General features: G+C 37.0%; 2 protein-coding genes across 5 annotated transcripts; both read left to right on the forward strand.

The window, feature by feature from the left end:
• Nucleotides 1–3,094: 3,094 nt before the first annotated feature.
• LOC114412326 (multiple inositol polyphosphate phosphatase 1-like) lies at nucleotides 3,095–14,949 on the forward strand. Of its 4 annotated transcripts, none has more exons than XM_028376160.1 (15): nucleotides 3,095–3,528; nucleotides 3,688–3,775; nucleotides 4,057–4,350; nucleotides 4,662–4,820; nucleotides 10,244–10,384; nucleotides 10,531–10,587; nucleotides 10,917–11,055; nucleotides 11,643–11,747; nucleotides 11,872–12,068; nucleotides 12,196–12,237; nucleotides 12,345–12,666; nucleotides 13,074–13,160; nucleotides 13,244–13,395; nucleotides 13,548–13,652; nucleotides 14,411–14,949. In XM_028376160.1, the coding sequence occupies exons 1-11, from the start codon at nucleotides 3,419–3,421 to the stop codon at nucleotides 12,495–12,497; spliced, it is 1,485 nt and encodes a 494-aa protein (XP_028231961.1). In that variant the 5' UTR covers nucleotides 3,095–3,418; the 3' UTR covers nucleotides 12,498–12,666; nucleotides 13,074–13,160; nucleotides 13,244–13,395; nucleotides 13,548–13,652; nucleotides 14,411–14,949. The 4 variants fall into 4 exon arrangements, with proteins under 4 accessions (XP_028231961.1, XP_028231962.1, XP_028231960.1 ...); XM_028376161.1 differs by having other exon boundaries at nucleotides 12,345–12,428; nucleotides 12,530–13,160; nucleotides 14,411–14,923; XM_028376159.1 differs by having other exon boundaries at nucleotides 12,345–13,160; nucleotides 14,379–14,923.
• On the forward strand, nucleotides 4,827–6,721 carry LOC114412327. Its single transcript, XM_028376163.1, has 2 exons — nucleotides 4,827–6,353; nucleotides 6,611–6,721. The coding sequence occupies exons 1-2, from the start codon at nucleotides 5,942–5,944 to the stop codon at nucleotides 6,646–6,648; spliced, it is 450 nt and encodes a 149-aa protein (XP_028231964.1). The 5' UTR covers nucleotides 4,827–5,941; the 3' UTR covers nucleotides 6,649–6,721.
• Nucleotides 14,950–72,089: the final 57,140 nt, after the last annotated feature.

Below are 72,089 nucleotides of genomic sequence, written 5' to 3' on the forward strand. Positions count from 1 at the left end.
ATTATCCACGGTTAGTGCGTTGATGGTGCCCGTATTTCATACTTCATATTGCATGGAAATAGTATAAACTTTGTCAGTAAGTACTTGTAGTTTCTCATGAGGGGAAATACTTGTACTTAGGTGCATGCCACTTGGTTTGGAACTCATTTGAGACTCAGTCTGATCACCATCGGAAGGGGGAAGGGGAGTTGCCTGTGCATGACATGGTGACCTCGACACTTGCTGCCTAGTTTTCCTAAGTGAGAGTGTCGCGTGAACACACTTAAGCTATTTCCTGATGAATGGTACCATATTGCATTTAAGAGTTGATGTCAGGTGCAAGCATCATACTGAGCATGATTGATTGAAATTTTTAAAAAGTTGATGAATAGTTATCAAGTGTATGTTGTATTGACTGATAATTGTGTATGAGCATGATACTTGTTATTGTTTGTCTTGCTAATTATGGTTATTTGATAATTGCTGATTTCTTTTGTAATAAACTCATCCTTGCAATTTTTATATCGTTGGTTGTTACCTGTGATGATTATGAATCTTTGTTCATGGGAGCAGATGGACAACAGTAGATTATGTGGAGTGAGATTCTTTTGTTGGAGCCACCAAGTCGACGTGATGACGTTGGAATTATTTTGGAAGAGAGTTGTATTTTGTTAATCAACTCCTCCGTAGTTGGTTCTATAATTCTTTTTGAATTGATGATGTAAATTACATATTTAATTATATGTATGAACTAATTTACTTTCCGTCATGTGAATGATATGTACTAAGTTAATATATCTATATATATTCATTTAAGTATTTGTGCATTGTTTGGTGAACGTATATCACAAAAAATTCACTCTCATTTTTCATAAGCAAATGAACGGGGTTTTCATTTTAAAAAAATTGAAATTTATGCGGTTTAGAATAGTGATATCGTAGCGACGAGGCGGGTCATTACACCACTAATAGAAAATCAAGTACAAATACTATGGACAAACAATTCCCTGAAATTCTACTATTCTCTTGAACCCTATACGAGAAAGATCAAGAGTTGAAACCATATCAACTCACATAAACACTTGATAACCCTAATCAAGGTAAAAAAAAACTAGATAGAAATCGAAATAGAATTGAATACTTAAACTTGGTAATTGATTAATTCGATAAAACTTGCCAGTATTTGAGAAGTAAGTTCTGTTGCATGTTCTAGCACTTTGTAATTGATTACTTAAACTTGGTAATCTATTACACATTGTTGAATTTATTATTTCTTAGAAACTTTGAGATCAATCCATGTGTTTGGTAACCATTAAGCATGGATAAAGAGAAGTAAGTTGAAAACACTTATTGTGCCTAGTTTAAAAACATCCAATACAAATGCCACGTCTTTAGAAATTTATTTGGCATTGTAAAATTATCAAAAACAAAAAATCCTAAAACTAAAAGATCATAAAACTGATCTTCAAGTCTTTAAACTCTTTGATCCAACATATGGTACGATATCCAAACTCTTAAAGTCCACATACTACTACTACTACCTAGGATACATTGTTCCTTGTACAACTTTATTTTACCCATAAACGTGCTAGTGACAAATATTGGAACAATATGGATTGACAAATTGGAGACTCGGAGTACTATGGAATTGACGTGTTGTTGGAGTAATTTTTTTGTTAGAATATTGTTGGAGAAATATGAAACTCAAACTCAAATGACAATTATAGTTTTATTCCTTAATTATTTGCACAACTTAAACATCAAAATTATAGTTTGAAAGGAATTTCAATTTCATGTATGAAATGATTTTAAAAGTGAACAATAACTTTTAAGCAAGCAAGTGTTATTTACAAAACATTAGTTATTAATTTTCCTTTCTTTCTTTCTTTTTTAAATTCTCATAGTATTTTTTAGACAAACCTCTTTTAGACATTTCTTTAAAGTAACAATTGATTTGTGAAAGAAAAAGAAAGGAAAGGAAATGAACAAAATGAGAAAAATAATGAAATAGTTTTTTAGATGGTATGGTAGGAGAAAGATAATAAAAAGAAAAGAAAGATATATATATATTTTTATTTTAAGATATATTTTAGACATACAGTTCTTAAATTAAGAATAAGACTAGCCAAAATAAAGATACATATCCAACTTAGTTGTTGGGGTTAGGACAAATGTAAGAGGTGTTAAGTTGATCTTCATTATCATTATTGTATACAAAAAATGTCTTATGCATAAATATAATTAAGGATTAATTAAGATTTTAGTTCCTAAACTTTTTCAAAATTCGATTTTTACTCCTTAAATAAAAGTTTGACGGGTGAAGGTTTCTCAACTTTTTTCATTAAGATTTTTAGTTCTTAAACTTTTGTTTAATTGGTAAAGATCCTTAAAATTTTAGAAATTTCAATTTTAAGTTCCTAAACAAAAGTTTTAACCCATTATTTTTATTTATTTAATGAGATTTCATGGACTAAAAACCAAAAATTTCAAAAGTTTAGGGACTAAAAACTTAATGAAAAGAGTTAAGGGATTTTGATCAGTTAAACTTTTGTTGAAGGACTAAAAATTGAATTTTAAAAAATTTTAAAGACTAAAAGCTTAGTTAACTCTATTAATTCAATCCCCATGTCTCTTCCATTTTGGATGGAACATGAGTTTAAAATGAAATTAATAAACACTACTTTCTGCTTCTGGTATCACCTTATACTAAAAACAATGAAGGGTTACAAATTACGGGTAAGGATCATAGTTTTAAAAATAGAACCGATAATTTCCTTGGTCAAAACACTAAATCAATGATCAAAACAATGAGTCACTAATTGATTAACATGACTTCATCTTTATTATAAACATTAAAAATTTCATACCCTAAGAAAAAAAGGAAAAATCACATCACAAATGAATATAATTCAAGAAATCCATTCTTAAAAATAAAAAAAAGATAAAAGGAGTTAACTAATTAATAATTTACTAATTGAACCAGCAATCTCGAACCTATTATAAAATATTGTAATATATAAATATATTTAAATAAATAATTTATAAATATATTTTGTTGTATGTAAATATAATAGATAATAAATTTGCATAAATAAATAATTTATGCAGCGGTAGATCGACTTGATGGCTGATGATGCATTGTAAGCCATTGGATCTAGGGTACCAGATGAGACTGCTTAACGCAACCTCGTGTTTCGTTCTTCTCTGGTGACTGGTGAGTGCGGCGACGCTGGCCTGCAGTGGTGCGACTTTTCACCGACGACGCTCGTTGTGCAAGCAGCTAAGTACCACGACGCTCTTGTGCGAGCAGCTTCTATTCGCTGGACGGATGGTGGTTCTACGATTAAGTACTAGGGTTCAGACTTCATGAGTTTTAAACACCGTGTATAATTGATTTTGGTGGTGATTCCAATTCGGAAGTGCAACCGCAGAAAGAAGAATGAGCAACTCCATGCCTTTTGTTCTGCTAATATTATTACTTTCGGTTTTACGTTACTCAAGCGCCGAAGAAGCTTTCCATGTTCGCAAACATCTCTCCACTGTCTCTAGGTCTCTATTCTTTTTGTTTAATCGTTTGATTCAACAAATTAAATGTTCCTTTGCCACATTTTACTTTTCATGTTCTGAAACATTCTACCATGTTTTTTTTTTTTTTTTTTGCATGTCTGTTGAGATGAATTGAATTGTCTGTCTTAATCTTCTTTGCAGATATGGTGCTGCGAAAGACATTGCTGACAATAACTTCGTACCTTCCAAAATCCCCAAGGGATGTGTTCCGATCCATTTGAATCTCGTGGTAATTGTCTCCACAATTTGAGTATGAGTACTCATTGACTGTGAAGAATGTTTTACAGCACATTTCAATTGTTGTAACTTTCACAAGTGTCACACCTATTGTTATATTCTATTTTTATGTCTCAATGCTGTTTGTTTGCACGAGAAATGTAGAACGGTGTTGAATGAAGGGTTAGAATGTGTTGGTTGTTATGATTGAGATTTGATAGTTTTGAACTGTCTGGTAGGCTGGTAACACTGAACCTAATGGAGGAGGATGATAATAGTACTTTACTTATGCAGGCGAGGCATGGAACTCGATCTCCTACAAAGAAAAGGATAAAGGAGTTAGATAATTTGTCAGAGCGTCTGGAAGTTCTTGTAAGGGATGCAAAAGAGAGAAATTTGCCTTTGGAGAGAGTTCCTTCTTGGCTAAATGAATGGAAATCTCCCTGGCAGGGAAGGCGTAAGGGCGGCGAATTAGTTATCAAAGGAGAGGAAGAGTTATATGATATTGGAATCAGGATTAGGGAAAGGTTTCCAAATTTGTTTGATGAGGAATACCATCCAGACATATATCCTATTAAGGCAACTCAGGTGAGTTTATTTTTTATTTTTTTTCTTTGCCTAATGCCTAAGTAGATTTTGATGTTTTAATTTATTTTTCGTCACCTCAAATTACATCAGTAATAATGTTGGGGTTAGTAGGGAAATAGTGGTTGACCCAAAGCAAAAGAAATGTTTATTTTTTTGAGTCGATGAGTGAATGCTAAGATGCGCTTCTGATTAGTTGCAGACTTGCAGTGCCACTGCATTATTAACTGCAATATGAGATATGAACATACTTTCTTACGTTTAGAAGCTACTAATATATATTTAACCTCACATCTCTCTTGTGTGGAAAATAGGTTCCCCGGGCATCTGCTAGTGCTGTTGCATTTGGAATGGGGCTTTTCAGTGGCAATGGAAGTCTTGGACTTGGGCATCACCGAGCCTTTGCTGTTACTAGTGAAAGTCGTGCTAGCGACATTGTGCTGAGATTTCATGATTGTTGTCATAATTACAAGGTATGTAAACTTGTAGTCATCATTGATTTCTGTTAAAAGTTTGTGTAGTTTTGTGTATTGTAGCTGTTGTAGTTCAGCTTTATTGAGGGGAATGTTGTATTGTGTCAGTGTAAACAGCTGTCTCCCTTCTTTTTGTACTATATATATATATGTTTAATAGAAAGCAATCATAGTGTGGTGAGTGTGTGAGATTTCACACAAAATTCAAACTTCAAGTTGGTATCAGAGCGGGTAACCATTCTGATCACCGTCCGCTGTCGTCCGCCGTCTCCGGCCACCATTTCCTCCGGAGAATCTAGGGTTGGGTGCGCCTTGAGGAGCGCGACTCACCCTTGCAAGTCGCGTGGCCAGAATTCCAGCCACGTGCCACCACCAGTTTGCGCCAGTTCCGACGCATGAAGTCCACGCGCCGCCCTCCGACCACCGGAAGCTTGCCGGACCAGTTTCAAACGCCTCGCCGTGTTCTTCAGGGCACGTTTCAGACCTTGTTTCAACCCCTGCTCTCCAACCCGTGCATCCTCTTCTTCTACTTCGTTAGGGTTTCTTTTTCTTTTGGTAAAAAATGGCTTCTTCCAGCCCTGTGTTTTCCTTCTCTGGAACCCCCACCATCAGTACTGCAAAAACTTAACTGGAAGAACTACCTGCCTTGGTCTGCTTCAGTGGAGTTGTGGTTTCTTGGCCAAGGATATCATGACCACTTGGAAAAGGGAGTTGGTGCTGTCCCAAACGACAAGAAATCTGAGTGGGAAAAACTTGATTTTCAATTGTGTGTTGTGCTATGACAATCTGTTGAGCCGAATGTTTTGGAAATCCTTAGATCATTCAAAACATGTTGCTCTTTTTGGAAGAAGGCCCAAGAGATATTTGCCAATGATATTCAAAGTCTGTTTGATGCAAACCAGAAAGTTGCTGCTCTCAAACAAACCAGCCATGATATGATTGCACATATAGGTAAAGCTTGAGCGGCACTGGAAGAGCTGAAAAGGTTTCTTGTGGCTGATTCGTTGGAGGAAGTAAATAGGAAGCTAGACAAGTTTTACATGGTTCTTATTTTGAGAAGCCTACATTTAGATTTTGATCATGTGCGTGATCAAGTTCTTGCTGGTGACTAAATTCCATCAATGGACTCTTTCATTACTAGACTTCTTCGTGTGCCCCATGTGTTGAAAGATGAAAACTTAGTTGAAGTCGTGGAAACGTCAGCCATTGTTGCACCTCGTGGAAGAGGAGGAGGTCGTAACAATAGAGGAGGCCGCAGTGGAAGGAGTGGACGTCCTCAATGCACCTATTGTAAGAGGATGGGTCACACTCAAGAAAATTGTTACTCCTTACATGCCTTTCCTGACAAAGTAGCACATGTATCTAAATCAGAAAAATCAGAGTCTAAGTTCTCTGATGAGGAGTACCAAGAATATTTGAAGCTCAAATCTGAAAAATCCAGCAACCAAACACAATCCTCCTCCGTACCATGTGTTTCAACAACATGTATCTCTCAATTTATGGAAGGTCCTAGTCCTTGGATACTTGATTCAGGTGCTTCTAATCATATCTCTGGTAACAAATTATCTTTTTCATCCATCTCTTTTTCAAAAATTCCTCACTTTGTTACTATAGCTAATGGTTCCAAAGTTGCATCTCAAGGAATTGGTCAAGTTTCTTTGACTCCTTTATTAAAGTTGAACTCTGTATTATTTATTTCTCATTGTCCCTACAACCAAATCTCATTAAGTCAGCTGACTCATTCGTTAAATTGCTCAGTAACCTTTAATGCTAATTCTTTTGTTATTCAGGAACATGGTACGGGTCGTCTGATTGGAGAAGGACGTGAATCACGAGGACTTTATTACTTAGAATCCAACTTTCCTGTGTGCTGTTTGCAACTTCAAAACCCAAGCTTTTGCATGATCGTCTGGGTCACCCAAGTCTACCAAAATTGAAAATGATGGTTCCTAGTCTTAAGAATCTTCAAGTCTTAGAATGTGAGTCTTGTCAGCTAGGAAAACATGTTAGGTCATCATTTCCTCAAACTGCACAAAGATGTAAGTCGGCTTTCTCTATCATTCATTCTGATATTTGGGAACCAAGTCGTGTCACATCTTTTGGTTTTAGATATTTTGTAACCTTTATTGATGCATTCTCTAGATGTACTTCGGTTTATTTAATGAAAGACAAATCTGAACTTTTGCCTATATTTATGTCTTTCTTTAATGAGATTGAGAACCAATTTGGAAAAACTATTAAGATTTTCAGAAGTGATAATGCTAAAGAGTATTTCTCTCATGATCTATCATCCTTTTCATCCTCAAAAGGTATTTTACATTAGTCCACATGTCCTCATACACCACAACAAAATGACATAGTAGAGAGGAAGAATCGTCATCTCCTTGAAACTGTACGTTCCCTAATGTTAAACTCCAATGTTCCTACACACCATTGAGGAGATGTAGTTCTTATTGCTTGTTTCTTAATAAACAAGATGCCTTCTTCTTCTCTTGAAAACCAAATCCCTCACTCAATTATTTTTTCTCATGATCCATTATTTCATGTTTCTCCTAGAGTGTTTGGTTGTACTTGTTTTGTCCATAATCTCTTTCCTGATTTAGATAAACTCTCTGCTAAGGCCATTAAATGTGTCTTTTTGGTTATTCTCGTCTTCAAAAGGGTTACAAGTGTTACTCTCCAATTATAAGACGATACTATATGTCTGCTGATGTAACTTTTTTTGAGAACACACATTTCTTCTTGCCCTCCATGGACTATCCTTCTTCCCTCCAGCAAGTCCTTTCAGTTCCATCTCCTTGTCCACTAGGTAATTCCAACCAAAATGTTAGTGGAATCCCATCTCCTCGACCAAGTTCAACTGAAGTTGTTCCTCCACCTCTTATTACATATCAACGCAGGACACAACAAGTTGATTAAAGTTGATTCTCATCCTCCTCCAACAGATCCTCAAACCATGGATCCTTCCTCTTCCACTTCTTCTCATCACTCTGATTCAGATTGGCCTATTGCCATCAGGAAAGGTACTCGATCTACTCGTAATCCTCATCCTATTTATAATTTCTTGAGTTATCATCGTTTGTCTCCTTCATATTTTTCCTTTGTTTTCTCATTGTCTTCTCTTACTATTCCTACCAATATTCATAAGGCACTTGATCATCCTGGATGACGACAGACCATGATTGATGAAATGCAGGCTCTTGAAAATAATGGTACTTGGGAACTTGTTCCTCTTCTTCTTGGAAAGAAAACTATTGGCTGTAGATGGGTCTATACTATTAAGGTTGGGCCCAATAGTGAGGTTGATCGGCTTAAGGCTCAGTTAGTAGTTAAAGGATACACTCAGATCTATGGCCTTGATTATTGTGATACTTTTTCTCCTGTAGCTAAAATCACCACTGTTTGACTGTTTCTTGCTATGACTGCCATGCGTCATTGGCCCATCAATCAGCTTGACATTAAAAATGCCTTCCTTCATGGTGATCTTGAGGAGGAAATTCATATGGAGCAACCCCCTGGATTTGTTGCTCAAGGGGAGTATGGCCTTGTGTGCAAGCTACATCGATCTTTCTATGGGTTGAAGCAATCTCATCAAGCTTGGTTTGGTAAATTTAGTCACATTGTACAACTTTTTGGGCTGAAATGAAGTGAAGCAGATCATTCTGTTTTTTATTGTCATACATCCCCTGGAAAGTGTGTTTATCTAATGGTCTATGTTGATGATATAATGATTACAAAAAAGGATGCTACTAAGATCGTTCAGTTAAAAGAGCACTTATTCAACCATTTTCAGACCAAAGACCTGAGATATTTGAAGTACTTCCTTGGTATTGAGGTGGCTCAATCAGGAGATGGTGTTGTGATCTCACAGAGGAAGTATGCTCTTGATATACTAGAGGAAACAGGCATGCAAAATTGTAGACTTGTTGATAGTCCTATGGACCCAAATCTAAAGCTCATGGCATATCAAAGTGAAGTTTACCCTGATCCCGAGAGATATAGGAGACTTGTGGGAAAACTCATTTATCTCACCATTACAAGACCTGATATTTCCTTTGCTGTTGGGGTGGTTAGCCAATTTATGCAAAATCCTCATGTTGATCATTGGAATGCCGTTATGCGTATTCTCAGATATGTAAAGAAAGCTCCAGGACAAGAATTGTTGTATGAAGACAAGGGTAACACTCATGTCTCTGGATATTGTGATGCGGATTGGGCTGGTTGTCCCATGGATAGGAGATCTACCTCAGGATATTGTGTTTTTGTTGGGGGAAATATTATCTCTTGGAAAAGCAAGAAACAAACTGTTGTTGCTTGATCTAGTGCAGAGGTTGAATATTGATCTATGACTATGGTTACATGCGAACTTATGTGGATTAAACAATTTCTCCAAGAGTTGAGATTTTGTGAAGTGGTGCAAATGAAGTTATACTGTGATAATCAGGCAGCTCTTCACATTGCCTCAAATCCAGTCTTTCATGAGAGGGCTAAGCACATAGAGATTGATTGTCATTTCATTCGAGAGAAACTATTGTCCAAGGAGATTATCACTGAGTTCATCAATTCTAATGATCAGCCAACAAATATTTTAACTAAGTCCTTAAGAGGAACTAGGATTCAGTCTATATGTCCAAGCTTGGCGCATATGATTTGTATGCTCCAGCTTTAGGGGGAGTGTTAAAAGTTTGTGTAGTTTTGTGTATTGTAGCTGTTGTAGTTCAGCTTTATTGAGGGGACAGCTGTATTGTGTTAGTGTAAACAGCTGTCTCCCTTCCTTTTGTACTCTATATATATATATGTTTAATAGAAAGCAATCATAGTGTGATGAGTGTGTGAGATTTCACACAAAATTCAAACTTCAAGTATTTCTAAGGACTTTTAATGCAACACTTGCAAATGTGTCCTTACAAAATTTCATGTAATCATACAAATTATAGTTAGCCAATTTTGTATGTTTTAATGTCTATTTGAATATGCTTGTTATGCATTATATAAAATCACCCAAGCTGAATGTGTCACCCTTTTTACCATGTAATTATTGAGGACATTGATCATGCTTCTGTGTCGTCTCCTTTCATTGATAAATTTGTTGCCCTAGTGCTGGAAGGTATTTTTGTTTACAGCTTTGTCTTGCCATGTCATTCTGATGGAACTTAACATATTTTTAATCAATTGAAATTTCCATATTTGCCTCATGTAAAGACCATCATTGGTTGAATATGAAAGTTGTTTTGTGTTTTCAAGAGGCTATCTAATTCTATCTGAGGTAATTGATAGGCAGCATACATAATCACCTTTTGCTAAATATTTGAGCATGACTTTATGGTTAATTGGACAATTTGCAATCTTAGTGGTAGTGTTTGTGGTTTACTTTCTGTACCTTTTTTTGTTTGGTTCTATAACTTCTTGAGTTCTGGGAGCAGGCTCATCGGAAAAGCCAGGAACCTGCAGTTAGTAAACTTAAGGAACCTATATTGGATGAGATTACATCTGCATTGATTGGGCGCCATGGGCTGAATTTTACGAAGCAGGATACATCTTCTCTCTGGTTTTTGTGTAAACAGGTTATTGCAATTTTTTATTCCCAACTCCTTTTGGTTTTCATCGTTTTCTTTTCTGAGTTCATAAATAATCATTTAACTGTGGTTGTTGAGATTGAAAATTTTCTTTTCTTTCTTTTCAATTGCCAATTTTGTGGTTATTTTGATAGGAAGCATCCTTGTTGGATATAACTAATCAAGCGTGTAGTCTTTTCCGCCCTCCTGAGGTACTTCTGTAGTCATGATGTGATGAAATCTCTGATCTAATCTTAACATTTTCCCCTTTTCTTGTCTGTAAATATTTAAATAGAGAAAAATTATAAATATGTCAGGAAATTATTTTAATTTGACCTTATGATATATTAAAGGCACGTTTTTTGAGTCTTTGATGCAATGTTTCTAAAATGTTATTGATCTTCTGATAAAACTGAAAATTCCATTCAAATGTAGTTGTTTTTCCACTTGTGATCAAATCCGTTAGCTTATGGCTGCATTTTATTATGCTATTGCTAACATTTGCTGCATGTTTATTAAGATGCTAATTTTGTGTGCATAGATTGAATTGCTGGAGTGGACAGATGATCTGGAGATGTTTATTCTGAAGGGTTATGGTAAATCACTAAACTATAGAATGGGACTGCCATTACTTGAAGATGTTGTTCAATCCATGGAACAGGCTATCGTGGTTGAAGAAGGTAGTTTAGTTTTGCACTTTTTAAGTGTGTATTATATACATCTGTCTTACATGCCATATCATGTTAATGAAACTTGTAATATTTATGTATAGATTAGCCTTTTGAGATAAATCATATATTAAAATGGTCTTGTCCACAAATACCCAAGGCTCGGGCTGTACATGGCAACCTCTATCTAATATTCAGCATCATCTGGCGACCACTAACATTTTTATCTGTGTTTTCTAGTAGTTGGATCAAACAGTCTTTTGAGCCAAGAAATTTATTAGAACATATTTAGCTAAGGAATTAATTATTTGTTAGTTGTAAGTACAGTGAAAAGATGTCTCTCACTCTATAACAGCTTTAAAATGTTTGCTGCTTTATAAGAAAATTGGCCATATTAATTTCCACTTGTCTTTGTGTGGACATTCACTATGTAATTTGTGTTTATAAATGTTATGTAGTTTGGCTCAACCTCTTATCCCCATGCTGATTATATATACATTTATGTGTGCGCATGTGCTCACTCAATGTCTCCTTCTGAAGTCTGTCTCTTGAATATGTGATCCTTTGACCCATTTCCACTTTCTGGATTGCTTCTGTAGAAAGACATGCTCCTGGCAGTTTTGAAAAGGCAAGACTTCGGTTTGCGCACGCTGAAACTGTAGTTCCATTCTCATGTCTGCTTGGTTTATTTCTTGAAGGATCTGGTGAGGTTTTTATACTCTTTGCTTGAATAAATGTGCACAGAATTACATTTAATTTTGTTTTGTTTTTTACTACTAACAAGTAGTGAGAGTTTGCTTATTGATGTTCTCTTTTGATAATGTACAGAGTTAAAAAAAATTCAGAAGGAGCAACCTTTGCAGCACCCTCCAAAGCCTCCACAGAAAAGAAAATGGCGGGGTAGCACTGTGGCCCCTTTTGCTGGTAACAACATGTTAGTCTTGTATAGTTGTCCTGCTCCAGACAAATCTACCAGCAAGCACTTCGTGCAAGTGTTACACAATGAACACCCTGTTCCATTGCCAGTAAGCTTTTGTTATCTTAATTTTACCAATGGGTATCATCTAGGGGGGTGTAGGGTTTCTCTTATTGTTTAAAATCATATTGTGATGTTGTTCATCAATAACTCAGTTTTTGTGTCATTGTGTACAGGGTTGTGATGGCTCTGATTTCTGTCCATTTGAAGTATTCAAGGTACTTGTATAATCCCCCACTATAATGCTCAATATAATCAATGTGTAATTAATTATAGAATGTTGTTTTACATTCTACTATTTCTTAATTCTGAGTTTTCTCCACAGGAAAAAATAGTTGCACCTCATCAGAAGCATGACTACCATACAGTCTGTAATGCAAAGCTAGAGCAGGAGCCCTCGGGCAGCAAGGTTTTTCAAATATTTAAGTGGCTTTCCTCACTAGGGAAAGGTGATAAGTATCCTAAAGATGAATTTTAGTTTGGTGATACCACCTCTTAATGAATTTTCAGACATGAGCGCCTATTCCTTCTAGCAGAGAATCAGTTTTACTTAGATTGTGCTGCCAGTACAGGAATGCCTTTGTTTTCTCAAGCTTGGTGCCTGAGCTCTCCTCCTCTGTAGCTTCTAACACCAAGAGAATTTGGAGGTGGAAAGTTTAGTTCTAAATGTCTTTTTTATTTTTTCCTTAGTAGCATTACTCTCAGTACTCGACTGATACCACAGATAATGTAGCTTAATGTGCCGTACTACGCACACTCTTAGTTTCATTAGCTCTCTCTTGGACTACACTTTTGTTCTTTTTGAATAATGGATAATGGACCAGCTAACCTCTGACTTCTGCTAATGTTCATGTTTTTGTGTTTCTTGTTGCTGCTGTCGATAAATGGTAAGATTTAATGAGACAAATAAGCCTAGTCATAAGTCATGCATGAATCGCTTGCAACAATGTTTCACGAGTGATAACGTTTAACCTGATAACTTAATTAGTGGCAACTTTTTACACTATAACATCAACTTTTTACATGCCTCCATTGATTGGTTTACCAATTACAGAGGCTAAGACCTCAACTACAAATAGTGCTAGGCTTCATGTCAGTTCTCACTCGTGAAGTTAAGGAAGTTGGCCATGGTGGGAAAGAGGTAAATATTTTCATCAGAGTAAAACTGACCACATCTCACAAGTCTTGCTGATGACTAAATATATTTTTTATTGTCGCACGTAGGTGACTAGGGCGGTGCCAGCTGTATCAGAAAAAGTGAAGGATTCTCTTGTGAAGAACATTAGAAGATGAATGACCCCCCAACCCTTGAAAATTAGGGCAGATATTGAAATGAAATGAAATGTTTTCAATTTGATGAAATTCTTCACATTAAGGTCTTAATTATTCCTGTTCCTCCTTTGGTTTTTTTTTAGTATAGAAAGTTGCCCTTTTCCTTTTAAGCTTCTAAATTTGTTATATGAGGTGTTATTGCCTTTAGCTTATCTTCCAAAGTGTTCTCAGGTTTTATAATGTTTTGATTATACAGGAGGCAATGAGTAAGGATGAAGCTGCTGGAAACGATGACTGCCCTGTCAAAATTAAACTTGTTGCTCCCCCACTTTATGTTCTTACCACCTAGACACTGGACAAGGTTAGTGCAATCCTCACATAAATGTTGATATGATAATTATTGGATTTTGACCTGAATTGTGTGCTTGTTCTGCCTTTTGAGGATTTGGCTTCAATGTATATAATTTTTTGATGTATGAATTTTCCACTGCTGTTGTATTGTAGATAATGTTTGGGTGGCATGAGTTGTAGAACTAGGTTAGCGATTGTTTAGCCTACTAGGATTCACCTCCGAACATTCTCTCATAACTCTATCTTCAAAATCAATGCAGTGTTAAATTATATTTCTCTATTGTAGGGGTTGGCACTGTTGGTTTTTAAAGGCTGTCTAAGTAAAAAATAAAAACTCAAGGAAGTATGTTTCAAGCATATTTTTTGGAGTGTGTCAGAAGTTACTTGAAATTTTTTGCCTGTTGTACCAATTTTTCCCCCGTACCTCTCACCATCTCTTGCAGCTACTGAATATTATGTGTATTGTGTTTGGTCTGGTATCTCCTGTTACCTAATGAGAATAGATATCTTTTATACAGGAATTTTTTTTAACCTAATGCCAAATGTTAATAATCTAGAAGTCGTGGTTTCTCAAGAAACCATCATTAGTTTTGCTGTTATAAGCAATTTGTACTTAAGTCATGTCTTGTCTATTTATGTATTGATACCTTGCAGTGATTTTAATTCCTATTGTTTTATAGGAAGCCATCTGGTAAGTTCAATAATATCACAACTATAACATATATGGTATTTGTAGGTAATTTGTGTATTTTGTTACGGTCTGAACAGGAGCAAGGAATATTGGTTATCAACAATGCCATTGCTTCTTGCACTAAAGCAATAGAATGACACAAGGGTAAACTTGTGGTTAAGGAGGCAGCTAGAGCACTGAGTGTCAACTTCCTCTATTTGTTTTTTGATTATCATCTATATATTCTATCCATGTACAAAATTGCCCATCTGCCTTTGTTCCTCTATCTTTTGATGTCAGTCAATATAGGGAGAGTAGAATTATAGTACTCTTATTTTGGGAGGTTTGACACTGCATTGTGATTTGTGAGTGAACATGATGATAAATTGCTTGCTAAGGTCAGTGGTGATGAAGACAGTGAGGAGGAAGAAGATACAGTAATGGGTGAGGTTGATGTGGATAATGGTGCCGGAATAACGGAGTGACAAAACTGTGGGTATAGTAAGGCAGGCATAGATAGCCGAGTAGGGATCTACTAATTTTGTCTTTCTTTTTATTCTTTACAAACTGTCTTTAAATGTGGTTTTATAATACAAACTTGAATTGCTTTATGTTGAGATGTCTTATAACTTGCGAAGCGATTTTGGAGTTTCTTGATGAGGGTGTTCAACCCAAACTAAGACGGTTTACAGTTTCAAATTCTCCATCGCCTCTGTTTCTCTTCTTCCCTTGGTCTCTACGTGGTTTGCCGTTGATTATTAGATATTTGTGGAACACAATTCTCTTAACACAATTATTGCAATTTCTATTCCACAAAATACTTGGTTTACTTTCCAAAGTTCTGTTAATTTTTTTTCCATTACCTATCCATAAGTACTATCTATTGAAGTTCATTAATGAATTAGGGGCACTAACCATCATAAGTCCTTTAGCCCTTCATGTGTTATGTTTCAACATGGCCAGCAAGCATTTGATTCCTTCATCATTGACGGCTGTGATTGCATGGAAGCTATATTTTAAAGTGTTGATGTTGTGCTCAATCTTGGAAAATGCGCAGATGCAAATGTCAAGGAATCATTTTGAATCAGTTTATAAAATTTCATAATGGGGAATAAAAATTAGCAAGAGGAATTTGCAACATTGCAACATTTTTAGGGTGTATACAAAATCGTGTTTGAGCAATATATAGTACTACTATTTGTTATACCAGTACATTAAATGAAGAAGAGATAAAAAGAGAAGAGAAAGTTTACAATGATTGATGGGGAGAATTAAAAAAAAAAAAGTAGCTTGCATATAATGGCTAAAATGAGGGCAATCCAATTGCATTAGGGGACCCAACATCTAGAGGTCTTCATGTGGATTGTTAGTCACATGTATTGTTTGCTTGGAGTGAGAATATATGACAATTATTGACTTGACATATAATAAAATAATTGATGTAGTTCCATGTGGAACTTGTATGCCTTAGATCTTCATCAATGGAGTCATTTGTTTCTTAAAGATCAATGACAACAAAATGGAGGAGAAAAGATGATTGGAGACGCCACTTCAAGGAGAAGATGAGTCAAGAACAAGTTCACCATCATAGGAAGTCATGAATAAGAGCTTGAAGGTAGAAGATGAGTGGAGGGAGAAGGAGAAAATGGGCATGAAATTTATGCCTCAAATGAAGTCTGAACTTTGAAGTGTAATTCCTCAAATGATCAAAGTTAAAAAAAAAAATACACACACAAGACCTCTATTTATAGTCTAAGTATCACACAAAATTGGAGGAAAATTTGAATTTCTATTTAAATTTCACTTGAATTTGAATTTGAATTTGTGGAGCCAAATTTGGAGTCAAAATTTCACTAATTCTGATTAGTGAATTTTAGCTATGGTTCAGCTTACTAATTCAAGATCAAGTTCAAGATTTTCCACTAAGTGTATTTAGGTGTCATGAGACATGTAAAACATGAAGGACATGTACAGAGTGTGATTATATGATGTGACAATGTGGTGTAGCAAACAAATGCTCACCTCCCCCTTAGGCTGGTCCAAAATTTAATTGGATTGAGCTTCTCCCAATTCAATTCAATTTCTCTTCCAACACACACATCAAATAGTGCACTTAATGCTTGTGAAATTACAAAACTATCCCTAATACAAAAACTAGTCTAGGTGCCTTAAAATATAAGAGCTGAAAAATCCTATATTACTAGGGTATCCTCCCTACACTATGGAGCCTTAAATACAAAACCCGAAAATAATGAAATCCTAATCTAATATATACAAAGATAAGTGAGCTCATACTTAGCTCATAGGTCCAAAATCTATCCTAAAGCTCATGAGAACCCTAGGGCCTTCTGCTGCATCTCTGGCCCAATCTCCTTGGAGTCTCCTTGCCATGGCTCTGGTGATGGGTCCCCTCCTTGGGAGGATTGTATCAAGAATAATAATAATAAAGTGCTTATAGCTAATTTTAAGACCTGGATCTCAAGTTTAATTATGTCTCACTTAACCATTAAAGCATTTTAGTTATGTTTACATTTTTTTCTTTTATTTTCTACTAAGTACATGAGAACTAATTAGTATAAATAATTCTTGAAGTGAATAGACAAGAGACTTTTGTTGGGTTTTATCATTGAAGCGCGAGAATTGTCTCTACTAGGGTTCTTCCCTGAACCATTTAATCTTATCAAGAATTGCTCAATTCTTGTGGCGATCCTCAAGGCTTATCAAACATCATTGTTTGTAGTGCTTATCTCATTTTTCCTTTCACATTTTTTGTTTTGTCGTTTGATTTCCACAATGCTAGTTCTGTAATTTTGTCCAAATTTCTTATTTGCATATCTCTCGTTTTACTTAACTTTTTTCATTGTTTTTTGTGCCTAAATTGCGTTTCCGAACGTCCTTTTTCACCTCATCTTCTCCTTCTCCCTCCACTCATCTTCTCCTACCTTCAAGCTCTTATCCATGGCTTCCTATTGTGGTGAACTTGTTCTTGACTCATCTTCTCCTTGAAGTGGCGTCTCCAATCATCTTTCTTCCTTCTCCATTCTGCTGCCATTGATCTTCAAGAAGCAAAGGACTACATTGATGAAGAAGATCCAAGGCCTACAAGCTCCACATGGAGCTACATCAACCTCCTCAACCAATAACACCATTTGTTGATCCAACACCACCACTACCATCTTCACCACCACCTATGCAACTGATGGATTTCCCCTACGATTATTTTTTGTTCCACTTTTTCTTCATACAAATATATTCAAGGGAAACCCGATTTGCCGGAAAGTGCACCGGATCGTCAAGTATTTAAAAATTAAAATGGATAAATCCAAGTATCGAACTCAGGGAAACTAGTCTAAGACCGGGTTAAATTCAGAAATAAAGCATTGTTGAAAGAAACATTGATAATTGATGGTTTAAAATAAAATTAAACTAGGTCTAGGATAAAAATAGTAAAAATGCAAGTAAGTAAAATTGACAGCAGTAGGTAGAAGTGTTGGGTCTTTCTAATAGACTAGCTGATGCATATAAAGATGTTTCTCTAATCGATCATGCTTTTGTGTTCTATGCTGTAGCCTAAATTACTAAACCTCGATCCCTAGTTGGACTGAATCAATCCAAGCTTCGTCCTCAGATCCCTCTTGTTGGACTAGGCTCAATTTAGATAGCCCTCTAGGTTTATACTAACTTAAACTAAGCTTCATCCTCAGATCCCTCTTGTTGGACTAGACTTAGCTTAAATAGCTTACGAAAGTTTATCCTAATTTAGCCTAAGCTTTGTCCTCAGATCCCTCTTGTTGGACTAGACTTAGACCAAACAACATTATTGTAACAACATACTTAAAACCAAAACTTAATCTGCAGATCCCTCTTGTAAGACTAAGTTTCAATTCTGCTTCATTCAAGTTCTAAGGCAACAATACATTTTCCAATGTTAAAATCACCTAACTAGGCACACAAATGGTTGATAAGACCAAGAGCATACAAAATTTAAGCACCGGAGAAGCATTGAACACAAGAAACAAAATCAATTAGATATGAAAATAATCACATCAGCTATTCATTAGAAATTCCCAACAAGGGTGTTTAGCCAGCCATTACAGATGAAACCCTAACAATAATAAGCTTACAAAACCTAGGTATCTCTACAAAAGCTACTTCTCTTACTGCCTCCAGAGCTCTTTCCCTGAAATAGGCACTGTGGTGTGCTGTAGAATTCTGTGCCTTGGGCCCTTGTTGTTATTGTTACCCTGATTCTGCATAAAACAGGCTTTAAATAGAATATGAATTCGTGACGTTGTGCTTAGCGCCACCCTCGTGCTTAGCGCGAGTAAGTGGATTTGAGCTTAGCGCCAGTCGCGCGCTGAGCCTGACTGAAGACAATTGCTGCGCTTAGCGCATTGATCTCGTGCTTAGCGCGCGACCTTGATATTGATGCCCTGCCAGATTCTTCTGTCGTGCTAAGCGCGTTGAAGCTGCGTTTAGCGGTGGATGCGCGCTTAGCCCACTGATGAGCTAAGCTCAACTGTCACTTTTAGCACTTCATGACTTAGCCTCATTTTCACCTGAAATTGTACATATTTCATCATTAAATCCAATGGACATATTCTAGAGACAACTTTAACCATAAAACAAGATTTATTTACAAAAATCACTATAAAATAACCATAAATTGGGAAACTATACAAGTTTTGGAAAATGTTTTCTATACAAAAGTTAGTCGTAACAACAACTTCCACCACCACCTCAAGTTTAAGATTTACTATGATGATCTATTACTATTTCTTTCTTTGTACCCACAATATTTTTGTTTATGACCAAAGGGAGAAGAAAATAAATTTTGATTGTAAGCTCAACTTGATAAATGAATAATGAGGTTTGGAGCATTATTATTACGTTATACCGTTGTTGCTTTTATCTTTCTTATTTCATCATCATGCTTTAAAGCTGCTCAACTTCGGGGGAGTTTATAAATGCTTTACATATCTATATCTCATAATCATGCTCTACCACATTATTATAATCTTGATTATGTTTTATACTAGTCAAAATTTATATTGTTTGTCATCATAAAAAAGGGGGAGATTGTTAGGTCTAGACGATCCACTAAATTGGACAACTTACCACACCTTGGATTTTGATGTTTACAAAAGTATAAATTGTTAATAATCTAATGAGTTGATGTCAAATGCATGGAACCAACTTTGTAAAAGCACTTAAATGTTATTATATCAACATCTACAATACTAGTAAGTCACGTCCATGCTTAAAGTGGAAAATGTTGTGTTAAAGATATATCTAGCGTCAAACGTGCTGTAAAATCAATCATGTCCACTCTTTTAGAAAACCAGTCTGTATACATTGTATGTTTCTATTACTCCCGTCCAATTGATATAAATCACTTACATACTCATTTTATACTCTTATAAGTGATTTCCAACCAAGTATGAAAAGACTATGTTAGCCACAAAAGGAAATGCACAATCTCTCTTTAGGAAACTCAGTTTTGCCTATCTCTATTTGAATTTCTAACATTTGAAATTTAAGGAAAGGACATAATATACGAGAATAAAATGTATTTATAGAATATTCCTCTAGAGGTCACTTTCGTCGCCGAAGAAGAGAACATATTGTTGTCTATACTGTTATTTTTTTCCTCTTCAGTCAGACCGTGCCATGTCACCTCGCCTCCAAATGAGAGACAATGATCATATCAAGACTCAGGGTTGATCCCATAATGGATTCTTTACTAAAGTCTATAAAATTAAGTCTGTACTCAAGAGCAAACTACGGAAAGATCATTAAGAAAAGGAATAAGTAAAAGATCTCTGAAGCAAAACTCTGCAAAATTACTAGACGATACACTTACACTTATATCGCCTATCCTTTGCTTAGAAAAGTTATTATGTATTTGATCTTTACTATTTATTAACTCTTTGAATGTTGTTGAATCATTATATTCATTCAAACTTTCATTTTTCAAAGCTAGGAGTGGCATAGTGTTAAACAATACTTGGATGATCTTAGATTTAGGAGGAGTCTATAGGTGTGTCAGGAATGGTAGAGAGAATACTTGTATAGGCAAGAGTGGCAGGACATAATACTTATTTGTTATCAAATTTTTTATGAGTAGAACCCTTTACAATTACGTAAAGAAGAACTAGACGTAGTGAACAATATAAACATAGTGTTTCTAGTCTCTATTAAGTGGTTTTATTGAGTGTTCTTATAAGTTTTCTCTATCACTATTTTCTCACCAAGTGTTTATTTGAAAACCTTTTTTATATTATTGTTTTACATTTACTAGACGATTAACCTTTGTTTTCATCATATTTGTATTTCCCTTATCAATAAGTGTATTTTACAACGCATTGGACGTTGATAATATCTTAGTAAAATAGGTTTTCACTTGTGACTGAACGCCAGCTTACAAGAGCTGTAGAGGTGATGTTATAGCATGTTAGCTTGTTTATGTAGATTGTCCTGTTCACTTAACAACAACATATTAGATAATCAATAATTTATACTTTTGTAAACATCAAAATCAATGGAAGGGTGGGTCATCTAGTGGTCAGTGGACCATCCAGACCTAACAAAATCCTTGTTCTATTCGTTGGTGCGGCTAGTTTTTCTTGAACATCTCTGAGTTCGTCTTGGATTGGCTTAAGCTTTGCCAAAAGCTCTTCTTTTTTCTTGACCAAATCTTGTTCAGATTTCCCTACATAATATTCTCTTTAGTCTATATCAACATAATATTCTCTTTTTTTTTCTGAAACCCTTCTCGAGCTTGAATGAGTTTAGTTTGATCATGATCTTTTGAAGATTAAATCTCAACAATATCAGAAGCACGCTGATTATAAAGTTGATGTGCCTTGAAAGAATTGTTGAAGACAATAAGGAATGATTCCATTTCTTCACGAAGCTCACCAACCACCAAATCATTGAATTAGGAAACTTCATTCACTGCTTTGTTAGAATTAGCTAAAGAGTCCTCAAAAATTCTGTCAAAAGTAAGCTTCCTAAAATGATTCATAGCTTCGTCAAAATGTGTAAAAGGTCTATTATGACTTACTATAGAAGCTTTTGATGGAATCAAATCTGAGGACTAAACATCAATGATTGTGAAAGGATCAACATCAATAAGGTATGCATTATCTTGGACAAAATCAAGAGGTAAATTTGGGGGTTTGGCAGATTGTTGTAGAGCAATTGAAGTAGCAACCACTATTCCCACATACAACTTTTCTTGATTTGCAACAGTAGGTTCTTCGATACCTGATGAGGATAAAGATGTTTTATAAATAAAATTGATTAGGATAGAAAAATCTTGAAAGTTTCGAGGACATTTTATACCTTTTTCGGATTCAGAGATAGGATTGTGTAAATTATCAATAGATTGAGGAATGTTAGTAACAAGAGGTTTAGGAATAATTACAGCAAGAGCATCCACAAGTGGTAATTCTTAATCATTATAGGCAGCTTTAGATAGATGTGCCTTTTCAACAAGTGGACGCAAAATCTGGTTGGTGTTGGGCTCAATTTCCATGAAATTTTCATCAACATGAGATTCTTGATGAGAAAGTTGTTTTGATGGAGATGAGACACTTCAACTCTGAATTTCATCTTTGTCTTCTTCATCATTTTTTCTGCTGCTTTTCTTGCTTCTGTTGTCAAGATAGGAAGCTTCAAATCTGAAATTGATGGTGAAATATCATAAGTTTTGAGAAATTATAAAGAGTAACATTGATAAAGATAAATATGATACTTACCATTCTTGTCTTTATTGACACTTTTAGCATTAGAACTAACAACAGGAGTATCATAAGTCTCTGCATCCTATTGTAAGACAAGAATTAGAATCAATATCAAAATGTTTAGAATAGAGATATATAAATATTCAAGTACAAATACATTATCATCACTTAGATTGGAATGGCCTTGTGAAGAAGAAATATCTGACATTTACATCCTACAAGCAAGATAACCAAGACCTAACTCCCCGTATTCCATTCGAAAGGTGTGTCTCAATCAATTCTCTAGATTTAGAACGAGTAGAGTAAATCTTTCCTAAAGTTTCCTGAAAAATAGTATGTTTAAATTTTTTGGAAAAAATAAAAAAGATATGTTTTTACAATACTTATAAAAATTATATAGAAATATTTAATAATTAAATAAAAGAAACTTTCAGGTAAGATACCTTCTTCTTTGAGTTCACTTGAGGAGTTGATTTAAAAGAGGTATTGATTGGCATCTCAACAAGCAAGTCATTTTTTCCTTTGATCATCTTTCAAAACCAAGAAGTTAGTTAAAAGATGAATAATTAAAATTCTCAATAAAATATTCAATGAAAACTAGCCTATATTTGATCTTTAGCATTCGGAGGTTTTGGTGGAAGTTTCATCTCATCATCACTCTTATCACTTGTATTTTTCTTAGAGCCCTATAAAAATATGTACATTGATTAGTAAGAAAACCTCATCAAAGATGAAAAATAGTGAAAATAAAATTTTGAAATACCTTGTTTCTAGTACTAGAGATGAAAGTACTTTCCTTTTTCAAGAAGTCTTTTTATAAGTACCTATCTCGTCATCATGTTCCCAATTCTCTAATTCTTGTTGAAGAGTAATCTTAATGAGTATTGCTAAAAATAAATGGAACACATTCAAATTTGAAGTTAGGATCCATAAGAAATAAGTATTTGATAAACAAAATTAACCATCTAGTGCTCTGTTTTACAATCCACCCATTCCTCAAGAATGATTGTTCTAGGGTATTTTTGATAGTCACCAAAGTAAATTTTGGCAAAAGTAACTCTGTGAGTTGGGGAGTATTTTCAAGTCTATAAATAGCAGAGAAAGGGAGTAATTCTTGAACCTAGGAAGGATTTCAAAGATCTTTACGTAAGCCAAAACAAGCTTTTGGAAAAAGGTGATGGTTTTTTGGGTAGAATCTAGTAAATTTGATCTATTTCTTTATATTTTTTCTCTAACTGCGAAAATAGCTTCTCGAAATGTAGCTATAGGGTGAGTTGGATCATAACATATGTGATGTAGCTCCATATGGAGCTTGTAGGCCTTGGATCTTCTTCATCAATGGAGTCCTTTGCTTCTTGAAGATCAATGGCAGTGGAATGGAGAAGGAAAAAATATGATTGGAGACGCCACTTCAAGGAGAAGATGAGTCAAGAACAAGCTCACCATCATAGGAAGCAATGGATAAGAGCTTAAAGGTAGGAGAAGATGAGTGGAGGGAGAAGGAGAGAAGGAGCACGAAATTTTATGCATCAAATGAGGTCTGAACTTTGAAGTGTAATTCTCAAATGATCAAAGTTGAAAAAATGCACACACATGACCTCTATTTATAGCCTAAGTGTCACACAAAATTGGAGGGAAATTTGAATTTCTATTTAAATTTCACTTGAATTTGAAATTGAATTTGTGGAGCCAAAATTTCACTAATTATGATTAGTGAATTTTAGCTATGGTTTAGCCCACTAATCCAAGATCAAGTCCAAGATTCTCCACTAAGTGTGCTTAGATGTCATTAGGTGTCATGAGGCAAGTCAAGCATGAAGGACATGCACAAAGTGTGACTATATGATGTGGCAATGGGGTGTAGCAAACAAATGCCCACCTCCCCTTCTAAAATTTAATTGGATTAGGCTTCTCCCTATTCAATTAAATTTATTTCCCAACACACACATCAAATATTCACTTATTGCACATGAAATTACAAAACTACCCTTAATACAAAAACTAGTTTAGGTGCCCTAAAATACAAGGGCTGAAAAATCCTACATTTCTAGGGTACCCTACCTACATTATGGAGCCCTAAATACAAGGCCCAAAAATAATGAAATCCTAATCTAATATGTACAAAGATAAGTGGGCTCATACAGAGCCCATGGGCTCAAAATCTACCCTAAGGCCCATGAGAACCCTAGGGCCTTCTCCAGCATCTCTGGCCCAATCTTCTTGGAGTCTTCTATGTAGAAGAAAGTTTCATGATGATGATTCAAGTATGAATCAAGTAGTTTTGATGATGACAAAAAGCCCAAGATCAACAAGTTCAACAAGTTCAAGATCAAGAATAATTTCAAGTTTCATGAGAAGAAATCAAGAAGATTCAAGATTCAAGAAAAGTTTGATTTCAAGATTCAAGAGAGGATGAATTCAAGATTCAAGAGAAGATGAATTCAATATTAAAGAGAAGAAATCAAGAAGACTTCACAAGGGAAGTATTGAAAAGATTTTTCAAAAACCAAACATAGCACAATTTTGTTTATCAAAAGAGTTTTTCTCAAAATTTTTTAAGTTATTAGAGTATTTACTCTCTGGTAATCGATTACCAATTACCTGTAATCGATTACCAATTACCTGTAATCGATTACCAGTGGTAAATTTTGATTTCAAAAGCTTTTAATTGAATTTGCAATGTTCCAAATGTTTTTTAAATGGTGTAATCGATTACAATATATTGATAATCGATTACTAGTGTATCTGAACGTTAAAATTCAAATTCAATTGTGAAGAGTCACATCTTTTCATAAAATGCATTGTGTAATCGATTACATGGTTATGGTAATCGATTACTAGTGACAAGTTCTGAATAAAAAGTCAAGAGATGTAACTCTTCCAATGGTTTTCTCAAGATTTTCTCAAGGTTATAACTCTTCTAATAGTTTTCTTGACCAGACATGAAGAGTCTATAAAAGCAAGACATTGACTTGTATTTCAATAATCTTTTGATAACTTTTGAACTTCTTTGAACAACTTTTGAGAAATCTTGAAACCTTTCCTACTCATCTTTCTTCTTCTTCTTCTTCCTTTGCCAAAAAACTTTCTAAGTTTTATGTTTTCCAAACCTTGTTCTTCTACAGAAAACAAAAGTGTGCTATATCTTTTCATTCTCTTCTTCCTTTGCCAAAAAGAATTCTACAAGGACTAATCACCTGAACTCTTTTTGTGTTTCTCTTCTCCCTTTTCCAAAAGAACAAAGGACTAACCGTCTGAATTCTTTTGTGTCTCCCTAATCCCTTTTCAAAGAATTCAGAAGGACACAGTCTGAGAATTCTTTTGATTCTTCCCTTTCCCTTAAACAAAAGATTTCAAAGGACTAACCGCCTGAGATATCTTTTGTTTCCCCTTTACAAAGTTTCAAAGGACTAACCGCCTGAGAACTTTGTCTTAACACATTGGAGGGTACATCCTTTGTGGTACAATTAGAGGGTACATCTACTTGGGTTATTGTAACTGAGAATAAGAGAGGGTACATCTCTTGTGGATCAGTTCAAGTGGAGGGTACATCCACTTGGTTGTTCAAAGAGAACAAGGGAGGGTACATCCCTTTTGGATCTTTGCTTGTAAAGGTTTTTACAAGGTTGAAAGAAATCTCAAGGACCGCAGGTTTCTTGGGGACTGGATGTAGGCACGGGTTGTTGCCGAACCAGTATAAATTCTCGTGTTTGTCTTCTTTTTCCCTACACTCTTTAATTTCCGCTGTGCACTTTAATTATCGCTTTTACTTTTGGTTAAGTTTCTTTTTCTATTCTTTACTTTCTTAACTTAGTAGTAAAAGCCTAATTGAATTGAGTAACATTAAGAAGGATAAGTTTTTAATTAGTCAAGGTACATTAATAATTAATTCAACCCCCCCTTCTTAATTTTTCCGAGGCCACTTGATCCAACATTCTATCCAATGCCCTTGGGGGGTAGGTTTGCATCAATATGTGATAAATTTTTTGAAAATTTTATATTCAAGAGTGAGCTTGTATTTACCTTTTTCTCCTTTTGCCAGTATCCTGCACAGAACTATGAGACTTGATTAACTTATCTAAGCAAGATAGAATAGAAATGAGTCTCTAAGAATAATATTTTTTCCACCATAAATTGAAATCTTTGGTGCTTAAGAAGCATTTCTCAAAAGGGGATGGTTGAAATTGAAGCTTCACTTTGGGGGTTACCTTTTCAATGACTGTAGGAATAAAACTTTCGTCCCCTTGGATCTGGTAAGGAAATGTTTTCTTTCAACATATTGACACTAAAGGGAAATTGACAGAATTTGAAGTGTCTTGAAAAAACTAGGGTTAGTAAGGATAGAATTGAATATCCTTTGGAGTAATACCAACAAAAATTATATCCCAAGTGAGAAAAACACTCCAAATTTCAATTAGATCTTATGGTTGACCAGGAGTCTCGCATGTAAATCTCTACATTACCCATGGTGGTCCAATTAATTGGGAATTCAATAAAGGAGCTGAATGACTATAAAAATGTTTGAATTGAACAAATGCTTTAATGTACTTGCTATAAAACTTATAAGTATAAAACTCCTTGTTGGGTGTCAGGAAAGTCAATCAAGCCCCTTCAATCTTGAGTTCAATGTCATCTAGGATATCTCATTTGAGAGTTATATAAGTGGCAAAAATCGCATTTAACCAAAGTTGAACAAGCCGCAAAGGGTCAACTATGTGTTTCATCTTCCTAAGGGCTTCCATGATTTTGACAGCCTCAAGACATATATTTTATACACAATGAAAAGCATAACAATACATGGGAATCTAAAGAGATCAAGTACAAAGCAAGTGTGAAGAAACCCAATACCTCAAGAAAGTTTCACGCTCTTCATCAGACACTTCTCTAGTCTCTTTGGCATTCGTTTTGATAAATCCACCATAAGACTTGGCACTCCAATCAATTTCAACTTCACTTCTTAAGACCAGTAATAGAAGCTTCCATTAAAGTTGGTGAAACTAGACTATAAGGTAGTTCTAAGGCATGTAGGTTTCGATTTGATAATAGAAAGAATGACATTAACATAGGCATATCTAAACAACCACATCATACTTGCTCAGCTGAATCAAGTAATAAATATATTCTTCCAATGTTGAGCTTTTTTTGCTTCCAAACGTTTTAACCAAGTGCAATAAGTTTTTCTATCTTTTGGGGGCAAAGCTCTGAAAATTTTACTCTTATCTTTCAAAAAGTCACTCCTAATACTATCTTTGTGAATAAGAGGTTGTTCGCCTTCATAAGTGGGAAACCAATCCTTAATGGCCTTAAAGTCTATATGAGGTTGATAAGGACCAGCAAAGCAAATAGGTTTAGTATCAAGCGAGGTTGGAAGCAATACCTAAGTTTCCTAAACTTTTCTGCATTCTTCTTCATGTATAGGAATGAGAATTAAGTCAAAACCCCTTTCTCTTTGTGTCGTCACTATAGATGCTGGAATTTGGATACTTTTATTAGTGCTAGTGGAAGCATCTTGTTGCTCCATTGAAGGGTTTTGTTGAGAAGCAAAGGCCATTGAGTAGAAGGAAGATGAATAGAGAGAAGTTTTCTTTGCAATAAAGCAAACAACGGCAAGGAGAATGATAGGGAAGGCAATGAACAATATTGAATTAGGGATTTAATTTAGAAAAGAAGTAGAGAATGATAAGTGCCAAATTTCAGTTATTTTTGAGATTAACTTGTTAGCACTTATCCTTTAATTATAATAGTTTTCTTATAAACTATCCTTAAAACTAGTTGTAACTATATATTGTACATTTACTAATATTGTTGTTTAAATATGAAAGATTCATCCATGATTTTGTAGGTTTTGATGGTTGTTTGTTAGATCTAGAAACAAAACTAAAAGGAAGGGAAAAATGGTCTTTTCATGAAGATTTCTGACCCTAAATTCGCCCAGGCTAGCATCTAGCTTGCTTGAGCTAAGAGAAAACTTCAGCCCTAAGCAAGCCACTCGCCTGGGCGAGCTATTGAGCAAGCAGCTCGCCTGGGCGAGTTTTCCCTACACTAAATGGCTTTTTCTATAAATAGCCATGCAGGGGAAGAGGATAAGAGATCCAACAACATGAAAGCTGAGAGAAAAACATAGAAGAAGAAGAAGAGGAAAAGTAGAGCCGAGGCGCTGGAAAGTTATGACTGTGGATCACTTTCTTCGTCATTTCTCTTGTTAGTCTTGTGCTCTGCACAATGATTGGTTAGTTTTTCTTAAGGATTAGATGTAATCTTTGTACCCATATGTATCCCTTTTGATATTATATATGCATTAATCTTTTCTACTCATTATTGGTAATTTCATTCTACTCGTAATGCTTGATTCTATTTGATCACTAGTGTCATAAAATTGGATTTTAAGTGAGACTGGAAAGTAATCTTAGAATTTGGACCGAATGATTTTACTCTTTATGTTATGTTGCTAGGAATAGAGCATAATGTTTTGATTGCAAAAAGCACGAGAATATAATTGTAATGCTGGGATATTTACTGCATATGCGAGGGATCGATATTTAGTAAATGTTCTTAGGTTCCAAGTGCAAGGAATCGACTTGGGATAACTATGTGCACATCAGTAATGTTAGAAAATGATTTATACATGTTAATCTTATTAGGATACTAAGGGTATGAACGATGAAATCCAATCCTATGTTTTCTTGAATTAATTTAAATCGTTTCCGTAATTTCCGTATTTCTAACGCACTGAATTCCGTTATTTTCGTATTTCCGTTATTTCTGTAAATTCATTATTTTTACTATTCTTTTACTTTCAGTTATCTTTAGTTAGTTAAACCAAAACCAAATGACATTCGATTGAATTTGCACATAACTATTAAACTGATAACCTTTATCTGAATGAATTAAGTAACTCAAGTCCCTGTGGAGATGAACTCTTTTATAAATATGAAACCTACAATGACAATTGGTACGCATGCCAAAAGTCCTAACAGAGAACAAATGTGCAGAGGTTATCTATATTTATAAACCATTTAAAGATAATATGAAATGTATTTAATTTTAAATCAATGGTAAGAAAAGATAATGCAGTTAGTGGAGATTAGCAGTTATTGACTTATATCCATAATCATTGTTGTATTGGTTACCGTAAATATCACTGCATGATTGAACATGTGCTCCAAGCTATTTAATGATGATGGGCATTATAATATGGGGAATGACATAAATTTCTTTAAAACTTGTGGAACAAAAATACTATGTTCTCGAGAGCCGGTACTTGAACACAATATTTTTGGAGGGCATCTATTATGAAAATTTTGTAAGTTTGGAAGCTTGGTTCATTTCAATTGATATCATTTCAATTGAAAAGGAATGAGAGTAAAGTGAAAGAAGTATAAAATGTTCATTATTCTCATAAACAAATTTTATTTCGATAAAATAGCTTTCAATGATTATCATATGTACTTGAAGGGTGTTATTTTGAAGAACATGGTTTTGATGACATTATTACACATGTGAAGAAAGAATCGCTGGGACCAAAGGATAGATTTAAATTCAAAATGGAGGTTATAGAAGTTTGGTGAAAGATATCTGCGAAGACAATCTAAGTAGTTGGGAATTTATTTGTACACATCTCGAAATCATATATTCAACTATTATTAGGAGAAGACTATAAATAAAGACCTTTGGCAACCATTTTCGTTGAATTTATTTGTACACATGTCAAAATCATATAATTCAATCGTTATTAGGAGAAGTCTATAAATAAAGACCTCTGGCAACCATTTTCGTTGGGTTGAATCACTACCACTCAAATCCTCAAATACCAACTACGTCACTTACTCAAAAATGGTTATCGGTTTGAAGATCCCAGTGTATGTATTCATCCAACTTTTATTTTCATTTATTTTTCTGCATTTCTTTGAACCTTTATCTCTTTCTAGTCGTTATTTCTTCTCTGAACTCTATTTTTATCCAATCCCTTTTGCTTATTATTATCAAATTCATTGTTGAAATTGTCATATATCATATAATTATAACTGTTATCAAAATCCTTATTAAAATTAATATAAAAATTATTATTATTATCAAAAACATGTTTATCGAAATCGTTATTATATGAATTGTTAGAGAGACTATTTATATAAAACCTTTTAAAATGGATATCACTATTGAAATTATTATCACTATTTTTATTAATTCATAAGCAATTCTTTTTAAGTTGAAAACTATAATTGCTTGTTCGACCAAAAGGAACTTACAATCGAATATGGATTCTATGTCTCTCACTTAAACATTTATTTATTGATCGAATCACTTGTGGAAATTACTACCTGATAGATATAAAACTCTCTTAAAAAACATTTACAATTTTCATGGTTAACACCTTGGTTTAGACTTCACAAAGTCTCTTTAATCTTCATTTTGATGTTGCACACTAGATCTTCTCAAGGATATTTTCAGCTTTCAACTTGTGGACCTTCAAATGCAATTAATATTCACTTTTTGATGTGCCCTCTGTGTGTCGCAACATATGGAAAATGAGATGTTATCAACCTCAATCTTCTTATATGCCTTTTGTTTATGTTGCAGCATTTGGAAGACATGATGTTGTCTTTGAAGTGTAATATAAACAATTCTGAAGTCCAATCTTCAAAATCAAGGTCTTCATCATTTTGATGTAGCTTCATTCTGATGCATAAATACTACATGATCTTGACTTCAATACATCATTCTGATGTAGTCATCTCAAAATCATTATTGTCTAGATTATGGTCTATAATCAGGGTATCATTCTGATGTTCTCATTCTTAGAGTCCTCAATTATGCCATTACAATGTTGACTTTGGTACACTTTCATTATGATGTTGTATACTTACTGTAGCCTTTGATAAACCTTCTATGTAAGGTCTTCTTGATGTATTTGCAACTTTGTAAAATTGAGATCTTCAGAGAGAAGCATTGAGTTCATCAATAGATGGGCTTCTTTCAAATCTTCTAAAACTTCTCACTTGAAATCATAGTTGAGACATCCATTTTGAGCTTGTTTTGAACTCATCAAAACAATTTTTATGTTCTGCTTTTTGTATATGTATCATTTGGAAATATGTTGGCTTGCATAACTTTCCTACATATGATGTTCTGCTTTGAGAGAATTCTCTAATATAGATGGAAAGCCACTGAATGTTCTTCTTATGGGAATACTTTGATGAGATGGCATGACATACTTGTATTCCAAATATTCTGATGTGAGCTTGTTGTAGGATATTGTGCTTTCATGTGTAAAATATGTTAGGCTCTTACGAGGGCAAGTATATCATACACAATAATAACAGTGGACTTGAAAGTCCGAATATCAAACCCAAAGGACCAATTGTATTCCCAATTAGTTAAGTTTATTAAACAAACAATAGAGATGATTAAAAGGAGGATTTAAATATTTTTATGATTTTGGTTTTTTTATCAAAAAGCAAATAAATGAATATAAAGAGAGGTCTTGAGTTATAATAAGAGTGACTCGGGGTTCTGACTCACTAGTACCAATTTTTCCTCAATTCTAGTCCTAATGAAATTTCCTCCCCGGTTAATTATTGATTCCCAAAATCAATTAAAGCCTATGATCAAGGTCAAAGGATGCTCTTTGTCTTAAATCAATACCCCAATGAACATGGATCTATCAATGTAAGTCAAAGGATAAAATCAATTCTAGGGATGATTAATTAAAATTAACAAATCTATTATAGATTATCCAAATAGTTTGATCATGCATTTTGGTGCAAGACATTCTCTACCTAGATCTACCAATTACATGCAGATGATCACTACCATGTAAGGATTGAGTTTTAGAATGGTCGATTCCAAATAAACATTAAAATAAGGAAGAAAATTAATTAACATAAAACAATGAGGACTTTCGTTAAGAACAAAGAGAGGAGTACATTTGGACTGTTACATCATAACCCCGGACTAGGGGGACTAGCGACTCATGATCAGACTAAATCTAGTAACCCTATAAAAAGTAAACATAGACATACGAACAGGAAGGAATGATGACCATGATCCATCCTAGAAGTGTTGTCCCCACTCTTTAAATCTCAAAATCCCTTAAGGTTCTCTCAAATTCGTAAAAAAAGATAAGAATAAAACTAAAGATTAAACTAAGAATGAATTTTACAAAGCCTAAAGACCTATATATAGCTTCCTAAATATATCTTCATGAAAAGGCACACCACGACTGTGGTGAATCCACCACAGTCGTGGTCAGAAGTGGCACTGAAACCTTGGGCAATTATGGATTGACCATGACCCTCTTGGTTGACCATGACCCTCATGAGTTGATCACAACCTTCATGAATTAACTACGACCCTCACGGTTTGACCTCTTGATGGAAGCTTGCTTGTGGAGCTTCTATGGAGGCTGGATCTTTGAGCTTCAATGAGGTCCTTCAATGGTGATTTTCCACCATGGAGATGCAGTGGAAGGCAAAGAAGAAGAGGAGAGGGGAGGCACCATCCACTAGGGAATAAGCCATGGAAGAAGGAGCTTCACCACCAAGAATGTACCTTGGATAAGAAGCTTGAAGAGGATGCTTTAATGGAGGAAAAGAAAGAGAGAAGGGGGGAGCACGAAATTGAAGGAATAAAAGAGGGAGAGAAGTGGAACTTTGAAGTGTGTCTCATAAGAATTTCATTCACCAAAGTTACAACAAGTGTTACACATGCTTCTATTTATAGACTAGGTAGCTTCCTTGAGAAGCTTTCTTGAGAAAACTTCCTTGAGAAGCTTCTTTGAGAAAACTTCCTTGAGAAGCTAGAGCTTAGCTACACACACCCCTCTAATAACTAAGCTCACCTCCTTGAGAAGATTCCTAAAGAAGTTAGAGCTTAGCTATACACACCTCTCTAATAACTAAGCTCACCTCCTTGAGATGAGAAGCTAGAGCTTAGCTACATACCCCTTATAATAGCTAAGCTCACCCCCATTCCAAAAATACATGAAAATATAAAAAAAAAGTCCTTACTACAAAGACTACTCAAAATGCCCTGAAATACATGGCTAAAACCCTATACTACTAGAATGGCCAAAATACAAGGCCCAAAAGAAGGAAAAACCTATTCTAATATTTACAAAGAAGAGTTGATCCAACCTTGATCCTTGGGCTCAAAAATCTACCCTAAGGTTCATGAGAACCCTAGGGCCTTCTTTAGTAGCTCTAGCCTGATCCTTTTGGAGTCTCTTGCTCATGGCTCTAGTAACTGGTCCCTTCCTAGAGAGGATTGCATCATCCCCTCCCCCTTGAAGAGGATTTGACCTCAAATTTGTTGGTTCCTCCTCCTCAATATCAGCTCCACCTACAAAAGGAATTAAATCAGAAATATTAAAAGTGGTGCTGACTCCATACTCTTCTGGAAGGTCAAACTTATAGGCATTGTTATTGATCCTCTCCAAGACCTGAAAAGGTCCATCCCCTCTAGGGCTAAGCTTGGATTTCCTTTTAGTAGGGAATCTATCCTTCCTAAGATGGAGCCAAACCCAATCCCCCTTATTAAGAACTAACTCATTTATTCCTATATTGCCCTTAGTTGCATACACCTTTGTTTGGTTCTCTATTTGGGTCTTAACCCTCTCATGCAACTTCTTTACAAACTCTGACCTAGATTCCCCTTCTTTATGTATAAAAGAAGTGTCAAGTGGGAGGGGAATAAGGTCTAAGGGTGTTAGGGGATTGAACCCATAGACAACCTCAAAAGGGGATTGCTTAGTGGTTCTATGAACCCCACTATTGTAGGCAAATTCTACATGAGGAAGATACTCATCCCAAGACTTATGGTTGCCTTTCAGAAGAGCCCTTAAAAGGGTGGATAAAGACCTATTCAATACCTTTGTTTGCCCATCAATTTGTGGATAACAAGTGGTAGAGAAAAGAAGCTAAGTTCCTAGCTTAGCCTATAATGTTTTCCAGAAGTGGCTAAGGAACTTAGCATCTCTATCTGACACAATGGTCCTAGGCAAACCATGGAGTCTCACAACTTCCCTAAAAAAGAGTTTTGAGATGTGGGAAGCATCATCCACTTTGTGGCATGGTATAAAGTGTGCCATCTTGCTAAACCTATCCACCACCACAAAGATAGAGTCTACACCTCTTTGGGTTTTAGGAAGCCCAAGGACAAAGTCCATACTAATGTCTACCCAAGGTGCAGATGGAATGGGTAAGGGTGTGTATAGCCTATGAGGCATCACCCTAGACTTGGCTTGTAAACAAGCCACACACCTAGTGCAATGCTTATGGACATCTTTCTTCATATGGGGCCAATAAAACTTCTCTTTGAGTAAGACAAGGGTCTTGTCTATCCCAAAGTGGCCCATGAGCCCACCCTCATGGCTCTCCTTCACAAGTAATTTCCTAATGGATCCTTGGGGTATGCAAAGCTTTCCCTTTTTGAACAAATACCCCTCAGCCAAATAGAATCCATCTTGGGCCTTTTTCCCACAACTCTTGTAAATGGGAGAGAAATGTTAATCTAAAGCATACAAGTCCCTGATGTCACCAAATCCTAAAATTTGAGCTCCTAGGGAGCAAAACAATGTGTGTCTCCTAGAGAGGGCATCAGCTACCACATTTGTTTTTCCCTTTTTGTATTTGATAACATATGGAAATAGCTCTAGGTACTCTACCCATTTTGCATACCTTTTGTTTAACTTGCTTTGCCCTCTAATGTACATAAGTGATTGATGATCACTATGAATGACAAATTCCTTGGAAACAAGGTAATGTTCCCAAGTTCGGAGGGCTCTTATTAAGGCATAAAGATCTTTATCATAGGTGGGGTAGTTGAGGGTGGCACCATGAAGTTTGTCACTAAAATAGGCAATAGGGTGCCTACCTTGTAACAAAAACAGCTCTAACTCCCACTCCAGAGGCATCACATTCTAGCTCAAAAGTTTTAGAAAAGTCAGGAAGAGCTAGAACAGGTGCCTTAGTAAGCTTTTCTTTGAGCAAAGCAAAGGCTTGCTCTTGTTTCTCACCCCAGGTAAATGCCACATTCTTCTTCACCAGCTCATTGAGAGGTGAAGCAATTGTAGAGAAATTAGGAACAAATCTTCTATAGAAGCTTGCTAACCCATGGAAGCTCCTAATATCTCCCACACTTTTTGGGGTGGGCCATTCTTGGATGGCCTTGATTTTCTCAGGGTCCACTTAGACCCCATTTCTACCAACTACAAACCCTAAGAAAGCTATATTATCTACACAAAAAGTACACTTCTCTATATTTGCATAGAGGGTGTTTTTTGAAGGACTGAAAGAACTTGCCTGAGATGTCCTAAGTGATCATCTAGGCTCCTACTATACACTAAATTATCATCAAATATAGAGAAGTGAAATGCATCCTATAGAACAGGGGTCTTTGGCTTAGCGAGTTGATACTCGCTTAGCCAAATACATGCCGTAAACATATTGGGCTCAGCGCAGTGACTACTGGCTTAGCCCAACTCAAATCGAATTGAATTGGGCTTAGCTTAATGATGGTCCGCTTAGCGCACTGAGTCAGCTATAGATGCAGGGGTTGAATCGCTCAGCGCGACCTATAGCTCGCTTAGCGCATGACAACTATGCGCTCAACCAGAGCAATTTGGCTTAGCGAGAGGACTGTTTTTCCGAAAAAAATTTCTAAGTTAAAACTCAGTCCTCCTTCAAGAAAAACCCCTATATCTATTATTAAAAACAAGCTAATAAACCCCTTTTTCAATGATCACCAAGCAAATTCTAACTTATGTAATGCATGAGAATAGAACGAAAGAATTCAGCATTGGGTTGCCTCCTAGGAAGCGTTTCTTTAACGTCATTAGCTTGACGCTTTTACCTCAATGGGTGATATCCACTTTGTCCTTTAACTTCAGGACCTCCTTACCACCCTCCATCACTTGCAAGCAGACATTCTGATCTGACATAGGCTTGTCTTCTTCAAATAGATCAAAATTGATCTTCTGATCTTCAAAACCCATTTCCAATGTCTTTCTTCCCATGTTAACAACACAACTTGCAGTTAACATAAAGTGCCATCCCAGAATGATGGGAACCTCATGGTCTTCCTCCACGTCCATGACCACGAAGTTAGCTGGAAAGACCATCTGCTTAACTCTTATCAGAATATCTTCAATTACCCCGTAAGGCCTGTAAAGTCATTCTGGTGGGCATGATTTCCAACTCTCCCAACCTTCTACACACGGAGAGTAGCATTAAGTTGATACTGGCTCCCAAGTCAATGAGTGCCTTTCCCACTGTGACTTCACCTATTGAACAAGGAATAGTCACACTTCCAAGGTCCTTGTGTTTTGGTGGAAGGATCTTTTGTATCACAACACTGTAGTTGCCTTCCACAATGATATTCTCCTGGTGAATGTATTTGTGCTTCCTTGTCAACATACCTTTTAAAAACGTTGAGTAGAGTGGCATTTGCTGCAAAGCTTCTCCAAAAGGCATAGTTATTTCCAGTTTCTAGAAAATGTCTAGGAATCTCGCCAGACGGCGGTCCTTATCTTTCTTGGATGGTACCACGGGATATGGCACTTCCGTACCCTTACCTGAAGCTTTTTTTCCCTCTTTTCTCTTTCTTTTTCACTTCTACTCTTTTCTTCATCTTTATTTTTTTTAACTTTTTCTTTTTCTTCCTTTTCTTTTCATACCTCTATTTTGTTTTCTTGGTCTTTTATTTCTTTCTCTTCGACCATTATTTGTTTTTCCCCCCTCTGACTCATTGCATCAGTTACCTCATTCTTCTTTTTAACAGTGGTGTCCTTCAAAATAGCTTGCTCCTTCAAAGCAACAACATCCTCATCCTCAGCCGCCACAAGCTTCCGGCTTCTTGTTACAATAGCTTTACACTCTTCTTTAGGATTCTTCTCAGTATTTGCCCCAAAGCTGTTGGATGACTTCTCAACTAACTGCTTGGCCAGTTGACCCACCTAAATCTCAAGGTTTTTCAGAGTTGACTTAGTACTCTTATGATTGGATATGGTCACTTGCATGAATTGAGCTAGAGTTTCTTCCAGTTTGGTAGTCCTCTGGAAAATATTAGGCCCTTGTTGAGGCGGCCTGTTGGAAGGTCCACTATGGTCCTTATTGAATTGATTACCAAGGTGTGATCTCCATTGTCCTTGCTGGAAACCTGAGAATCCTCCTTGGTTGTATCCTTTCCTTTGTTGATTTCCCATGTAACTGACTTCCTGCGTTTGTTCTTCAAAAGGAATACAATGGCCAGATTCATGAGCACCACCACAAATGGTACAACCTATAACCTGCAAAATAGAAGACTGTGAAGGTTGAACAGTAGACAATTTAGTTGGCAACTTACCAATTGTTTCTGTTAAGATCTCAAGTTGCTTAGAAAGTAACTTATTTTGTGCCAACACAACGTCTTGTGATGATAACTCCAATAAGCTCTTCTTGGTGGGTTGATGCACTCTATCTCGTAGAATAGCATGATCACTGGCATACATATTCTCAATCAGTTTAGTTGCCTCCTCAGGGGTCTTCAGCTTTATCTTTCCTCCCGTTGAAGCATCTAACAACTGCTTGGTTTGTGGTCTCAGCCCATCTATAAACATGTTCAATTGAATTAGCTCAGAGAATCCATGTGTGGGAGTCTTTCTCAACAAACCCCAAAACCTCTCCAATGCTTCACTCAAGGATTCATCAGGGAACTAGTGAAATGATGAAATAGCAGCTTTACCTTTTGCAGTCTTTGACTCGGGGAAGTATTTCTTTAGAAATTTCTCAACAACTTCCTCCCACGTCTTCAAACTGTTACCTTTGAATGAATGGAGCCACTTCTTGGCTTCTCCTCCCAAAGAAAATGAAAATAAACTTTGCCTAATGGCTTCATCTGGCACTCCTGCAATCTTCACAGTGTTACAAATTTCTATGTACGTTGCTAGATGTGCATAGGGGTCCTCATTTGGTAATCCATGAAATAAGTTCCCCTGTATCAGATGAATCAAAGAATGAGAATAGTTTATGTTGTGAGCTTGGATTTTAGGACACACAATACTTGTAAAGAATTGCAGCACTGAGCTACTAGAATAATCCTCAAGGGTAATCCTTTGCTGGTCTTCATCAGCCATGATAGAGGCTTCTGGTAAGTATATAGCTGATTCCCTTGATGATAGTGAATCAAATGATGTAGAGTCAGAAGATTGAGCTTCTTCTTCTAGAATGGAAGCTACTATTCTATCTTTCAACAATTTCCTTCTCCTCTCGGCTTTGTTCCTTCTTAAGGTGGCTTCAATTTCCAAGTCCAGAGGAACTAGGTTGCCTGTGGAAGATCCATGCATACAAAATATTGACAGAAACAACGGTTATCCAATTCAAGAAGAAAACAAATATGAATCAAAAGCAAATATTCACAAACAATTAAAGAATAAAGAATAGACACTTAAAGAACTGAACTAAACTTTCCAAATAGAAAGAAGTTCCCTGGCAATGGCGCTAAAAACTTGGTCGACGACCGACAAGTGCACCGGATCGCACAAGTAGTATAAAATGGTAAGATCCGAGTATCGAACTCTCGGGGAACTTGTTTTACTTGGTAAAGCTGTGGCTAAGTAAATAAGTGCCTTTGGATGAAAGTTTGGTGTTTGGTATGGACAGGTATGTGAACTAAACTATTCAACAGAAAATCACGTGAGTAGTGGTGTGTGAAGATAGATAAAGAACGTGTTGGTCTTTCTACTGGATGACTAATGTTATTAAAGATGTTCTCTACCTAACAATGTTTCTATGTTCTATGTTGTCTCCTAGACTGCTAAACCTTGATGTCTCGTCCATGTTTAGCCTAATCCTAATTAAGCATTGTCCTCAGATCCCTCTTGTTTGAGTAAACTTGACTAGAACTGCATTAAGACATACATACCAACAACTAGGTTACCGTACCCTAATCCCACGTGAAAATACGATAAACTAGCCCCATCCTATCAAGTTCTAAGGATCAAACCATTTCCCAATGTTGAATGACCTTAACTGAGCATGCATCTACGTGATCAAGGCAAAAGCATACTAAAAATGAAGTACTAATAGCACAGAGAACACATACAACATCATTAGATAGATATAAGAGTATTTACATCAAGTACCCCATAGGAAGAACCAACTGAGGATTTAGCTCTCCATAGCAGGGAGGCTTCTTTTACAACAAAGAGAAGAGAAAGTGAAAGATTGAAGAATTACAGGTAGTGGGGATGTCTCCTCCACCTCTAGAAACCTCGCAATCACTCTGAATCTCGTCCAATGCTCTGCAAAATAGCTTCCTCTTCAAGCTCAATTCTCTCCAGTCTCTTCTACAACCAAAACTCTCCAAAAATCTCAACAACCCCTTCTATTTCAAGATTGAACTTTAAATAGGCAAGTCCGTTGAGAGGCATGCGCTTAGTGGAAGATAGGCTCGCTTAGTGCATGTAAGTGACTTCTGGCTTAGCGCCAGTCATGCTCGTTCAGCCTAGAGGTTCAAGCGGTGTGCTTAGCTAATTGATTCTCGCTGAGCGCATCATGACAACTCATCTGCTTCCAGGATCTTCTACGTGCTTAGCCATGGACTGCTATGCTTAGCGGATGGCTCGCTAAGCCAGATAATTGGCTTAGTGAGCGGCTCAAAATCAGCACTTCTGTAAACTTGCTTATTTTACCTGAAATTGAAATGGAAAGGTTATTAAATACAAAAAAGTGGGATACTAAGTACTTGTTACCTATATTTAACAAAAAGTACTCACAGTACTACAAAAAGAACTGTAAATGGAAGGAGTCAAATACAATTTACACAACTTTTTTACACAAAAGTTAGTCGTAGTAATCGACTAACAGAAGGCTTTTTGTTTAGGCAAGAACACCCCATCAAAATATATTTTGTCTTGTACTTCTTCAGGAGTCTTGTACAAGAACTTCCTTATCACTCCACGAGCCCCAAGAACTTTGGTCAGGACAACCTTGTGATAGATGTCCTTCTCAATGCTTTTGTCCTTCATCACTTGAGTAGCAAAGTAATTGAAGAGAACTTGGGGGAAGTCAAAGGGAGTTGCCTCCATTAAGTGGTACAAAAGGAACTTGTGAGTGTTGGACAAGAAGTCCTTGGACCCCTATTTGTGGATGATAGCTTTGTTCACCATTTGCTAGAAACTCTTCGCCTTGCTTAGTAAGATACCATACTTCCTTAGCATGTTGGTCTAGTTAGGTCCCCTCAGCAAGTGCCCAACATGGTCTTCGAGTTCGTTGCTCCAACATTTCATAGATTTTGTTCCTCGTCGTTCGCACCCAATGGCTTGGGCAATAGTATCAACCGTCAACTTTATAGATATGCCAACAACTTAGCCAACAAAATATTCGCCAATGACTTCATTATGGTAGACCTTGGCTGTCCTCCAGAATTTGCAAATCCGTTCAGGCACCACCACCTTTGGCTCCTGGAAGAAGTGGTGAATGCCGCACAACATGAGGTGTGCTTTGATAACATAGCCAACATTCTTCAATGACCCGATGTTGAAGAATTATTCAATGTGAACCTTGGGCTCCTTCTCTTTCAGCGAGACTTCTGCAGCAATGATGGACACTAGTGCAGGTCTGGTGATTTGTACAACTTCACCTTCTTCGGATGAAGCAGAAGGTGGGTTGTGCTTGAAGTCTAGGTCAGCCTCGGTGGCTTATGTTTGGTTTTGTTTCTTGGCCATTGCTAGGATTTCTAGAAGTTTCTAAGAGAAGGAAAAGGTTTTGGGTGCAAAGGTTTTCTGAGGGAAAGACAATGCAGAGAGTTAGCAAGAGGTTTGATAGTGAAAGGTTGAGGTGATATATGATGGTGACGGTTTAGTGTTTGGGGTAAAGAGAGAGAAAATGTGGGGGGAAGTTGAAACAAAGTGGACTTTTTCAAAAAAAGATCCGACCCGCTTTTAGTGACTCAACACAAAAACACTCAAAACATTGTGTTTCATTAAGCTTACGTCCAGTGGTCACAGTCTATATGTTGGACGCATGTTGTAACAACTCGCCTCGTTACTATGATATCACTAACTCTAAAATGCGACATTTCAATTTTAAGTGAAAGCTCCATTAATTTGATTATGAAAACGAGGGTAAATTTTTCTGGATATACATTCACCAAACCACACACAAACACATGAATAAATACATACATAATATACATATATATATATATATATATATATATATATATATATATATATATATATATATATATATATATATATATATATATATATATATATTAAACCACTACACATCATTCACATGCCAGCACATAATTCAGTTTTTACATGTATCTAAACTTGGAATTTACATGCCCAATTAAAAAGAGTCAAGGAACCAACTAAGGAAGAATTGATAACAAAACATAACTCTCTCCCAAAATAAATTCCAATGTTATCATGTCGGTCTGGCAGCTCCAACAAAAGACTTCCCTCCAAGACACCTACTACTGCTCATTTGCTCCCACGAACGAAAGTTTGAGTTCATCACAGACACCAACCACATGGTACAAAAATTGCAAGGGTGACTTTATTATAAAAGATCAACAAACACTAGATGACAATGATTAGCAAGAAAATAGTAATAATAACCATAATTATTCTCAATAATCCATTAGTTTAACATACACCTAACAAACTAGTCATCAACTTTTCCACAATTCAAATCAATTATGCTTGGAATGATGAATGCACCTGACTCAACTCTAAAATGCAATGTGGCGCCATTCATAAGGAAATAGCCTACATGTCCACATGACACTCTCACTTAGGAAAACTAGGCAGCAAGTATCGAGGTCATCCAGTCGAGCATAGGCAACTCCCCCCATGGTGATCAACATGAGTCTCAAGGCAGTGCCAAACAGAGTGATATGCCCCCAACTACCAATATTTTTCCTCATGAAAACTGCATGTACTTACTGACAAAGTTTATACTATTTCCATACAATTATAAAGTATGAAACATGGGCACCATTAATGCACTGACCATGGATAGTAAAAATTCTAAGCAATCCCCTTCCCTCTCTAGGGACGCTTGAAATTTTTAAACTAATCCCCTTTACTTTCTAGGGATGTCCAACAGGTCACTACACCCCATGTACATAGAAAACATACATCCATCATGATGACATCATCAACATCAATATCTCATCTCATTGTCATCATCAACATCACAAGCAATCATAATCCACACACACACACACATAAATTCATGCTTGGGATTCATATTCCCCAGGTCTTCAAACAACACAAATCTCATACAATAACAATCCATAATACCACGAGACTGATATTTTACGAAAAATTCTAAATTAAAATGGAGAACTATGATATACAAAAAAAACTCCTATGCCCATTTAAAATTTAAAAAAGAAGTAAATAGATGAACAAATATAAAATTTTGGGTAGAGTCTCCTTTGTAATTAAGACTTTTCCCAAAAACTCCAATCATTACAATGACAACATCATTCACTAACAACAAATATATCACATCCCATTAGTTAAAAACATAGTTTTTCTTGAAAACCAGCACACAACAGGGACATACATACATCCCCATAATTGGGTTCCCTAACCCCAACTATGGTATCACAAATATAAACAAACAATAAACTCTCCTCACCTATCTATATTCTCTTGTTAGTTCCTTACGACGTTGTTCTGAGATATCTTAGGTACACATCCATTCATCCAAATGCACAACTCTATATACCAGATCGAAGACAATTTAGTATAGATTTCGAAGACAAGATTAACCTTAACTTTCAGGGTCAAATACCATTCAATTTTAAAAGGGGCTAAAGGGTGTTTTGAGGTCCACATCAAAGAGACGTCATTTTGAAATTTCGATCATGCCAATGTGATTGAGGTTCAATGAAGGTTACAAAACCGAAGTCTATTTTATAAAAAGACAACTTTTACAATGTCTCATTTTCAAGGGTTTTTTCAAAGGAAATGTAAAAACATCTTGATGTAGCTCCATGTGGAGCGTGTAACATCCTGGAAATTTCAACCCGGAATTTTTGGAAACGATGTATTTTGAATGATTATATATATAAGTATTATTCAGTGTATATGCATATATATGTTCTTGGTAGAAATAGGAGTAGTGGGGGCAAGATATGCGGGTTAGGCTAATTAAGGAAGAGAAATCCATAACTGGGAGGTTATGGGTTAACTCTTAAGTAATTAGTCTAAAAATCATCGTTTTGCGTGCGACTTAGAATTTAACGAAACCAACCTCAGAACCACGCTCGGGGTTTTATTCTGAGCGTTTTGATATATAAATTGCTTACTTTCGAAAACTGGCCCCGACGGACGCAGAGAAACGCGAGAAACTGGAACCAGAGAAACAGCACGCAAATCGAGGCAGGATTTTAGCGTTTCAAAGGTCAGATTTTTCTCACTTATGTGGCTGAGTATGGGTCACAATCAAAAGAGAAAGTGGGCCCTTTTTGCTCCACTCAAATGGAGACATGTGACATTGCTCAAATAAAATAATAGAAAAAGAGAAAACCCTTTATTTAAAACCAAAAAGCTGTTCTCTCTCCTCACTCAGCCAAAAGAAAGAAGTTCAGAAGCCTTTTCTCTCCCTCTCTCACGTAGCTTTCTCTCTTCTTCATCCACCATTGAAGCTCCACACAAAGCTTCAACCTTTGGTGCCCATTTCCGCTCCAAATCGCAAAAGGAGGGCATTTCCGGAGTCGTGAAGTGCGTGGCTACGAGTGGGACTTTGAAACTTCAGGTTTGGGTGGACTTCTTTCTCCTTTGATTTTCGTGGGTATGGGGTTTTGGGAGATATGATGGGTAGATTTGTTAGTTTTCTGCTGTGTGATGATTATTTGTGAAGACATTTGTTGAAAGCTTGTTGAAAATCGCCATGTTGGATGAGTTAAACATACCCATTCTGTTTTAGGGTTTTTGTGATGATGTTTGTGATGTTTATATGCTGAAATTGCTGATGGAAAACTGTTAGAGATGAAGGGTAGAACTAACCTAGGGTTAGAAAGTGAGAATGTGATGTTATGAGTGGAAAAAGAGTGAGGCTTTGAGAGTTGGAAGGCTAAGTCTGAATTCTGTGGTAAATGGAGGTTAAAGTGAGTTAATACTAGCTTGAAATGTCATTTAGGACTTATGAGAAAGCTTGGACTGTGCTAGAGAGAAAAACAAATGACCAAAGTGAACAAAGAGCCATTTCTAGGGCAAATTTGGGTGTTGAAGAGTCAAATTTTGATTCGGTGAGATTTTAGGTGTAAATCCAGTTTGAACAAGTCTAAATAGATGTTATGGATTGGTGTGAGGTGAGAGTTTGCTTCAAATTTACCTCATTCTAAATTTCACTTTTCAAACCTAGAAAACCCATTGAATTGAGGGGTTTTGGACACCTAGATTTTGTGTTGCTGTGGTTTGAAGCTTGGCTTTGGTTTAGACATGTTTGATACATGATTTGGGACTTGTAGGATTCGATTTGAGCAAGATTGGATGAGGGGAAGTGTGATTTTCGAAATCTGCACTTATGCAGAATTTTGCTGTCAAAATAGGTGCAGCAGGATTTTGGCTTTGTGCAGAAAAATGCTTGTGTGTGGTTGGCTGTGGAAAGTCTAGTGCAGAATGAGTTCTGGATGTTTTCTAGTAGATCCCAACGGTCACAATGTAGGCTTATGCACTATAGACTTCCAGTAAAATTTTGGAGTCGATCCAACGGTTAACGAATTGGATCGAAGGAATTGTTACTGGGGTCTTTAAGTGAGAAAAGCTGTGACTTGGTTGGTGTTTTGGCAGAGTTTTCTGCCTTTGCTCTGTTTTGCTTGGCTGTGATAGCTTGTGCTGTTGAATGTTGTTTTGCTTGGATGTTGTGGAAGCTTGGGAGGATTGATGGGGACCTGGTGTTGAGAGAAACGAGGATATGGGCTACGTGGGAGTACGTGAGCTCAGATGGAGGTGGGCAACAGGGGATGGTGGGTTTATGCGCGCATTGTGGATGTGGAAAACTTGTTGTGCACCATCGCCCGACCGCCACCTAGTACCACATGTGATGGGTACCCCATAATCCTACAAGCTTGAGATGAGGAAGTGTTGAAGGGTGAAACTTCCTGCTTTTATTGTTGACCATAGAGTGGTACCTGGAGATATGTCGCGGGGGTCAGGAGACCTTGGGGAAGTCAGGTGGGGTGCTATTGCCCAAAACCAAGCTTGACCAATCCCGACCCAACCCGGGCATAGTCGGTCAGTGAGAACCTGTGATGTACCTAAACAGGCGAGCTCCTGGCAATCAACAGATAAAAGGAACAAAGACCACAAAGCAAGGAGGCTTGTGGTGGCTGGCCAGCTGTGAATTTTGTGTGATATGTGGATTGTGGCCTCTGGTAATCGATTACCAAGGGTGGGTAATCGATTACAAGGCTTAAAAATGAAGACAGGAGGCTAAGATGGTCTCTGGTAATCGATTACCAAGGGGTGTAATCGATTACCAGGCTTGAAAAATGAAGTCAGGAAACTAAGGGAGCCTCTGGTAATCGATTATCAGCCTGTGTAATCGATTACACAGAGGGATGGGTCACTGGTAATCGATTACCAGGTATGTGTAATCGATTACACAGTGCATTTTTGCATATTTTATGTCCTGAGGCTGTGTTATTCAAGTTTAGCCTCTGGTAATCGATTACCACGTCTGTGTAAGCGATTACTAGAGATGGAAAGCCTTAAAATACCCCTTTTACTTGCATGTAGTGGTTATGAGACAAATTGTGTGCAGCGCAGTTAGATTCTTGTGAAAGAGTCTACCCCTCTCTTTTCTTTCTTGTAGATCGTGATGGCGGCGCAGCCAATCCGTGATCGAGTAGAGATGGAGTGCCTAGAGGGAGCTTGGGAGACCCTCGAAGGCAACACGAGGTGCTGATTTCGGGACACCATTCGATTCACGGCTATTTCTTTGGTGCATCCAGATGAACCTGCACGGACGCTTCAGCGCACGGTGGAGTGGACAGCTCTTTAGATTAGTTTTGTATATTTTGAGGGTGGGTGTATCTAGGACTGACTGTTAGGTTTACTCTTTTGTTTTTGTATGGGTAGACCTGATGTATAGGAATTTGATAATTGTATACACGTGGCTGAAGCCACCATTATGGACACCTTTGCTCTGGATGACACTGTATTTTGTAAAACTCCCATATTTTGGACAGCTTTAAATGATGAATGCATTTATGATCGATCTTGTTATTTGAAAAGAAAGCATTAGCAACTTTATTTGTAAAAGAGTTTATCGACCGTATTTTATTCTTTTATTTTCACGTGACGACCTAAAGTAATGACTGGTATATTCTTCCTTTTGAAACAGCAAAATAATTTAGAGAATTATGAGCGGTAAGAAAGAAATGACTCCGAATAGAGTTGTGAACTGGCCATTTAGGACTTTATAGTGAGGATTTTCCTTCTACACCTAGTTATTGTGAAAAAAAGAGAAAGATATGAAAAGGGAAAAGAAGAAAAAAAAATTTACCATGGTTTTTGTTTATTTAAATTATTACTATTAAACCAGTCATTAATTTAGGGACGCCACAGAGCGTGTAGGCCTTGGATCTTCTTCATCAATGGAGTCCTTTGCTTCTTGAAGATCAATGAAATTGGAATGGAGAAGGAGGAAAGGTGATTGGAGACGCCACTTCAAGGAGAAGATGAGTCAAGAACAAGCTCACCACCATAGGAAGCCATGGATAAGAGCTTGAAGGTAGGAGAAGATGAGTGGAGGGAGAAAGAGAGAAGGAGCATAAACTTTTATGCCTCAAATGAGGTCTGAACTTTGAAGTGTAATTCTCAAATGATCAAAGTTGAAAAAATGCACACACAAGGTCTGTATTTATAGCCTAAGTGCCACACAAAATTGGAGGGAAAAATTTCACTTGAATTTGAATTTGTGGAGCCAAATTTGGAGCCAAAATTTCACTAATTATGATTAGTGAATTTCAGCTATGGTTCAACCCACTAATCCAAGACCAGGTCCAAGATTCTTCACTAAGTGTGCTTAGGTGTCATGAGACATGTAAAGCATGAAGGACATGCACAAAGTGTGACTATATGATGTGACAATGGGATGTAGCAAGCAAATGCTCACCTCCCCCTTAGGATGGTCCAAAATTTAATTGGATTAGGCTTCTCCCAATTCAATTAAATTTATCTCCAACACACACACATCAAATAGTGCACTTAATGCATGTGAAATTACAAAACTACCCCTAATACCAAAAACTAGTCTAGGTGCCCTAAAATACAAGGGCTGAAAAATTCTACATTACTGTCAGACCCTAATTTCGTCCGGGGACTATCATGCAATAATTTTTTGATTCTTGCTAGCTGAATTGCGGTGTTCGACACTAGTTACCACACAAAGCAAAGGATCACTTAGTGTTTTGATCAAGAATACAAAAGGATACCAAGGAAGGGGCCAAAAGGGTCTTTTTTTAGGTTTCTTCTAGACCCTAGCTCGCCTAGGCTAGCATCTGGCTCGCCTAGGCCATCAAATAACTTCATGGTTAAGAAATTAGCTCACCTGGGCGAGCTAGTTACTTTAGGGCTAAGGTTCAGCTTGCCTGGGCGAGCTTAAACTGCCCCAAGGTGACTATTTTCCTATAAATAGGCATGATGGGGGTGTTTTAAGGGGTTCCAAGGTTCAATACTTGAGAGAATTGATAAAGAAAAAGAAGAAAGAAGAGGAAATGAAGCCGAGGTGCTACCGAATCGCGACTGTGATTGTCCCTACGTCGTTTCTTGTTCGGTGTTCTTCGCACCAGTCAGTTAGTTTTATTTTTAGGGATTGAATGTGATCTATGTACCCTTAGGGGCCCCCCTTGTTATTATGTGCACATTCATCTTCTCCATCTATCATCGACAATCTCTTTTTGTTTGTAAAGTTCAATCTTAATCGATCCAAGCTTATTTTTGCTAAAATAGTAGCTCTTTTTGCTAAAATAGTAGCTCTTTTCTTTATCTTTCCAAGGACTACTCATATGCTCCATTTGGAGTTCTGTAGCATCCTATAGGCCCATCACAAGGAAGATAGGTCAAGTAAGAACAAAATTCGAAAATAAAAAATTATCAATTAAGCCAAATTACTTGCCTAAGGCAAAAACCGAGTTAAGGTGAGAAAATAAGAGTTAAAGAGAGGTCAAATAAGCTAAGGAGAATAGAAAAATACTAAACTACAATCATGTATGATCTTCAAAACCAGGAGGTTGTTTGACATATACTTCCCCTTCAATAAAGCCATTTAAGAAAGCACTTTTAACATCTTTTTGGAATAACTTTATGCTTTTATAAATGAAAGCATGGTTTTTATAACTTCAAGTCTAGCAACAGGAGCAAAGGTTTAAGTGAAATCTATATCTTCTTGTTGGTTATAGCCTTGAACAACTAACCTAGTTTTGTTTCTTACCAGTAATAACGATCAGCGAATCATTTCAAAACAAATAAAACTAGGATTAATTCTACAGTAGAGAAATAACCTAGGTCAGCTCAGAGATACAATCCATTTTGGTTTTGACTTCAATCCACTTATAAACAATAGTGGATTTTAACAAACAGTTTGCAGACAATTGAAGAAAATTGTTGAAACACAATATAAATGCAAAATTATCATAGAAATAGAGTTTGAAGTAGAATATGAGATAGATTTAAGAGCATCAATCCAATTCACCAAATCCAAACAATTCGAATTATCACAATTTACTACATATGACTATCATATTATGAAATGTCATTAGAGGTAATTCAATTGAATTAATCCCTAAATTCATTGAGGTCACAAATCAAATTGAAATATTTCAATCTTTGATTAGATTCAAATTAGGAAATTAATCAATAACCTAATTTATTTCCAATCCTAAACACATTCAAAATCATGAAAATCGAAAATAGAATTAGAAAAGAAGATGAACATTCACACAAAATTTGAAATATTTAACCAAAACTCAAATTCCTCATTCCTTGGATTGGATCCCTGGATTGATTAGTTGATTAGTCTTCCATAGTCATCAACAATGTAAGAACAACGAAAATTGAGCAAGAGAAAAGAAGAACAAAGTTGAAGAGATGAAGAATAGTTGAGAGAAAAAGAGAGAAAAGAGTTTGATCTCAAAACTTCCACTAGAAGTTTCTAAATTTTGTTTTGTACAAAAATGATTCTAACTAACTAACTAACTCTGAAAATGCACTAAGTAGACTAATATATACTGTAACTAACCATAAGGAAAGGATGGATCTAAATTAGACCCAACTAATTTCAATAATTAAGCTAATTACACAATGCAAAGGCCCAATTTCGCAACCCCAAATCTAAGTACAGAGGCTCTGAATGCCAAGCCTAAAATGACACTCAAAATGGCAGAATTCGCCCAAGCTCATTTCTGACAAAATTGTATCTCTTTTCCTTAGCTTTCCAAGGACTACTCATATGCTCCATTGGGAGTTCTGTAGCATGCTATAGCTCCAGCAAAAGGCGGATAGGTCAAGTAAGCACAAAATCGGAAAATAATCAACAATTATCAATTAAGTCCAATTACTTTTCTAAGACCAAAACTAAGTTAAGGTGAGAAAATAAGAATCAAAGATGAAAAAGATGATGGTACTCACAAATAAAGAGGGGGGTAAATTGGTTTTCATAACAAAATAAACTTTTAAAACCATAGTTCAAAAACTTCTTTTGTACGGATCGTATCAGATTGATTCAAAGAGTTTTGATGATAACAAAGATGATGACAAAAAGATCAAAAGTCAAGAACACTTCATGATAACAAAGATGATGATCTCAAGAATCAAAGAATGAGTTCAAGATTGAATCAAGAACACTTCAAGGTTCAAAAGGAAATTTGATTTCAAGAATCAAGTTTCAAGATTCAAGTTCCAAGAATCAAGATCAAGATTTAAGACTAAAGATTCAAGAATCAAGAGAAGACTCAATCAAGATAAGTATTAAAAAGATTTTTTAAAAACTCAGTAGCACATGAATTTTCTCAAAAACCTTTTACCAAAGAGTTTTTACTCTCTGGTAATCGATTACCAGATTGTTGTAATCGATTACCAGTAGCAAAATGGTTTTCAAAAAAACCTTCAACTGAATTTACAACGTTCCAATTGATTTCAAAATGTTGTAATCGATTACAATGATTTGGTAATCGATTACTAGTGTGTTTGAACGCTGGAATTCAAATTTAATTCTGAAGAGTCGCATCCTTTCACAAAAAAGCTTTGTCTAATCGATTACACTGATTTGGTAATCGATTACCAGTGATAGTTTCTGAACAAAATCAAAAGATGTAACTCTTCCAATAGTTTTCAACTTTTTCAAATGGTTTTTAAAGTTTTTCTAAAGGTTATAACTCTTCTAATGGTTCTCTTGACCAGACATGAAGAGTCTATAAAAGCAAGGCTTTGATTTGCATTTCAATGTACTTTTCAATTCATTCTTTTGACAACAAACTTTTGCCAATTGATTTCTGAATCTCTTTGAACTTCTTCTACTTCTTCTTCTTCCTTTTGCCAAAAGCCTACAAAAGTTTTCTGGTTTTCCAAACCTTGAAAACTATGTTATTCATCTTTTTCATTCCCTTCTCCCTTTGCAAAAAAGAATTCGCCAAGGACTAACCGCCTGAATTCTTTTGTGTCTCCCTTCTCCCTTTTCAAAGAATTCAAAATGACACAGTCTGAGAATTCTTTTGATTCTTCCCTTTCCCATATACAAAATATTTCAAAGGACTAACTGCCTGAGAATTCTTTTGTATCCCCATTCACAAAGTTTCAAAGGTTTAACCGCCTAAGAACTTTGTCTTAACACATTGGAGGGTACATCCTTTGTGGTACAAGTAGAGGGTACATCTACTTGGGTTGTTGACTGAGAACAAGAGAGGGTACATCTCTTGTGGATCAGTTCTAGTGGAGGGTACATCTACTAGGTTGTTCAAAGAGAACAAGGGAGGGTACATCCCTTGTGGATCTTTGCTTGTGAAATTCTGATACTGGGGACAGATGTCGTACAGGATGTCACGACATCACGCTTCAGAACATGCAGATTGTCTTTGACTGTATGAACAGATTAAACAAGTAAATAACACAAGAGAATTGTTAACCCAGTTCGGTGCAACCTCACCTACATCTGGGGGCTACCAAGCCAGGGAGGAAATCCACTAAAATAGTGTTAGTTCAAGGTCTAACAGCCACTGTTTACAACCTTCTCACCTAACCACTACCCGTGCAATCTCTACCTAAGAGCCACTCTTAGATATGAGAACCCCGCTCACTCCCTCTCAACCACACTCCCGTGTTTACAAATAAATCAAAGACACACCAGAGATCAACTCTGAACAAAAGGGATCAACCCTACACACTAGAGATCAACTCTACACACTAGAGATCAACTCTACACACACAGGTCCAACACTTGATGTTAGGGTAGCATCAAGGTGGCTCACAAAACACTCAAGTCCCAAAACTCACAAAATAACTCTTCAATCCCGGACTTGGTACAGAACTCGTGCAGCCTCCATGATTATATAGCAATGTGCGTTTCTGGGCTGCAACTGCTTGTGCTGGATGAGATCTATCATTTTCCTGAAAATCTGCACTTAAAGATCTAAAAGATACAGTTTGATCTTTTAGTTTTTATCTTTAGTCTTTAATCCCTGAACGAACTCTTCTACTTTGAAATTCGAACTTTAATTATCTTTTAATTCGTTCCTAAAGATAGATCATCTAATCTCTTGCTAACTGCACAATAATCTGTTAAAGATATAACAGATTTATGTGTCCAGTATTTTCGGGCAAGATGTCAGGACATCGTATCCGACATCGTGGATCCTGCAGCTTCAATGCTTCATTTGACATTTTATCTTGACTTATGCATTGTGCAGCAACTCCAGTATTTTCGGGCAGGATGTCAGGACATTGTATCCGACATCGTGGATCCTGCAACTTCAATTCTTCATTTGACATTTTATCTTGCCTTGTGCATTGTGCAGCCCGATCTTATTCCTTGACATAACGTTGGACATCATGTGCAGCAACTCCAGCTTTCCTTCATTGTCTAAGTGCTTATGTTTTAACAAAATCTTAGCCAATCTTTTAAAACTCCGTAGAGCTAAGCACTAACAATCTCCCCCTTTGGCAAATTTTGTCTAAAACATACTTAGACACTTCCTGAGCAGGTACGAGCAGTTATGCAAGTGGGATCAGCAACTTTCATTATCAGAGTAATCAAGCACAGCGGAATTGGTAAGTTGCAAATCGTTTCCAGGATGTCAAGACATCTCACGTGACATCAGCTTTCTGCTTCTGCTCCCCCTGTCTTCATGCTTACTGCAGCATCTTCTATCAGCTACTAGTCTTTTCCAGGATGTCAAGACATCTCATGTGACATCCGCTTTCTGCTCCCCCTGTCTTCATGCTCTTACTGCAGCATCTTCTATCAGCTACTAGTAGCTTACATCAGTCATCCTCAGCAGCAGCAGTCTCCCCCTCAAAAACCATATACATACAACTCCCCCTCAAAATCATGAATCATGCATACATCGTTTCCTACTGCTCAAAATCATGCATAATAGCAAGCATAATACTATTACTCCCCCTTTTTAGACAGAATTTGACAAAAGTAGAATGCATGAACTTAAGGTGCAAATATTACAGACCCATAGTAAACTATTGTTCAAAGGGACATGCCCCTATAGCTAGTAAAAAGCAAAAAAATATAAAGGTCTGATGATCATGGGGTGGCTTCAGAATCATCATCATCGGATTCTGTATCCTCTGCTGCATCTTCGTCATCGGCTTCTTCTTCTTCTTCCTCAGCTTCTTCTTCTTCTTGCTCAGCTGCTTCTTCTTCCTCGGCTGCTTCACCATCATCAATGCCACTTTCTGAGAGCCTTTTGATCAGCCGTTCTAGCTCCATCTTCTTCTCTGTGGTGGCTTTGATGGTTGCTTCCAGCACCTTGCATGTGTCCTTGAGTTCAGCAATCAAGGCATCCTTGGACACAGCACCTGAAGCAGCAGCTTTCCCTGATGTCGAGACAATGTCTGGGACATGTGTCCCCTCAAACAGTTTGTAGTGCAGGGATAGAGGAGATTCTCTCTTCATCACAGAGTCAGTGTAGTTTAAAATATTGGGGTGTTGACTCAACATAATGCCACACAATACAGTAGGGAAGGCAATGGGTAATTTGACAGCAAAAGATTCTGAATGCTTAACAGTTTGATCAAAAATATAGTTTCCAAAATTAAATTTGGACTTGGTTCCAACAGCATACAGAAATTTACCCAAACCTGTGGCAACAGTGGAAGTATGATTGGTGGGTACCCAGTTTGCAGCGCCAATCCTATGCAGAATTGCATACTTCACACTCAGCTTCCCTGCAGAAAGCTTCCCTTTCTTTGGCCAATGCTGGACTCGTTTGGCAGTGATTTCCTTGGCAATCTGATGCTCAGAAACATCAATATCCACCACTCCTTCAGTAGGTCTGCCCAGGTACTTGTTGATCACAGCAGGGGAGAATCTAATACACTTTCCTCTGACAAACACCTTTTGATACTCATTACTCTTTCTGTTTGTTATGTCAGAGGGAATGTTGACAATAAATTCCCTGACTAGGCTTTCATAACAGTCTCCCAACTTGGTGACTGTCTTCAGTAGTCCAGCAGCCTTGATGAGTTCCATGGTCTCCTTGCAATCCAAGGCATTTCTTCCCAGTTCTCTTTCTAAAGCAAGTCTGCGTTGATACACGTATTTCCACCTTTCAGCATTGCCAATGGAGTGGAATGAGATGTTGTCCAATGGTGCATCAGGGACATTTTCAGGCACCTTTTTCCCAGATTTCTTGGCCCTCTTTGATGTCGAGACATCTAGTTCGACATCATCATCAGAATCAGATGAGGAAATTTCTTTCCTCTTCTTGGAAGGGATTGCAACTTTGCTCCGTCTGGATGTGGTAGGAGTGATTGGAGTGCTTTTCTTCTGGGCCATAGTCTTGATTCGTCCAGACCTCTTAATGGGGGTTTTTCCTTTTCTGCTTTGTAGTCTTTCCGCAATGCCAGGTGCCAATTTGTTGGCAATGGGTTCCTCATCAGATTCTACCTCTTCTAGATCAATGAGGTCACCTGGAGCAGGTTCTGGTGCCCGTGGTGCAGGGGTCTCCTCTGTGGCTTGATCATCTTCCTCTGTTGATCTCTCTTTGCTGGGGGAAGAGAGTACTTCAGCATTTGGGCCGGAAGATGTTGGAACATCTTTCTCAGCATCAGGAACAGAGGCGTCTTTCAAAATGCTACTCACAATACTGCGGATTTTCTTGTCCATCTCCGTGTCTACTTCCCTAGGACTTGTTGCAAGGCTAGGGTTTTCAGCAATCTTCACTCCCTGTTGTCTTCTGGGAACCAGTTTCTCAGGGACAGAAGCTTGACCAGGAATTATTTGTATGGGTTGGATGTTGAATTCTGGTTGTTCCTGGTGCGGAGATGATGGTACAGAGGGTGAACCAGGAGCTGAAGTTTCTTTTGGTGAGGTAGCCATGGAAAAGCAGAGCGTTTGGAATGATTTCGTAAATTTCTGAGAGCTGTTGGGGAATGCAGAAAATGAGATTAACACGAAAATATAAGTTTGAATGAGGAATGTAGAGGGACGTGTGAAGCAACGGTCGAATTTGCTTTGGTTCAGTAGTGAACGTGCTATTAATGTTAAGTGATTCGTTTGGGCACGTTCAGATATCAGTAGTTGCTACAATTCCTCTAGCAGACAAATGCCCAGCTTGCCCCTCAGTTTTTCAAACTGTTTTGCATCCAATGCCTTTGTGAAAATATCTGCTATTTGTTCCTCAGTGTCAACATGCTCCAGTGTGATAACTTTATCATCAACAAGCTCTCTAATATAGTGATGTCTAATGTCAATGTGCTTGGTTCTGCTGTGTTGAACAGGATTTTTAGAAATATTAATAGCACTCAAGTTGTCACAGTATAATGTCATGACATCTTGTTCGACATTGTACTCCTTCAGCATCTGCTTCATCCAAACTAGTTGTGAACAGCTGCTTCCTGCTGCAATATACTCTGCTTCTGCAGTAGATAGGGACACACAGTTCTGCTTCTTGCTGAACCAAGAAATAAGATTGTTGCCCAGATAGAAGCATCCACCAGACGTGCCTTTTCTGTCATCTGCACTTCCAGCCCAATCAGCATCACAATACCCAACCAGCATTGAATCTGAACAATGACAGTACATAATCCCATAGTCACTGGTGCCATTTACATATTTCAGGATTCTCTTTACTTGAGTCAAGTGACTTATCTTAGGATTGGCTTGATATCTTGCACAAACACCTACTGCATAGGTGATGTCGGGTCTGCTAGCTGTTAAATATAGTAAGCTCCCAATCATGCTTCTGTACAGACTTTGATCAACACTGGTGCCAGCTTCATCTTTTGACAGCTTCAAGTGAGTAGGTGCAGGTGTTCTTTTATGGCTGGCATTCTCCATCCCAAACTTCTTGACAATGTTCTTTGCATACTTGCTTTGTGAGAGGAATATGGAGTCTTCCATCTGCTTCACTTGAAGTCCCAGAAAATAAGTCAGCTCTCCAACAAGACTCATCTCAAATTCAGATTGCATCTGTTGAACAAAATGTCGAAGCATCTCATTCGACATCCCTCCAAACACAATGTCATCAACATATATCTGTGCTATCATCAAGTTTTCAACATCTTGCTTGACAAAGAGAGTCTTGTCAATTCCTCCCTTCCTATACCCTTGCTGAGTTAGGAACTCTGTTAGCCTTTCATACCAAGCTCTTGGAGCTTGCTTCAATCCATAGAGAGCCTTCTTGAGCCTGTATACATGATCTGGATGAGCTGGATCTACAAATCCCTTTGGCTGCTCCACATAGGCTTCTTCATTCAGGTATCCATTCAGAAACGCGCTCTTCACATCCATTTGGTACAGCTTGAATTTGAGGATGCAAGCTACACCAAGCAACAATCTGATGGACTCAAGTCTAGCAACTGGGGCAAAAGTTTCATCAAAGTCTACGCCTTCAATCTGAGTGAAGCCTTGAGCAACAAGTCTGGCCTTGTTTCTGGTTATAACACCTTCTTCATTGGTTTTGTTCTTGAAGATCCACTTGGTGCCAATCACATTAGTTCCCTCGGGTCTCGGAACTAGCTCCCAGACTTCATTCCTTTTGAATTGCTCCAATTCTTCTTGCATAGCATTGATCCAGAACTCATCAGTCAGTGCCTCTTTCACATTCTTGGGCTCAATTTTGGAGACAAAACATGAGTTGGAGACAATCTCAATCTCCCTTGATCTTGTAGTGACTCCTCTGTTTGGATCTCCTATAATCAGCTCCTTGGGGTGCATCTTCTGGATTCTAGTGGAGGGTCTCTTGTCAGGTTGGTTGATGTCTGGTTCATCTGTAGCAGAATCAGAGTTTTCTGTATTTTCTGCACTTTTAGCTGTATCTGCTACATTGTCTCCCGATGTTCTGACATCTTCTTCGACATCCTTCCTTCTTGCTGGAGTTAGATCATCAACAACCACATTGATGGATTCCATCACAGTTCTGGTTCTGGAGTTGAATACTCTATATGCTCTGCTGTTTGTAGAGTATCCCAGGAATATCCCTGCATCACTCTTGGGATCCATCTTTCTCCTTTGCTCTCTATCTGCCAAAATGTAACATGGACTTCCAAAGATGTGGAAGTGCTTAACCGTTGGCTTCCTCCCTTTCCAGATTTCATACAGAGTGGTTGGAGTCCCTCTTCTAAGTGTGACTCTGTTGTGGATGTAGCATGCTGTGTTCATGGCTTCAGCCCAGAGATTATAGGGTAGATCTTTGGCATGAAGCATGACCCTAGCAGCCTCTTGCAAAGTCCTGCTTTTCCTTTCAACTATGCCATTTTGCTGTGGTGTAATGGCTGCAGAGAACTCATGAGTGATGCCTTCAGATGTGCAGTATTCAGTAAACTTGCTGTTTTCAAACTCTCTGCCATGGTCACTCCTGATTCTCTTGATCACACAGTCTTTTTCTCTTTGAAGTCTTAGACTCAACTCCTTAAATACTTCAAAGGTGTCTGATTTCTCTTTGATAAAGTTGACCCAGGTAAATCTGGAGAAATCATCCACAACCACATAGGCATACCTCTTTCCTCCAAGGCTTTCAACTTGCATAGGCCCCATCAAGTCCATGTGAAGTAGTTCCAGCACCCTGGAAGTGGTCTGATGTTGAAGCTTCTGGTGGGACATCTTGACTTGCTTTCCAATCTGACATTCACCACAGATTCTGCCTTCTTCTATTTTCAGATTGGGAATGCCTCTAACAGCACCTTTGTCAATGATTTTCTTCATGCCTCTTAAGTGCAGATGTCCAAATCTTTGATGCCATATTCTGACTTCATCTTCTTTGGAGGATAGACATGTGGAGGAGTAACTGGTTTCTTGAGGTGTCCATAGGTAGCAATTGTCCTTTGATCTGCTGCCCTTCATTAGAACTTCACACTTCTCATTTGTCACTAAGCATTCTGACTTTGTGAAGTTTACATTGAATCCTTCATCACACAGCTGACTGATGCTGATCAAGTTTGCAGTCAGTCCCTTCACCAGCAGTACTTTGTCCAGACTAGGAAGTCCATCATGGACTAGCTTTCCCATTCCAGTGATCTTTCCTTTAGAACCATCTCCAAATGTCACATAGCTAGTGGAGCAAGGTTCAATGTTCACCAGGAATTCTTTGACTCCTGTCATGTGTCTGGAACAGCCGCTATCTAGGTACCAATCTTCTTTAGCTGATGCTCTAAGTGAAGTATGAACAACAAGACTAACAGTCTTGTGTTTTGGAACCCACATCATCTTCCTTCCACTGCTGCTCCCTTGAGTTCCATGATGTGGATGGCCATGTAAATGATAGCAAAAGGGCTTTATGTGACCATACCTGCCACAGTAGTGACACTTCCACTTCTTTCTTTTGCTCCTTTTCTGCTGCGTTCCATGATGTCGAGACCGATGTTGTGACATCGTGGCTCCAGTGCTGTTTTTGGCAGGAACAAATTCTGTCATGGTTGTTCTGCCAGCAGACTTACGATTAAATCCAAGTCCTCTCTGGTTTCCAACATTCTTCCCAAGCTGTAGCACCTCATCAAGCACATCTGAGCCTTTATTCAGCATCTTTATTGACTTTGTCATATTTTCCAGTTTAGAATTCAGAAAGCCAATTTCTCCTTTAAGTTCAGAGATTTCCTCTTCATGTGCCTCCTTCTCAGCCTCCAGATTTGCAATGACCTTCTTCAGTTGTGCTTCTTGCTGAAGAATCTTCTCACTTCTGATGCATAGTTCTCTATAGGATGTAGCAAGCTCATCAAAAGTGATTTCACTATCTGTATCACTTGAATCTTCAGCAGAGTCAAATCTCCCAGTGAGTGCATTCACATCTCTGTCAGAATCACTTTCTTGTTCACTCTCTGTATCATCAGACCGACTTACAGAAAGTCCTTTCCTCTGCTTCTTGAGATGAGTGGGACATTCAGCTTTGATGTGTCCAAAGCCTTCACACCCACGGCATTGAATTCCTTTGCTGTGACTGGGCTTTTCATCTGACCTTTTCTGGTATTCACTGCCTTTCCTGATGTCGAAAGGGATGTTCTGGACATGTGGTTTCTGCCTCCTGTCCATTCTGTTCATCACCTTGTTGAACTGTTTTCCAAGAAGCACAACTGCGTTAGTCAGACCTTCATCAGTATCCAGGTCATACTCATCTTCTTCTCCTTCATCATTGGACACGAAAGCCAGATTCTTGCTCTTCTTTTCAGCCCTATCCGAGAGTCCTAGCTCAAAGGTTTGAAGGGAACCAATGAGTTCATCTACTCTCATGTTGCAAATGTCTTGGGCCTCCTCTATTGCAGTGACTTTCATGTCAAATCTCTTAGGCAAGGATCTGAGGATCTTTCTCACCAGCTTTTCATCTGTCATCCTCTCTCCCAAGGCAGTGCAAGCATTGGCAATTTCAAGAATGTTCATGTGGAAGTCATGAATACATTCTTCCTCCTTCATCTTCAGATTTTCGAATTTTGTGGCCAATAGTTGCAATCTGGACATCTTCACTTTGGAGGTTCCTTCATGAGTGGTTTTCAGGATCTCCCAAGCATCCTTGGCCACTGTACATGTGTTGATCAGTCTGAAGATATTCTTGTCAACTCCATTGAATAGAGCATTCAAAGCTTTGGAGTTTCCAAGTGCCAATTCGTCTTCTTCTTTAGTCCAGTCTTCTTCTGGCTTCAATTCATCAGTGGGCTTTCCTTCTGTGTCCAGCATCTTGGGATGTTCCCAGCCTTTGATGACAGCTTTCCAGGTTCTGCTATCCAGTGATTTGAGAAAGGCCACCATCCTTGCTTTCCAGTATTCATAGTTGGTCCCATCCAGAATTGGTGGTCTGTTCACTGGTCCGCCTTCTTTCTCCATGTTCATCAGAATTTATCTCCCTAGATCTCACTCAGTGATTTCGAGTGCCTGCTCTGATACCAATTGAAATTCTGATACTGGGGACAGATGTCGTACAGGATGTCACGACATCACGCTTCAGAACATGCAGATTGTCTTTGACTGTATGAACAGATTAAACAAGTAAATAACACAAGAGAATTGTTAACCCAGTTCGGTGCAACCTCACCTACATCTGGGGGCTACCAAGCCAGGGAGGAAATCCACTAAAATAGTGTTAGTTCAAGGTCTAACAGCCACTGTTTACAACCTTCTCACCTAACCACTACCCGTGCAATCTCTACCTAAGAGCCACTCTTAGATATGAGAACCCCGCTCACTCCCTCTCAACCACACTCCCGTGTTTACAAATAAATCAAAGACACACCAGAGATCAACTCTGAACAAAAGGGATCAACCCTACACACTAGAGATCAACTCTACACACTAGAGATCAACTCTACACACACAGGTCCAACACTTGATGTTAGGGTAGCATCAAGGTGGCTCACAAAACACTCAAGTCCCAAAACTCACAAAATAACTCTTCAATCCCGGACTTGGTACAGAACTCGTGCAGCCTCCATGATTATATAGCAATGTGCGTTTCTGGGCTGCAACTGCTTGTGCTGGATGAGATCTATCATTTTCCTGAAAATCTGCACTTAAAGATCTAAAAGATACAGTTTGATCTTTTAGTTTTTATCTTTAGTCTTTAATCCCTGAACGAACTCTTCTACTTTGAAATTCGAACTTTAATTATCTTTTAATTCGTTCCTAAAGATAGATCATCTAATCTCTTGCTAACTGCACAATAATCTGTTAAAGATATAACAGATTTATGTGTCCAGTATTTTCGGGCAAGATGTCAGGACATCGTATCCGACATCGTGGATCCTGCAGCTTCAATGCTTCATTTGACATTTTATCTTGACTTATGCATTGTGCAGCAACTCCAGTATTTTCGGGCAGGATGTCAGGACATTGTATCCGACATCGTGGATCCTGCAACTTCAATTCTTCATTTGACATTTTATCTTGCCTTGTGCATTGTGCAGCCCGATCTTATTCCTTGACATAACGTTGGACATCATGTGCAGCAACTCCAGCTTTCCTTCATTGTCTAAGTGCTTATGTTTTAACAAAATCTTAGCCAATCTTTTAAAACTCCGTAGAGCTAAGCACTAACAGCTTGTAAAAGGATTTTTACAAGGTTGTAAAGAAATCTCAAGGACCGCAGGTCGCTTGGGGACTGGATGTAGGCACGGGTTGTTGCCGAACCAGTATAAAAACTCTTGTGTGTTTGTCTCCTTCTTCCCTACTCTTTTAATTTCCACTGTGCACTTTAATTTCCGCTTTTACTTTTGGTTAAGTTTCTTTTCTATCCTTCATTTACTTAACAGCATAGTAAAAGCCTTAGAAGAATAAATTTTTAATTAGTAAAGGTTTAGGAATAATTAATTCAACCCTCCCTTCTTAATTATTCTGATGCCACTTGATCCAACAGTTATTTCTTTCACAAAGATGTATTCTTGAACCTTTACAAAACTGATCAAGATTAAAATGAGACAAAGATCAGATCAAGAGAAGAAGTACACTACCTTTTATACTGGTTCACTCTCTATCACTAGAGAAACTAATCTAGTTATGTAATCCAAAACCAAAATTAGATTTTCACTATGCATACAAAATCCTTACAAGCAATCACAACCAAAATTAGTGAATAAAAGCCTAAGAGAAATTTACCTTTAGCCCAAACTAGAAACACCTATTCTAACATGCCTTCAGCGATTCATGCACATTCAAAAAGATGTGTAAAATCATACACGAAAACCAAGAGTAAAGATAGACACAACCTAATCAATCCTTTCCGCAAAACCTTGCTTCATTGAAGAGGTGTTCTTCTTGAACTCAAGAAAGTGACACAATCACTAATCACAAAAGATCTTCACAATCAAGAGATTTAAAGTTGAGTTATTGTTTCTAAGAACTTTTCTTCTCTTCTTTCTTTAACTAATAACAACACGTGATCTTGGCTCACTCAGAAGCTTATTTCATTCATGCTTTGAAGAGAACACAAGCTGGTTATTTATAGAGAAAACAATTATAACTGTTTGTAATCGACTAAATCTACAAGGTAATTGATTAGTTCAGTGAAGTAATCAATTAGATTATCTTTTCAATCGATTAAAGTGTTATTCCCAAAACCTGGAAAAAGCTCAAGAATAATGTAACCGATTAGATACTCAAAGTAATCGATTAAAATGTTCTTGTTCACTTCTGAAACACTTATAGAAAGAGAAGTAATCGATTATATCACATGGTAATCAATTAAAGCAGAGACTCCTAAATAAATCAGTCATTGTCTCAAAAACATTGTGTAATTGATTACGATAAGGCTGTAATCGATTAAACCAATACAATACATAACTCTGCAAGCTTAAGAAAAGTTGTGTAATCGATTACGATAAGGTTGTAATCGATTAAAACAAAATATTTTGCCTTCTGAAGAAACTTTTCTAACTTTAGAAACTTTCTTCCCACTTACCCATGATGATGCATGATGCACAAAAGATATGATATGGACTAAGATGCAACACTCAACATAACAACCAATACAAATGCCACTCAAGGGAGTTGGGCATGTAAAAGACAAAACATCATCAAGCTTTAGTCTTCATGTTGCTCCCCCTATCTCTAACAAAAGAGAGGTCAAATAAGCTAAGAAGAATAAGAAAATACTAAACTAAAAATTCTCAATCAAATTCCCCCACACTTTATCTTTTGCATTTCGGGGCAAAACTAAAAGAAAGACTAAGAAAAATTAAACTAAAGTGAAACCAAAATCTAAAAGAAAGGTATGAACAAGGCACACACGTTTTTCAATGAATTCTAACAATGCACAAAAGTGAGAACGATGGAAAAATGGAGGGATGGTATCAAGGTAATAAGCAATCCATGAACACATGATCACAAAATGCAAAGTGGAAAAGTAGTCAAGTCAAATTTAAGAACGCACCAGGGTGATAGAAATCTCTTAAAGAACAAAACTCAACCTCACCAAACGTGTATGGGTTTGTGTTTACACTCAAGCACCACATCCACTAGCACACCCAAATTTTGACAAGACTCCAATCCATTCAACTTGAACTACACATACATTGAAAGATCAAAAAGGCTTGTATTGGTTTGTAATGTATGGCTTAGGTAAGGGTGGATATGAGAAGGATACTTAGGCTAAAACTAAGAGAAAAAAAGGCTAATGAGGAGAGAACAAAAAAATAAAAATAAAAAGAACTTACAAGTCAAAAGGATACTTCAATGAAATAACAAAAGGATACTTTTTTAAATTTTTTCTTTTATTTTTCTTTTTCTCTTTGCTTTACTTTTTTTTTTAACAAATCAAAAGAAAATGAAATAACAAAAATAAAGGAACTTCAATGAAAAACAAAATACAAATCCCCCACATTTGTTTAAAACTCACTCCCAAAACAATTCAAAGGCCCCTTTTTCTCCCTAACGTTTAGGACAATATGGTTTTCCACTTTTTGGCCTATAATGTGCTACAAAATGAAAGAAGGGGTTAAAGGCTCAAAGAGAGTGACAATGGATATCAATGCAAGGTAGGTTTATTTGGTTAGTGGCTAAAAGAAATAAGGCCTAAATCATCTCCATCAATGCATGTGAACAAGGAATAACAAGAGAAGCAAGGAAAAACCTAGAGTAATCTAGCACAAAGGTGAAATCACATGTGAAAGAACATGAATGGAATAGTGCAATCCATCTGCTACGGCCCAAAAACTCACAAGACATAATCCTATCACAGATGATCCACCTTAAATTTTTTTTCAAGGCCTACTTACCACTTCAACAATTGCAACAATCATTCACATCAAGCATGAAACCTCTCAACTAAAAATGGTACATCTCTCACAATTTATACAAGTTTGAAATCCTACGAAATAACATGAAAAAATGCATAAATTCAACAAAACATTAGGAAAAAAAACAGCAACTGCAAAATCTTTAATTTTTTTTATTTTCTGTATGAAAAACAAATAAAATAGTAAAACAACAAAACAAAACAAATATAACAACATAGAAAACAAATACAAAAAACAAAAGAAAAAAAAAACAACATATAGCTAAACAGAAACATAAAATAGATACAGAAACAACAGAAACAGAATACAAAAAATAGCAAACAAATTTTCTAAACCCTTCCCCACCCACTTGAAGTCCACATTGTCCTTAATGTAAGCATGCAATGAAATACAAACAAAGAGACAATATATAAAATAAGGGAGAAGGAAGCTCCTCAAATGCCATTCATGGCACATAATCACATAAAATTGGCAAGACCAAAGAGAGGTCTGCCACAAACTCCTCTTCCACCTAAGGGCTCTCATGAAAAAGCTTGAGTTGGTGACCGTTCACTTTGAAGACTTTGCTAGTAACTTCATTTTTAATCTCAACTGCACCATGGGGAAAAAACATAGTAATAACAAAAGGTCCATCCCATCTAAATCAAAGTTTACCAGTAATAAGCTTGAGGCGAGAGTTAAATGAGAGCACTTTTTGGCCAATATGGAACTCCTTCCTAAGAATGCTAGAGTCATGAAACCTCTTCACTTTCTCCTTGTAAATCTTGGAGTTCTCATAGGCCTCTAAGCGGATATCCTCAAGTTCTTGAAATCGAAGCTTCCTTTCCATACTTGCTTCATCAAATTCCATGTTACAACTCTTCACCGCCCAATAAGCATGGTGCTCAATCTCCACCAGAAGGTGGCATGCCTTAATGAAAACCACCTTATAGGGAGACATCCCTAAAGGTGTTTGGTAAGCGGTTCTGTGAGCCCATAGAGCATTTTCAAGTAGCTTGCTCCAATCCTTCCTATTGAGCTACATTACTTTCTACAACACTTGCTTGATCTCTCTATTAAAAACCTTCACTTGCCCAATAGTTTGGGGATGATAAGTTGTAGCAACTCTATGCATAACCATATTCTTCTAAAGTAAGGATTCCAATGACCTGTTACAAAAGTGGCTTCCTGAAAAAGGATGATGGAACTCACAAACCAAGAAGGGGGTGAATTGGTTTCTATATCAAATCAGACTTTAAAAATTAGAGTTAAAAAATTCCAAGGACCGCATCACAAAATTTTGGTAAACCAATATTTAATTAGTCACCCTTAATGCAAAATATTTGTTAAAGTTCTTTCTTCAAAAAGATATTTTCTTTAACCTTCAATAAATTGATCAAGACTAGAATGAGAAAGAAAGATAAGATCAAGAGAAGATGTACACCAATTTTTGTACTGGTTCACTCTCTATCTCTAGAGAAGTTAATCCAATATCTAATCCAACCCGAATTAGATTTTCACTATGCATATAGAATTCTTACAAGCAATCACAATCAATCTTTGTTCTTACCCCATAAAAAGAGACTAAGGCACCCAACCCTAGGGTCCTTTGTCAATAAGAGCCTAAGAGAAACCTACCCTTAGCCCAAACTAGAAAAACTTATTCTAGCATGCCTTCAGAAATTCATGCATATGCTAACGATGTGTAAAACACATGAAAAATAGAGTCAAGGAAAGACACAACCTAATCAATCATATGCAAGAACCTTGCTTGAGTAAATGAGTGTCTTTTTGAACTCAAGAGAAATTCGTAACTCACTTTTGACCATGAGATCTTCAAAAATGAAGTTTAAAACTTGTGAGTCATACTTTTTCTATGCTCTTTATTTTCTCTTTTTAATTCACTTAGTTCAGCTCACACTTTCTGGCACACATAAGTGAGAACACAAGGTGGTTATTTATAGAGAAAACAGTTATAACTTCCTGTAATGATTAAATAGTCAATGTAATAGATTATTTCAAAGAAGTAATGGATTATATTATCATTTCAATTGATTAAAATGTACTTCCCATAATCTGGAAAACTTTCAAGAATAATGTAATTGATTAGATTCTTGATTTAATCGATTAAAGTGTTCTTGATCACTTATGAGAACACTTTTAAGAACAAAGTAATCAATTATGATTATCTGATAATTGATTAAAGTAGAGACTCCTGAAAAACCAATCATTGTCTCCACTGAATTGTGTAATCAATTACGATTACCTTGTAATCAATTAAACCGATATGAGAGTCTCTCTGCAAGCTACAAACACTTGTGTAATCAATTACGATCAGCCTTGTAATTGATTAAAACAGAGAGTTTTATGCACTGAAGAAAGTTTCTAACTTTAGAAACAATCTTCTTACTTCTACATGATGATGCATGATGTACATATGAAAAGATAGAGACTATGATGCTACACACAATTCAACAATCAATACAAATGTCACTCAAGAGAGTTGGGCATGTAAAAGACAAAATTTCTTCAAGCTCCAAGACTTAGTCTTCATGTTGCTCCCCCTATCTCTAACACTCCCCTGGTCACTGGTAATGGCTCTAAGCACATCAAACCTATAAAAAATGATACATCTAAAAAAATCCATAACAACTTTAGAATCATTAGTTCTGCTGGCCTTAGCTTCAACCCATCTAGAAACATAATCAACAACAAACAAGATATATGAAAATCCATGAGAAATAGGAAATGGACCAAGAAAATCAATACCCTAAACATAAAAAATGTCAAAAAATAATAGGTTGTTGGGGCATCTCATGCCTATGTGTAATAGTCCCTCCCACTCTCTAACACTGCTCATAAGTGGTGGAAAAATGATGAGCATCTCTAATAATGGTGGGTCAATAGAACCCATAGTCTAACACCTTCCTAGTGGTCCACTTCCATGACAAAATTGAAGAATAGATTGAATCTCATGATCTAGCACACACCTGCAGATCACTTGGTTGTTACCAAACCTCAACAAATAAGGATCATCCCACACATAATATTTAGCATCACTCTTAAGTTTATCTATTTGAGACCTAGATGCATAAGGTGGGACAACAGATGCAAAAATGAAATTCACAATGTCATCAAACCAAAGTGTAACATGTAATGAATGCAAATGCATCAAATTCTCATCAAGGAAATTGTCCCTAATAAGAAGGAGTCAAAATGTCCCTTAATCCTACTTAAATGATCAACAACCAAGTTCTCTGCACTACTCATGTCTTTAATCTCAATATCAAACTTCTAAAGAAGAAGCATCAACCTTATCAATCTAGATTTAGCATTAGGTTTCTTCAAAAAGTACCTTAAAGTTGCATGGTCAGTAAAGACAGTGATATGGGAGCAAAGCAAATAAGATCTGAATTTATCTAAAGCAAAAACAATAGCTAAAAGCTCCTTCTCAGTGGTGTAGTTAACTTAGGCTACATCTAAAGTGTGTGAAGCATAAGCAATGACATAGGATAGTCTATCAACTCTCTATGACAAAATAGCCCCAAGTGCATAGTTAAAGGCTTCACAAATGAGCTCAAAGGGAAGCTCCCAATCTAGTGGTTGCATGATGGGAAAAGTGGTAAGCCTCTTCCTCAACTCCTCAAATACCTCTTTGCATGTTTGGTCAAGCACAAAGTCTACGTCTTTTTGGAGAAGCTTGGACAATGGCAGTGCAATCTTACTAAAATCCTGGATGAATCTCCTATAAAAACCTACATGTCCAAGAAAAGAACGCATTTCCTGCATAGAAGCGAGGTAAGGTAGAGAAGTAATAACATCAATCTTGGCCTTATCGACCTCAATACCTCTAATAGATACCAAATGCCCTAAGATTATATGTAACCACATGGTACAAAAACTATTGTTAAGAGTAAAGACCCTTCCCGTGGCCTTTGGACGTCTAGTTTGGTCATTCAGACCCCCACCATTCTGCTTCTTCTTGGGATATAGGCAATCTCTTTGAATATGCCTTTTCTGTCTGCAATTGAAATAGGTCATGTCTTCATCGACATAATTTGAGGAGATGTGCCTTGGCTTACCACACTTGTAACAAGTGATCTGAGTTGAGAAAGTAGTGGGTTTGCTACCACTACCACCAGCAAAACCCATAGCAACAGTCCTCTGATTGTTGGGGCGATTACCATATTGCTTAGGAAGGGTTGGGTATGGTTTTCCCCGATTTTGAGATCCATTCTTTTTGTTTTTCAATGGGCCCGTACTCTTATAATAGACCGCCCTATCTCAGGAGTCTTCATCCCAAATCCGACACACGTTCACCAAAAGTGGAAACTGACAAACACATCTTGCTTCACCTCAGATCGCAAGTCGTTCAGAAACTTCACACATTTTGAAATTTCGCCATCTCTTCCTTGATAATGAGGAATGTACCTCACCAGCTCCTCAAACTTGGCTACATATTCAGCCACAGTCATGTTCCCCTGCTTGAGCTCTAGGAACTCCATCTCCTTCTTGTTCTTAACATCTTCAGGAAAGTATTTCTCCATAAATACCCTCTTGAAGGTTTCCCAGGTCACAGCTTGACCTTTGGCCTCCAAGTATTGGCGAGTGTTCTCCCATCAATACTCAGCTTCTTCCACCAAAGTATATGTACCAAAAGAAACCTTCTGGCCCTCCAGACACGCCATCACTCAGAAGATTTTCTCAATCTCCTGTTATCCAATTATGAGCACCATTAGGGTTGTACCCTTCATTGAAAGCAGATGGATTGTTTCGTTGGAAGCAATCTAACCCTTGATACTCAACAACTCCAGCAACTTTTCCCCTATTTTGATTCCTCATAGCCTGAGCTAAGGCTTAGAGAGCATCATCTATCGCACAATCATTTGATCTAGCCATCACTCCTTATACAAACTAGGAAGTGAGAACATGGAAAGAATACACATAAGAAAAAGAACATAACAAAATTGCACCTATCACAAGTTCCTACTTAGTTACTTTTGAGAGTTGATACCTCGAGAAATTACCCCTCTAAAACAGTCCCCTCTCAAGACATTAACACTAATTTTCCATCCCTTGCATTCCTGACTGCTTGCCATATTGTTTCATTGCACTTCATAAATTATACAGGCGGCCAGTCTGATAACTCATGACAAGGCATTGAAACTCATGGTATAGCAGATAGTAGGGATATAAACATGTTATGACTACACCAATCAAATCTCTATAACTCATAGAAATACAACAAGGTGAATAAATTCCAAATACAAATAACCAGAGTAACTATCAAACAATCAGGTGCTCAAACATCAGATGTTCACAAGGCAACCATAGAATGCACAGAGAAATACAACAAACTCAACTCACTGGTCAAAATGTTCGATCGGCTATGATACCACTGATGTAACGACCCGCCTCGTTGCTACAATATCACTACTCTAAACCGCATAAATTTCAAATTTTTTAAAATGAAAACTTCGTTAATTTGCTTCTGAAAAACAACAGTAAATTTTTCATGATATACGTTCACTAAACAACACACAAATACTTAAATGAATATAAACAACTCGGTACACATCATTCACGTGATGGAAGGTAAATTAGTTCATACATATAATTAAATCTGTAATTTACATCCTTAAATCAAAAAGAATTATAGAACCAGCTACAAAGGAGTAGATTAACAAAATACAAATCTCTCCTAAAATAATCCCAACGTCATCACGTCGGCTTGGCGACTCCAACAAAATAATCTCACTCCACATAATCTGTTGTTGTCTATCTGCTCCCATGAACGAAGGTTCGCGATCATCACAGGTACCAGCGACATGGTACAAAAATTACAAGGTAGGTTTATTACAAAAGAAACCAACAATTATCAAATAACCATAATTATCAAGAAAAACAATAACAAGTATAATTCTCATATACAATTATCAATCAATACAACATGCACTTAATAACTATTTATCAACTTTTCCATAATTCCAATCAATCGTGCTCAGTATGATGCATGCACCTGACCTTAACTCTCAAATGCAATGTGGTACCATTCATCAGGAAATAGCCTAAGCATGTCCACGCGATACTCTCACTTAGAAAAAGTAGGCAGCAAGTGGCGAGGTCACCCTGTGATGCACAGGCAACTCCCTCCTCCCCATGGTGATCAACCTGAGTCTCAAGGGAGTTCCAAACCGAGTGACATGCCCCCAAGTACAAGTATTTCCCCTCTTGAGAAACTACAAGTACTTACCAACAAAGTTTATACTATTTACATGCGATATGAAGTATGAAACATGGGCACCATCAATGCACTGACCGTGCATAATTAAATATTTTAAGTCATCCCTCTCCAGAGATGCTTAAAATTCTTTAACCACTCTATTTCCCCACCAGGGATATGCATCATGGTCACAACACCCCCCATGTACATACACAACATACATCATCACAATGACATTTTCAACATCAACCACATCTTATCTCAATGTCATTATCAACATCAACATCATCTCATCTCAATGTCAATTTCAACATCAACATTATCTCATCTCAATGACATTATCATTATTAACATCGTCTCATCTCAATGGCATTACAACATCAACATCATCTTATTTCAATGTTATCAACAATAACAACATCACCTCACGCCACATTATCATCAATAACAACATCATACTCATATCAATATTATCACCAATAACAACATCATGTTTTATCAATATTATCATCAATAACAACATCATTCTTTATCAATATTATCATCAATAACAAGATCGCCTCATATCAACATTATCATCGATAACAACATCATTAGTGATCACATCCCATAAATACATACATATAAATTTCATGTCTGAGTTTCACACTTCCCAGGTCTTCAAACAACATAAGTCTAATAAAACGATACTATCATTTATCAATAGTTGATGTATCACATCCCATTAGTCGAAAACATTATTTTTCTTGAAAACCAGCATGCACAGGGACAAACATACATTCCCATAATTGGGTTCCTTGACCCTAATTATGATATCAAAGCCATAAATTATAAAAAAAACTCCCCTCACCTATCGTGAGCTCTCTATCAGCTCCTCTCCGTGTCGCTTAGAGACCTCTCTCGTTCACGTTCATTGGTCCAAACACAAAGTTCTATATATCAAATAGAATGGAATTTAGTATAGATTTCAAAAGCAAGGTTAATAATAACATTCGAGGTCAATTACCCCTATCAAAACAAAAAGGGCTAAGGAGTGTTTTGGTTTCAACTACAAAGAGACTTCATTTTGAAATTCTGATTACGCCAATATGACCGGGGTTCAGCGAAGGTCACAAAAATAACATCAATTTTATAAAAAGATAAATTTTACAATGTTCCATATTCAAGGGGTTTTCAAAGGGAGTGTAAAAAATCCTATTACGGTACTCAAAACACAAGGGACACCAAGAGAAGCTCAAACTAACTAGGAGAAATGCATAAAAGTCAAGATCACCTAAGAGAAACTATGAAAGAAAGAATTGGGAGTTTGTTCTCCATCGAATCCTTGAGGTGGATTTTTAGGATTTCGCTCTTATTAAAGTGTTCCTCTCCGTGTGGTGGTTCGATGGCAAGCAACGACTGCTTGTCGTGGCCACCGTTGGTTGTGGGTGGTGGACGAGGAGTTTCTAGGGTTGTTTGGGTAGAGTTTTGAGAGAGAAAGAGAGAGAGGCCTGAAATCGTGTTTTCACACTGAAAACACATTTATAATATGCAGATCTCGCTTTGCGAGCTCGTCTCGCTAAGCAAAAATTCATGTTTGGCCTTGAGCTTGACATTTCGCTTTGAGCGCAATTCCTCTCGGGTTGGGATTTGCATTGAGCGTGGTATTTTGTGCTAAGCATAATTCCTCTTGGACTGGGATTTGCGTTGAGCACGACATTTCGCGCTGATCACAATTCCTCTCAGGTTGGAGTTGCGCTTAGCGCACTTGTCTCGCTAAGTGAGTTTTCCAAAAGTGTTATTTTTCAAATCTCAATGGTCAAAGTGTAAAGGCGTGAGTTACAAACCTACAGTCCAAATTTTAAGGCGATCCAATGATTAATGTGTCTGAGATCGCGATTTTATTGGAATAGCTTTAGGTAAAACTTGAAATCTCATAATTTCAACCTAAGTCAATGAAACTCCACATTACTCAACATCTACATCAAGCAAATCACACATGGCTAATTCACACAATACCTCAACTCATCCAAATCAATCTCATAATCAAATAACATGAGAAATACATTAAACATCGATTTTCAGTTAATGCAATTTTCAGTACGTTACATAAAATGGCATTTCTAAAAGTTAAGAACAACATTAGTCTCAATGCATTAGTCAAAAACTCTAGAAAGGCTATCCAAACATACATCAAAATAGGAACCATAAACAGTGAAATTATGCATAAACACCTTGTTAGATCCTAATTTCGTCCGGGGACTATCATTCACTGATATTTTGATTCTCGCTAGTCAAATTACGGTGTTTGGCACTAGTTACCGCATGAAGCAAAGGATCACTCAGTGTTTTAATCAATAATGCCAAAGGATACCGAAGAAAGGGGCAAAAAGGTCATTTTATGGATTTTCCTAGATCCCAGCTCGCCCAGGCTAGCATCTGGCTCGCCTGGGCCATCAAAT

The sequence above is a fragment of the Glycine soja genome, chromosome 5 (genome assembly GCF_004193775.1).
Source record: "Glycine soja cultivar W05 chromosome 5, ASM419377v2, whole genome shotgun sequence".
In the NCBI taxonomy this organism is placed as follows: domain Eukaryota; kingdom Viridiplantae; phylum Streptophyta; class Magnoliopsida; order Fabales; family Fabaceae; genus Glycine; species Glycine soja.

What these genes read in the sequence shown, in the direction of transcription:
- LOC114412327 (XM_028376163.1), top strand. Translation starts at nt 5,942, where the DNA reads ATGGACTCTTTCATTACTAGACTTCTTCGTGTGCCCCATGTGTTGAAA. An exon ending in TCCTTGGATACTTGATTCAG is followed by an intron (nt 6,354 to 6,610) that starts GTGCTTCTAATC and finishes TTTGTTATTCAG; the next exon opens with GAACATGGTACGGGTCGTCT.
- LOC114412326 (XM_028376160.1), top strand. Translation starts at nt 3,419, where the DNA reads ATGAGCAACTCCATGCCTTTTGTTCTGCTAATATTATTACTTTCGGTT. An exon ending in TTTATTTCTTGAAGGATCTG is followed by an intron (nt 11,748 to 11,871) that starts GTGAGGTTTTTA and finishes GATAATGTACAG; the next exon opens with AGTTAAAAAAAATTCAGAAG. An exon ending in AACACCCTGTTCCATTGCCA is followed by an intron (nt 12,069 to 12,195) that starts GTAAGCTTTTGT and finishes CATTGTGTACAG; the next exon opens with GGTTGTGATGGCTCTGATTT.